Source organism: Pleurodeles waltl, chromosome 5 (assembly GCF_031143425.1).
Source record: "Pleurodeles waltl isolate 20211129_DDA chromosome 5, aPleWal1.hap1.20221129, whole genome shotgun sequence".
Classification (NCBI taxonomy): Eukaryota; Metazoa; Chordata; class Amphibia; order Caudata; family Salamandridae; genus Pleurodeles; species Pleurodeles waltl.
Genome location: NC_090444.1, coordinates 1,780,216,999 through 1,780,289,087, shown reverse-complemented (window position 1 = coordinate 1,780,289,087; position 72,089 = coordinate 1,780,216,999). Strand labels below are relative to the sequence as shown.

The 72,089-nt window shown below is 44.6% G+C and overlaps 1 long non-coding RNA gene across 1 annotated transcript; it reads right to left on the bottom strand.

Moving 5' to 3' along the window:
• Positions 1-38,267: 38,267 nt before the first annotated feature.
• On the bottom strand, positions 38,268-41,572 carry LOC138296792 (uncharacterized). The gene is made up of 2 exons (XR_011203900.1): positions 40,616-41,572; positions 38,268-38,547 (listed from the first exon to the last, which is right to left on the bottom strand). It is a non-coding gene; the product is annotated as an uncharacterized lncRNA (long non-coding RNA).
• Between the last annotated feature and the right edge of the window lie 30,517 nt (positions 41,573-72,089).

Here is a 72,089-nt window from a genome sequence, read left to right as displayed (position 1 = left end):
GTACCAAGAGGAAACTTGATAATGGGCGAAACAGTGGAAAATTTCCTGTTGGACTTTTTTGCATATGCAGGGTCATCCTCAATCTTTTTGCCTCCTATTTTTTCTGACCTGTTGCTGTTGGCTTTTGAACTCTGAGCACTTTACCACTGCTAACCAGTGCTAAAGTGCATATGCTCTCTCTGTAAAATGTGCACTTAATTGGTTCTCCATGATTGGCATATTTGTTTTACTGTTAAGTCCCTAGTAAAGTGCACTAGAGGTACCCAGGGCCTGTAAATCAAATGTTACTAGTGGGCCTGCAGCACTGATTGTGCGACCCACACAAGTAACCCTGTAGTCATGTCTCAGACCTGCCACTGCAGTGTCTGTGTGTGTATTTTTACACTGTAAATTCGACTTGGCAAGTGTACCCACTTGCCAGGCCTAAACCTTCCCTTTTCTTGCATGTAGGGCACCCCTAAGGTATGCCCTAGGTAGCCCCAAGGGCAGGGTGCAGTGTATGGATAAGGTAGGACATATAGTAATGTGGTTTATATGTCCTGACAGTGAAATATTGCCAACTTCGTTTTTCACTGGTGCAAGGCCTGTCTCTCTCATAGGATAACATGGGGGCTTCCTTTAAATATGATTAAAGTGTAGATTCCCCTAGAGAGTAGATGGACATGTGGAGTTTGGGGTCCCTGAACTCACAATTTAAAAATACATCTTTTAGTAAAGTTGATTTTAAGATTGTGCGTTTAAAAATGCCACTTTTAGAAAGTGAGCATTTTCTTGCTTAAACCATTCTGTGACTCTGCCTTGTTTGTGGATTCCCTGTCTGGGTCAGTTTGACAGTTGGGTTGTTTTTCACCTCGCACTAGACAGTGACACAAAGGGGGCTGGGGTGTAACCTGCATTTCCTGATTAACCATCTCTGCTAGGAGGGAGGGGTGGAGTGGTCACTCTCATCTGAAAGGACTGTGCCTGCCTCTGACAATGCCAGCTCCAACCCCCTGCTGTGTGTCTGATGCCTTGCCTGGGCAAGGCAGGATTTCACAAGTAGGTGTGAGTCCCCTTTGAAGAAAGGTGACTTCAAAGACTAAAATGGGTATAAGAAGGGCACCCAAATCTACAGACTTTAGAAACACTTCTGGAACCAAGAGGAACCTCTGCCTGGAGAAGAGCTGATAGCTGAGGAAGAAGTGCTGCCCTGCCTGTGACTGTGCTTTGTGGAGCTTTCCTGCAGTGCTGCTTCTGCCAGAGTAAGAGGGCAAAGACTGGACTTTGTGTGCCTTCCATCTTGTGAAGAAATCTCCAAGTGCTTGAGTTAGAGCTTGCCTCCTGTTGTTTGAAGTCTCAGGGACAGCAAAGACTTCTCTCTGCCAGCACCTGGAGTCTCTGGAGAGACTCCTGCTCTGACAAGTGGTGCCCTATCCAGTCCCTGGGCCCTTGAAAGGAAAGCTGGTGGAATCCAAGGAAATCGACTTCGGACGACTTCAGACCGACGCCGCTGCTGAATCCGGTAACGCCGCCTGCACCTGACGCCGTGACCTTTGCTGGAACGCGATGCTCTTCGCAGGCCCGACGCCGCATCAGCCCCGCTGAAGTCCGCGACTCCGTGGAAGTCGCCGCACGACGTCGTGACCTACACCGCTCGAAGTGCGTGGATTCAACGTTTCGCACAGACGCCGCGATCCCCGACTTCGCGCATTGGCTTGTTTTCACTCTTCACCAAAGGTACTGTACTTGGGGGTCTACACGACTCCGTGTCTGGCGCCGCTGGTGTCGGCTTGGTGGGAACGACTCCGTCACAACGCCGTGTTAACATCTCATCGAAGCATTTTTGTTTCTAAGCGCTATTTTTGAGTTTAATCTTTAAAAATTCATAACTTGACTTGTGTATGTCAGATTTTTGTCGTTTTGGTCTTGTTTTGTTTAGATAAATATTTCCTATTTTTCTAAACCAGTGTTGTGTCATTTTGTAGTGTTTTCATGAAGTTACCGTGTGTGTTGGTACAAATGCTTTACACCTAGCGCTCTGAAGTTAAGCCTACTGCTCTGCCAAGCTACCAAGGGGGTAAGCAGGGGTTAGCTGAGGGTGATTCTCTTTTACCCTGACTAGAGTGAGGGTCCTTGCATGAACAGGGGATAACCTGACTGTCAACCAAAGACCCCATTTCTAACAGTTCCCTAGTGGGAAAAATGCACATCACTATGGCTGTAGCCATGGCTTACACATTTTCTCTTGAGAGCATTTGCCTGTTGGATCCTATCTAATTGTAAAACATTTTTCCACTGCAGTGAACACAGTTTTTTTTATTAATCATTTATATTTCTGGGTCAAGATAGGGCCATGTGTAGCTCAATTATGTATTTCCTCCTAATACACCTCTGCAGCTGTACACGCCTCATTTCATAGCTTTGTCCAATGAGCTTCATGTTTGTAAAAGTCTGTTCAGCTAGAAATCAGACCTTAAAATACACTCACAGCAGACCACGCTGAACGATTCAATCAGCGCCTTTATGCATATTCCTTTTGTTTATATTCAGACAACTATTTGCTGGATGTTTTTTCCTATTTTTCCATCAGCCTCTAATCATGCGTGAAAGACAGCTCTCCTTTTGTACTCTCCAAATGATGGTTTTGTCTATAAACACGAACGACCAATGTTGCGCTTCCCTTCTGCTTCATTCTTCGCACTTTTGCAATCCTGCCTGCTTCGCGTTAATTGGATAAATACATTTTGTTGCTTCGCTGCACGTGCACTACCATTCATTTTAATCTGCGGCTACAGTGCACGCGTGCAGGGCGCCATATGGGCCACAGTTTAATTAATATTGCTTGGTTTGTTTAGTTGGAATTTGATTAAATGCAGATTGCCTCTGGAGGGCAGAACATGAGAAATGGAGCTAGCGAGGATCGGTCTCTGCCAGCGGTGCTGAGATGCGGGCTAAAAGGACAAGGGCGCGGGGCCTCGAGAAGCAGCTGACGTAAATGGAGAAGAAGGGTGGCGGTGACCCTCTGTCAGCGGCGCTGCTGTGTCTAATAATTAATTCTGATTAAAACAGTGGGATAGGAAATAGCTGGACTGCACAAGGCTGTGTGTGTGTGTGTGAGCAGCGCACGATTTGAGTGTATCTGTTCACCTGTGTGTGCTTATGCATGCGTCTACAATTTGTGTTGGACTAACCACAATGCGCATGATCTGTGTGTGTGTGTGTATGAGGGACACAGGGCGTGCGTACACGTCAGGTCCGGTTCTAGCAGGTGGGCCAGGCCCACCCAAACGTGACCTTTTAGCCCTCCACCTAACAGTTTACTTTAATTACCAGTCAGGGGGTCAACGAGAAATCTCTAGAATATATTTTATAGTGCAATAGCTGTTTTATTTGCGTTCTGATAGGGAGAAAAATACCACTTTTAGATGATTTTCCCTATTTTTCTACATGTCTGAGGCAAGCTGCAGTGGGGAGGTGTGTGTTGGGGAAGAGGAGACAGGGGTTTACCTGCCAATGATGCAGCAGGTGCAGTGGCACCAGAGCCCTGGTTGGAGACTACCTCCACAATTGTCGAAAATTGGGCACACATTGGCCTAACCAAACACGCCCTTGGCCCATCCAGATATAAATTCCGGGAACTGGGCCTGGTTCACATGTGTATGCTTGTTAGCAGGGCCGGCGCTATGCATAGGCAGTTTAGGAAGCTGCCCAGGGCCCCACATTCACCTTAACTACGTGGGGCCCCACATCAGTTGGGCACAGACCAAAGCACGTTTCTCTTACTTTCCTCTTGTGCTCCCTCCCAATTCCAGTCACTAGTTGGCATCGAGGTGTGTCTCGGCCTCGCACTTCAAAAGGGCAAGGTAGATTTTCTGGGGAGGTTGAGCTGCTTGCACAGAAGGTCAGGGGCGTGGGGGAGGAAAGAGTAGCTACGCCGTCTTTCCTGCTCATAAGGATGCATCATTTGTTGTCTTGGTCACCATCACTGCGGCTGTCGCAGCAGTACACCATAGCTGTGAGACCAAGGAGAAGAGAACTTTAACCCTGGGCCGCGCAGTCATGGTATTGTGCTGCGAGGTCTAGGAGAGGTGTTGAACTCCCTTGGGTCTCTGAGCACTGGACCAGGACTGCCACACACAGGGAGGGAGGTCCTCACCGTCTGGACCTCACAGAGCTACAGAATGGCTGAGAGGCCTAGGCAAGTTTATACATAGCTACCAAGCTTTCTATCTGCCTATGTGTGACATTTCCATGTGTATGGTGTGCTTATGTGTGACAGTTTATGTTGTGAAAAATCATTTGGCTTTGTTTTGCCTGGTGTGAAAGCATAGCTTCCACTCGGCCCCATAGCATATGTGTGATGTGAGAACATTCTGCTTTTTTTCCAGACAACAGAACTCTGCATTCTGGAACATGTAGTTTTGTTTGGCCATTAAAAACTGGTTTCCCAGTCTTGGGATGTGATATTAGCTGACAGCGCAGATTTGCCAGTGAGCATGTATATCATCAGATGATTTAACAATTAGATTGTGTCTTTAATAGGGAATGTCCTATGCATCCCCTAGTCTGAAAAAATACAGATATTTCCACTAGCATGTATGTGAAACAGTGCAAACTATGCAGAGTATTGAACACTATTGATGAATATAGAAATGGTGCCCTATTCAGAAAGGAAATGTTGATACACATTATTTGAAAAAGGTGGGATATGCATCTTTGGGGGCAAACCTGCAATAGCATACGCTAGAGCATGCATCTCACTAGTGAGACACTGTTGAATTTAGAAAAGGGCTTGGGTTGTTGCTTATCCTTTGTTGGATTGCATGGCACTCTTCTTTACAACCTTGCAGTTGGTCACTGTGGTATACCATCATTTATGTTCCTGTCCGTGGAGCAGGGACCAAGCACTGGTGGATTCAACTTAATCAGTGCCTGTCTTCTGCACCCCTGACGTGACTGAAGTGATATTTTGTTCTTTTTAACTTGTAGTGCCTTGCAAACAGTAGTGTGCCTGGCAGAAACGTGCCCAGCAGGACAAACACAATTGCAAAGCTGTGTTTTCTATAGCTAACGTTTTGCACTTTGCACTGCTGTTTCAGCTCTTAGCACTGATGTTTTCTTTTGTTGTTCCTTGTGGCTGCTGCCCTCAAAAGATGGCTATTATCTTCTTCTAAATATTGCAAAGCTGCATTGTTTCTTTCTTTTTTTGTTTAAATCTGTTTATTGTATAACATCAAATGTGAAAAAAGAGGTGATTCAATAACATATGCCTTGATCATCTGGTCAGTCTATTAATATATGCATTTGGTTAATCATTATGCATTATAAGAAGTATTCATGTTAGAACGTAATGTATATTAGGGAGTTATGCATACATTTACATAATTATCTGTTCCTGTCTGTATCCGTTGCGTAGTCACCCTCGCTATATATATATATTGTGAAGATATCATTGCACTGGTGTGTAGTTGGGGATATGCCCATGTTACGCGCTTATACCTCCCATTTTCATGGAGTCTGATCCTGGTCGGTTACAGCATTGTTTCTTTCTTACGTGTACTTTTCAAAATTATGCCTTTACACATAATTTTGCAGTATGCCCCCATTCACCCCCTCCAATCCAATCTGCCCCACTCCAACCCAAAACACTAACCCCAATCCACTCCAATTCACCACACTCCAATCCTCCGAGTCCACCCAACTCCAATCTGCCCCAATGCAATCCAATACAATCTGCCCCTCTCCAATCCACACAATCTGCCGTACTCATCCACAACAATCTGCCCCACTCCAATCCACAACAATCAGCCCCACTTCAGTATTCCCCATTCCAATGCCAAACAATCTGCTCACTCCAATTCAAAGCAATCTGCCCCACTCCAATCCAAAACAATTTGCCCCACCCCAATTCAAAACAGTCTGCCCCACTCCAATCAAAAACAATCTTCTCCACTCCAATCCAGAACAATCTACCCACTCCAATCTGCCCCAATACTAACCAAAACAATCCGCCCAACTGCATTCCAAAACAATCTGGTGCACTTTAATCCAAAATAATTTTCCCCACTCCAATATAAAAACATGCCACAGTCCAATCAAAAAAATCTGCCCCACTCCAACCTGCCCCTCTTCAAACCAAAATAAATGGCCACCCTCAATCTGCCGCACACCAACCCATAACAATCTGCCCACTTCAATCCAATGTACCCAACACCAATCCACCAGAATCCAATCCACTCCAGTCCAACCCACCCCATTACAGTCCATCCTGCCCCACTTCAGTCCAAATCACCCTGCTCCAATCCACCACATTCAAATCAAACCCACCCAACTCCAATCCAACCCATTCCAATCCACCCCACCCCATTTCAATCCAATCCACCCTACTTCAATTCACCCGCCTCACTCCAGTACATCCTGCTCCAATTCAATCCATTTTAATCTACCCCAGTCCAATCCAGTTCACCTCAATCCACCCCACTCCAATCTACTACACACCACTTACTCCAAACCTCTCCAATCCAATCCACCCCACTCCACACCAATCCAATCCATTGTACTCCATCCCAGTCTAATCCAACCCACTACAATCCATTTCATCCCACTCCAGTCCTATCCACCCTCTCCAATCCATTCCACCCCACCCCAATTCAAGTCACCCCACTCAATCCAATCAACTTCACTCCATTCCTGCCCACCCTACCCCAGTCCACCCCACTCCAAACCAATTCACCCTACTCAATCCTCCCCCTCCAAGCCATCTGCCTCACTCCAATCCACTCCAGTCTGATCCCCCACTCAAGCCCAATCCACCCCTACTCAGGTCTATCCTAATCCACCCACTCCAAGTCACCCCACTCAAAACCACCACAATCCATTCCACCCCACCACAATCCAATCCACTGCACCCTATTCTTATCACTTAAATCCAATCCACCCACCCCAATCTAATCTAATCATCCCACTTCAAGCAACCTCACTTCATTTCAGTCCACCCCACTCCATTCAATCTACACCACTCTACTCCAATCCAGTCCACCCCCTCTACTCCAATCCAACCCACTACCTCAGTCCATTCCAGTGCACTCCACCTTATTCCACCCCACACCACTCTACACCACAACACTCTCTGCTACTGAACCATTCAACTCCACTCTCCTCCACTCTACTCCCCCACTCCACTCCACAACACTGTACTCCCCAACTCCACTCTACAATATTCCATGCCACTACCTTTTAGCCACGCTTAACAACAGCCACAGTGATGTACAAAATAGCAAACACACATTCCCAAAGCCAATAGATCTTGTATAAGTGAGACCTATTGGCTTTTCCAATGCTTGTTTTTGTATGGTACAACGTCTGCAGGTTAGAATACTGTCTAGTGCAGCAGGACAGATATCCTGCAAAAAATATGTCTAGTCTGTATGAAAACATACGTTAAGCATTCATATCCAGAAAAAAATGTAGGTGCTATACTGTAATTATATTTTTTCACACTTCGAGCTATGGTACAGTTTCAAAACTTCAACCTAAGTGGACCACAGAAAGACTGTTAAATCTGGCAAAGAAATTTGAGGATAATTTATATTTTTATTTTTTCATCAACGTGACAACCTTTTGTTTTTCTGAACCAGCTGAACAGCATGCCATTTGGAAAAATAGAGTGGAGCCTTGGGGACGGAGGTCATGTAAAATAGGGCTCTCGGTGGATATGGTTTTCGTCAGCAGAAGCACGCAGTCTAGACTGCTGGGGAAGTAAGACTCTGCATGCAGTGCTGGTAACAAGTGTTTAAAAAAATCCCATCCACAATTCCTACCACACATCATTGCAGCTCTGCTCTGACAGTCAGCCTGCATTTCTGTAATTCACATCACTGTGCAAAGATGAGCATGGGCGTTAGCCAAATCACCATGACAACAGTAGATGAATCCCCAATGTAATCAAGTCATATTCCTCACCCATCACCTGTACCCTATGGGCTATTTTTATATGCTCAGTTGCCGCCCTGCTAAATGCCACGCATTTGGATGACCACATGCAGGTCTGGTGGGGATGCTGTAACATAACTTATAATGCGTTAGTCTAACACAAGAAGGGAGGCACTTCTCAGGGCTGGTTCATAGGCCTGTGGCTTCACATTGCAGATGGCAGCACTACTGCCTAGAGAGGTAGGTAAACCAACACATAAAGAAGGAGAGCAAAACCAAGGATCTAGCTTGGTTCCAAGAGTCCACGCGCGAGCAAGCCATGAACATGTAAGACATGTAATTGGGGGAAAAACTGTCAAGTAAAATAATAAGAGAGTCTCTTCAAGTTTCTAAACAGTGTATTATTTTAATATGATTGAAGAGTTTCACCTTAGCACACCAGAAAAGCATTTATTAACTTCAGCTCCCTGGGGTTGAATTCAGGAGACACAGGGAGGGCTACAGGAAAGAGAGAGTTGAACGAAGGAGAGAGAATAGATTCATGGATGAAAGGATGGATCCATGGGTGGAAGGATGGATTCAGGATGGATGGAGATAAAGTCAACAGGGAGGAAAGGAGCAGGGTCTAGTCCTCTGAGGAAAAAAATCCTCAAAGTGAGGTTAAAATTACTTTTTGGATTCACACCATTGACTTGAATAATGCAATCATACAAACATTTTAAGGGTGAGTTCTTGATGTACATGTGAAGATGTAGTTTGAAATGTACATTGGAAAGAAGGAAACAGTCCTCCTATGTGCAACCATTGAAGCATTTTTAAATGCCCCTCATTGTGCCTCACAATCATGATGTATCACTGCAAGGCTGAGCAGAGGAGGCCTACTCTGTTAGGCCTGGCAGTACTGCATCTTGACTGCAAGGCCCAGGGGATGGGGCATCAACCTCTCTAACATCACAATAACTCACATCCACCTCCACCGCACTACTTAGTATAATAAGCCAGAGGGTTGTTTAACAGGATTGTGCTGAACTCTAATCAGTGACAAGGCTCTATTAACTGAGCCACTGGGAGGCGGAGGGCTTGCCAGCCTCTTAAGACAATACCTGTTTCCAAGCCAAAATATGTTCCTGTATCAATTGTGAAGGGTGCAAGGGTGCTCATGAATTATGCTGGACTGTTCTTTATTATGTTTAGCACATTCAGACGGTGTTTTACTGCCATTTGCATGCACTGGTAGTGCTTGATGAATCTGGCTCTTGTGCAATAACCTCTCAGCAGGAAAATGACTGAGGATTAGCTGGTCATATGTATCTGTTGGATTTATTAGGCATGGCCCCTTGCTATTGAGGTACTGCATGTGCACCATAGGACCATCTTCTGGGTATTCCACACTAGGTAGAAGGTCTACAATGTACTGTCCTGTCCTTAGAAATGTGAATTTTTATTGGGTTTGCTGGGGACTACATGGTTGAGAATAGGTGCTTAGACCAAGAATAAAAAAGAAAATGAAATAGCTCACTTTTATGGTGTGCACTTTTGCAAATGAATTTGTACAAAACTGAGGGCCTCATTACGACCTTGGTGGATGGGAAACTCGTGACAGGTATCCGGCCCGCCATTTTACAAGTTCCATAGGATATAATAGAAATTGTAATTTGGTGGATGGGATAGCCATCACCTTTGTGATGGAGTATCCCACCCCCCAAGGTCGTAATCAGGCCCTAAGTCTGGAGAAAGTCTATGGTAGCTTTGCTTCTAAAGGTAGGTATGAGACGAGACGTTTTGGGGGGAGTATTTCTTTCTCAAAAATCCTTTGTGACTCACACCTTCTCTTGCAATTTTAACCTACACTTACCACCCCTTAGGGTAGTGGTCTTCAAGCTTTTTAGTACCGTGCCTCCCAATGAGAAAAAAAACAATTGGACCCGTCCAAAATGTTCACAATTACTCTATTAAACTGGCAATGTTTTTAACATTGCAGTTAAGTTTTGTTACCGTTTTGTTACCGTTTTATAAATACACTCAAGTACATGATGCAAAACATAGCATTCTGGTCAGGTTAGCCTCACTAACATGTAAAAGTATCCACAGTGTGATTGTTAGAAGTAGGAGTGAGGTAAGGGTTTTGGAGAGTATTTGGAGTCCCTTTACCTTTCACCACGTACTCCCAGCTTGTATATAAATGACAAAACATGTTAGTGATGGACCATTTCAGAGCTGTTTACTGCTGAGAATGTTTTTTTAGCTAAAAACAAAGCCACTATCAGAATAATGCTTCTCTTTGCCAGAGCCCCTGAATCACTCCCTAGTTTGAAGACCTCTGCCTTAAGAGCATTTTGCATACATCACTATGCCTCATTAGGGCTTGGAGAAATATAACAACAGCACCCAACCTTAATGGAGCTCCATAGTCTCCTCTTAGGGGCCAGCACCCCAGCTTAACTGGATGACAAACTTGCAATATCCAGGAGCTCTTTGCACACCCACAGCCAGGATACCTTCAATAGGGTGACAAAGCAGTGCAAAAACACAAGGCAAAATCTATTCTCCATCTATGCACCAACGATCTGGATTGGTATCTCCATATCCCTCAGCACATCCCCAACCCAGCTCCAATTTAGGAAACACATAAATATTGACCTCTTTAAAGAATACCACACCATAATGTAATAACAGTCGACTAAGCACATACCCTTTCTCACACACATTGACTGTGTCTTTTATGCAGTACAGCTCTCCAATGCCTTTATGTTAGGTTTACATTATACAAATAACATACATGCCTGTACATATAGCATACTACCCGGAAGAAAATGTTAACATTGGAGTAAAGATATATGTCTTGTAGAAATCTGGGCCAAGCTTTTCGACCCAGAGTGAATATTAAAATGTATTTTCACTTAATATAGTTTATACTATATTATATATATAATAATATATATACCCTTTTGTTAGACCTGACACGCCTTAGGGTGATCACCCCTAACTTTTTGCCTGCCTCCCTCCACTTTTTGGACCCTGTTTTGCTGGCTTTTAGACTCTGTGCACTTTACCACTGCTAACCAGTGCTAAAGTGCGTATGCTCTCTCCCTTGTTAAACATGGTAACTTTGGATCATACCTGATTGGACTATTTAATCTACTTATAAGTCCCTAGTAATGTGCACTACATGTGCCTAGGGCCTGTAGATTAAATGCTACTAGTGGACCTGCAGCACTGGTTGTGCCACTCACTTAAGTAGCCCCCTTAACCTTGTATCAGGCCTGCCATTGCAAGGCCTGTGTGTGCAGTTTCACTGCCACCTCGACTTGGCATTTAAAAGTACTTGCCAAGCCTAGAACTCCCCTTTTTCTACATAAAAGTCACCCTTACTGTGTGCCCTAGGTAACCCCTGGAGCAGGGTGCTGTGTAGGTAAAAGGCAGGACATGTACCTGTGTAGTTATATGTCCTGGTAGTGTAAAACTCCTAAATTCGTTTTTACACTACTGTGAGACCTGCTCCCTTCATAGGCTAACATTGGGGCTGCCCTCATACACTGTTGAAGTGGCAGCTGCTGATCTGAAAGGAGCAGGAAGGTCATATTTAGTATGGCCAGAATGGTAATACAAAATCCTGCTGACTGGTGAAGTCGGATTTAATATTACTATTCTAGAAATGCCACTTTTAGAAAGTGAGCATTTCTTTGCACTTAAATCTTTCTGTGCCTTACAATCCACGTCTGGCTGGGCTTGGTTGACAGCTCCTTGTGCATTCACTCAGACACACCCCAAACACAGGGTACTCAGCCTCACTTGCATACATCTGCATTTTGAATGGGTCTTCCTGGGCTGGGAGGGTGGAGGGCCTGCTCTCACACAAAGGACTGCCACACCCCCTACTGGGACCCTGGCAGACAGGATTGAACTGAAAGGGGACCTGGTGCACTTCTTAGCCACTCTTTGAAGTCTCCCCCACTTCAAAGGCACATTTGGGTATAAAACAGGGCCTCTGCCCTACCTCATCAGACACTTGCTGGAGAAGAAACCTGAACCAGAAACTACATCCTGCCAAGAAGAACTGCCTGGCTGCTCAAAGGACTCACCTGTCTGCTTTCTACAAAGGACTGCTGCCTTGCTGTTGGCCTGCTGCCTTGCTGAACTCTTGTCTGGCTGTGAAAGTGCTCTCCAAGGACTTGGATAGAGCTTGCCTCCTGTTCCCTGAAGTCTCAGGACCAAAAAGACTTCTCTTTTTCACTTGGACGCTCCGTGCGGCGAAAATTTCGACGCACAGCTTGTGCCGCGGTGAGAAAAACGCCGCACACCGACGCTGATCGACGCGACGCTCTCGGGACGACCGGAAATCCGACGCACGGCTTCGCAAGGACAACGCCGCCCGAACTCTAGAGGAGAAATCGACGCGACACCTGCCGTGAGATCGTAATTTCAACGCGCAGCCCCGCAGACCGACGCGCAGCCGGAAAACAAGCAGGAAAATCCACGCACAGACCCGGGACATCTGGTAATCCTCGCAATCCACAGAAAGAGACTGTCCGCGTGCCGGAAAACGACGCTCGACTTCCCCGCGCGGAAAATAACGACGCAAGTCCGTGTGTGCTGGGGAGAAATCGACGCACACACCCTTTTTCCACGCCCCTCTTCTTTTGTGGCCCTCTGAGGAGATTTTTCCACTCCAAACCAGGTACTTGTGCTTGAAAGAGACTTTGTTCATATTTTAAAGACTTAAGACACTTTATATCACTTTTCAGTGATATCTCTACAATTTCACATTGCAACTTTATTCTTTTTGACCTACAATTATCCTGATAAATATTATATATTTTTCTAAACACTGTGTGGTGTATTTTTGTGGCGCTATATGGTGGTATTGTATGATTTATTGCACAAATACTTTGCACATTGCCTTCTAAGTTAAGCCTGACTGCTCGTGCCAAGCTACCAGAGGGTGGGCACAGGATAATCTTGGATTATGTGTGACTTACCCTGACTAGAGTGAGGGCTTTTGCTTGGACAGGGGGTAACCCGACTGCCAACCAAAAACCCCATTTCTAACATTGGTGATCAGCGGTGAGGATAGGACTTGTATTTGTGCAGTGACATACAGTAGCTAAGTATTTCACTACCTACCCACAGTTGAAGGTCAACTTGGTTTTTATCTCTTTTTTGCAAATCCAATTTTTTCCTGACAATTTTCAAAACCTAAATCCTCTCTCAACATGTCTCTGACTGGGTCTCAGACAGGGGACTTTGACCTAGTCCAGTTGGATACATATACGGTCAAACAACTAAGAGGATTCTGCAGGGCATTGAGGGTACCCACCCAAGGGGCCTCCAGAAAGGAGAACTTTCAAGTGGCGCTGAGGGCCTGGGCAGAAGCCCATTTAGAGGATGATGAGGAAGAGGAGCCAGAACATGGCCCCTCAGAGGAATTTTCACTATCTGTGGATGGTGTTACCACTGCAATTGTGCCCCCTTCCAGACCAGGGAGCAGTGTCTCTGTGCAAAGCCTGACCGCAGAGGAAAGGAGAGAGGAAAGGGAGTTCCAATTGCAAATGGCGAAACTGAAAATTGAGGCTCAACAGGAGGAAAGAAGGGCAGAGAGAGAAGCCAAGCAAGCTGAGGCTGAAAGAGCAGCCAAACAGATTCAAGATGAAGCTGAAAGGGCAGCCAAACAGGTGGAAGCTGAAAGAGCTTTGGCTGAAAAGAAACTATTATTGGCTCATGAACTGAGTCTCAAGGAGCTGGAGATCAAGGCAAGACAGTCTGAATCCAGCAATAATGGTGGCAGCATACAGACAGGACCTGCTGGAGAAAAGAAGGTTCGTATACCCAAAAATGTGGTGCCCAGTTTTGTGGTGGGAGATGACATAGATAAATGGTTAGCTGCTTATGAAGTTTCACTAAGGGCTCATGAGGTTCCTGAAGGGCAATGGGGGGTAGCTATGTGGGGTTATGTATCGCCATTGGGGAGGGACACACTTCTCACATTGGATCAACCTGATCAAAACACATACCCACTTCAGAAAGCCACTTTACTTGCCAAGTTTGGGCTGACCCCTGAGGGATACCGTCAGAGGTTCAGGGACAGCACCAAACAAACCACACAAACCTGGGTAGATTTCTTTGACTTTTCCAGTAAGGCACTGAATGGATGGGTGCGGGGCAACAAAGTAGATAATTATAAAGGGCTATATGACTTGATTCTGAGAGAGCATATACTCAATGTTACCTATACAGAGTTGCGCCAGCACTTGGTAGATAGTAAGCTGACTGACCCCAGGAAGCTTGCTGAGGAGGCGGACATCTGGGTTAGCACCAGAGTGTCCAAAAAGGTACCTGGGGGGGACTCCCACAAAGGTGGTCAGGGTTCCCAACAGAAGAAAGAGGGGGGGGGGGGATAAACTTACAGATAAGGAACTCTCAAAAGGCCCCCAAAAGAATTCCCAGGGAGGGGGTGGCAACCATTCCTTCTCCAAATTTGGGAAAAAGCCAGGGACATATGATAGGTCAGGGAAATCCAACCCCAAATGTATGGAGTGTTACCAGTATGGTCACCATAAAGGCGACCCCCAGTGCTCCAAAAGGACACCATCCACTACCGGACAGACACCTGGGTTGACTAGTGTAGCGCTTGGGGGGGAGATGGACCCTGATAGCTTTGGGGAGCAGGTAGAGATTTCCCTAGTGTCCCTGGGAGAAAGAGAAATGGTGCCCAAAGCCCACATGTCCCGAAATACTTCCAAGTACAGGCCGTGGGTCACCATTAATGGGCAAAAGGTGGAGGCTCTGCGTGACACAGGAGCCAGTATGACTATTATCCAGAGTCAGCTGGTGTCAACAGAGCAGATAGTCCCTAATACATTCCACCAGGTCATAGTCGCTGACAATCGTGAGAGTCACCTACCGGTGGCTCTGGTTCCCTTTGGGTGGGGGGGGTCTCTGGTAATCTGAAAGTAGCTGTGAGTCCTGCCATGCCTGTAGATTGTCTGTTAGGCAATGATCTTGAGCACACTGCTTGGAAAGAAGTAGAGCTCAGATCTCACCTGGAGATGTTAGGGTTACCTGAGTGGGTCTGCATGACCACCAGGTCCATGGCTGCCCGGGAAGGGAGTCAAGGGTGTCTGGAGTCTGGAAAAATGGCCCAGACAGCCGCTCAAGAGGAGGGCCAGGGGCGCGGGAAACCCACCTCCAATGTTCGCACAGTAGTAGACAAGGTCCCTGAGGAAGAGGAGGCCCCTGAACCAACCGGGGAGGACATAGCTGCCCTGGGTAACCTACCTGAACTTGCTGGCTGGCAAGTAGAGGGGGGGCCAACCAGGGAAGCATTCTGCAAGGCGCAGAGAGAATGCCCCACCCTTGAGGGTATGAGGAAGCAGGCCACAGACCACGCAGCAGGTGACGCCTCTGGCGCTCACCATATTTACTGGGAGAATGATCTCCTTTACAGTGAGCGTAGAATTCCAGGTCCTGGGGCACACGTGTGCTGGTGGTCCCCCAGTGTTACCGGAAATTCCTACTAGGCCTGGCTCACGACATCCCCCTGGCAGGACACCTGGGCCAAGACAAGACCTTTGACAGGCTTAACACCCACTTTCATTGGCCCAGAATGAGGAAACCCTCAGATAACTTCTGCAGAGCTTGCCCCACCTACCAGGCTAGTGGGAAGGCAGGGAAACGGCTTAAAGCTCCCCTGATCCCACTCCCAGTCGTTGGCACCCCCTTTGAAAGGGTGGGCATCGACATTGTTGGTCCCTTGGACCCCAAAACTGCCCTGGGCAACAGGTTTATCCTGGTTTTGGTGGACCATGCCACCCGCTATCCAGAGGCAATCCCTCTGAGAACAGTGACTGCAAAGGTGGTGACCAGAGCCCTGTTGGGAATATTTACCCGTGTGGGATTCCCTAAGGAGGTCGTGTCTGACAGGGGCACAAACTTCATGTCTGCATACATGAAGACCCTGTGGGATGAGTGTGGGGTGACCTACTGGTTTACCACCCCTTATCATCCTCAAACCAATGGGCTGGTTGAGAGATTCAACCAGACCCTGAAAGGCATGATTGGTGGCCTGACTGAGGCCATGAGGCGTAAGTGGGACGTCCTCTTACCCTGCCTGTTGTTTGCTTATAGAGAGGTGCCCCAGAAAGGGGTGGGGTTCAGCCCCTTTGAGCTTCTCTATGGTCACCCTGTCAGGGGACCCCTAAGCATCGTTAAGGAGAGCTGGGAGAGAGCTCCCCAGGCCCCTCCCCAGGACGTGGTCAGATACATGCTGGCCCTCCGCAAACAAACCCAACGCTTCTGGAAGGAGGCCCAGAGTAACCTCGAGGCCAGTCAAGAGGTGATGAAGGAGTGGTATGACCTGAAGGCCACTCTAGTTGGGTTCTCACCTGGAGACAAAGTTTGGGTGACCAGGACCGCTGGACTGGCCCCTTTGAGATCAAGGAGCGTAAAGGGGAGGCCACTTACCTAGTGGACCTCAAGACCCCTAGGCAACCCCTAAGGGTCCTCCATCACAACCGACTCAAACCTCACTTTGAGAGGTCTGAGGTCAGTATGCTCCTAGTCACCGATGAGGGCATGGAAGAGGAGAGTGAGCCTCTCCCCGACCTCCTCGCTGTCAAAGAAGGGGATGGGTCAGTAGGTGGTGTCATTCTCTCTGACTCCCTGACTCCAACACAGAGGGGGGACTGCTATGAGCTGTTAGAGCAGTTCTCCCCCCTGTTCTCCCTTACACCTGGACTAACCCACCTCTGTGTGCATGTGTTGGAAAATGGGTTATTGGTAGGGCAGGTAGGTACCTACACCTAGCAACAAGCCACAAACCTCCACAAAAGTACAGTTAGGTCTCAGTAAATTAATCCCAGCTCTACCCTTGGTAGCTTGGCATCGAGCGTCAAGGCTTAACTTAGGAGACAAAGTGTAAAGCATTCAAATATCACACAACAGTAATTAAATAAAACACAGGAAACAGTTTAAAAATCCAAAACCAATTTATAAAAATAGCTTATATTTTTATCTTTAAAATGACACAAAAACGATTAAAATCGGTTCAGGGGAACCGGAGATATGAATTTTTAAAGTATTATTATTTTCTAGCGCATAGAAACAAAAAGCGCCAATCGGGTCATCTGGTTGCACCAGGACCGGGACAAAGTCAAACTTTCAGGCCGACCGCGATGGAGCCCTGCTCGGCTACAGGTCGCGGGAGGCCTCGGTTAAAAAGTTACCTTCTGACTTAGTCTTTATTTTGAAGTTTTTCTTCAACGGGACGAACCTGCCAGTTGGATCCGACCTCCTGGAGCCCTTGTCCGGATACGCGAAGTCGGTTTCCTCGGTGGTGATTTCTACCTTCGGACTTAGTCGTTTTTTCGAGATGAAAATCCTTCGACCGGGGTAAACCTGGATCTTGATCCGACGTCCGTGGAGCCCTTCTCGGATACGATGGCTGGAAGGTCCCGGTCAACTTTTTACGTTCGGACTTAGTCTCTTTTTCGGATGTTTTTCTTGACCGGGACGAACCACGAAGTCAGGCCGGGTCGCGGTTGAGGCAAGCCGGCTAGAATTTCCGCGTCGAGTCGGTCACTTTATGGAGCTTTTTTCTAAAATTTCTCCAATCTTTTCCAAACTTCTGGGGCTTCACCCAGATGTTCTTTTAAGGTTCTTTTGGGGTCCACAGCTCACCCCAAGGGTCCAGAAGTTCTGTGATGGTCCTTGGGAAGTGCGGACTTCAACTCCCAGAGTGCACCTGGCGCAAACTCCTTTTTGGCCACTGGGCAGTGGTCAGCTGGTCACTTTTTCAGGAGTTGGTGCAGGGGACTCTGGTTTAGCAATTTTTCACCTGTAGCAAACAGGGAGTCCCTCCTTGAACCAGTTGAAGCCAGGCAAAGTCCTTCTTGTGGTGAAGCCCAAGTGTGCAGCTGGTGCAGTCCTTCTGAGTGCAGGGTCCAGGTGCAGGCCAGGGGTCCAGCAGGGCAGTCCTTCTTCTTCTTTAGTTCCTTTCTTGTTGAATTCTGGAGGGGATCTGAGGCGTGGGTGCAGGTCTGCCAGTTTTATCCTTGCTCCTGGGTGAAAAGCAGGGGGGCCCTGGTCCTCCAATCAGGGACAGGGTCGTCCCCCTGTGATGACCACTTCCTGGGAAGTGTGGCAAAAATCCATCCCAGAAGGCAACAGTCTCTAAAAATCCAAAATGGATGAATCTGATTTTTAGAGGAGAGATCTGGCTGAGCCCACCCACTGGTGTGGCTAAAAATCATAAACACACCCCTCTCCTGCCCTCTCCTAATCTAATCAAGGGGGCACCTAGCTGTCTGGGGTTGCAGGATGTGGGGGTGTTGCTGGGTGCTCCAGATGTCCTTCTCTGCCTTTGAAGACCAGTTTGGCAGCCCTCCCCCTTCCTGCTTCCCCATCTGCTGAGGGGAGATTCTCTCCCCCAAGCACATTCCTTTGTGTGAAGTCAGGCCACTTCACACCTCATTAAAGTAGCCTGGCAGAAGCTGCTGCAGGCTGGCCAATCAGAGCACAGCAGCAAAAACAATGCAGAGCTGAAATTGGCAACTTTTTAGGTAAAGTCTAAACTTTTTACCTGCACTAGTTATATTAAATCCAACAACTGGAAGTTGTGGGATTTATTATAACAATCAATTTGATACCAAATTCTTGGTATGTAACATTTAAGGAGACTTTAAAATTTAAAATAAAGTCTGCCCATTCTAGCCTATGAAGGCCATTTACTTCAATGAGGGAAAAACGAATTTGGCTGTTTTTACCTCACCAGGGCTTATAAATCTATTTTTATAAAGTCCCTGCTTATAGTTACATGGCACCCAGCCCTAGGGGCACATAGGGCACACCTTAGGGGTGACTTATATGTAAAAATAAGGTAGTTTAAGACTTTGGAAGTACCTTTAATTCCAAAGTCGAATTTGCATATAACTTTAATTTAAAAGCAGCCAGCAAGGCAGGCTTGCTTTTAAAATGACACTGGGCACCTCAGCAATGCACCTAGGTGTGCACCACCGATGCTGTGGTCCCTAAACCTACATGCCCTACCATATACTAGGGACTTATAGGTAGGTTAACTTAGCCAATTATAATTAGCCTAATTTGCATATCCATTTTACACAGAGCACAGGCCCTGGGACTGGTTAGCAGTACCCAGGGCACCATCAGAGTCAGGAAAACACCAGCATAAAGTGGAAAATGGGGGCAAAAAGTTATGGGGCCTCTGCAATCAGCCCCAGTTTCTCACACAACCCCCCCCCAGCCCACACGCCCAGGAGACTCAGCCCAACCCTGGGAGAGTCTTCCTGGCTTGTTAGGCGAGGAAGACAGTGAAGAAAACTGGCTGTCCCTTTGCAGGGCCTACTCTGCCTTACATCCTCCTGTCAGGGTCACTCCCTCTAGGTAGTGAAGCCATCCCAACAGTAAAAGGACCCAACTCAAACTGAAACTTCCCTCTAGGGGGGTCTTCCTCCTCTCTCTCTGTCAACTTGGGTAGTGAGGTGCCCACCTCCCCTACTCCTAACTTTGCTAGGGCAACACCTAGCTTACCCAAAGAGGTCACCCAACACTTGAGCAACCCCACCATGACCAACAGGGTCAGGGGGCCTACTTTGCTATTGGCCTTGGGGTCTGCCTCCCAGGCCAAGTACAGTGCTGCCAGGAAGGCCAGCACCCAGCAGAGGCTACTGACAGCTGTCAGTACCCAGAACCACACCCTAAGCTCTCCACTGACAGGTGGCTGAGCTGCTTTAGGGGCATCTTTGGGGTCCTGGCACCCCTCTTGCTGTCTAGAGTGGGGGGCTACCACCTCCTGTGGCAGACACCCTCCTTCCACTCTCCCTTCTGTCAGTGCAGGGGCAACACCTTGCATCTGGACAGCTGCCTGACTACTCAGGACTTCCTTGGGGTCAGGTGAGGCCTCACCAGTGCCAACTCTGGGCTCCCCCCCTACTGGGGCAGAAGGCCTTTGGCTCCCTGGAACTCTCTTTAAGAGTGGCCTACCCTTCCTTTTCTTCTTTCCTTTTCTTGGGGACCCCTGTCTCCTAACTGTAGGGACTGACTCCCCAGGACTTTGGGTTGGGGGGGCGCCCTGGGCGACCACCCCATCTGTGACCAGACTCACCTCTGGGAGGTCATTGCCCAGGATACAATCTAGGGGAAGGTCAGCACTGACTACCACCCTAATCCAGTCAAGGATACCCTCCCTCTCTAGGGGCACTATGGCTACAGGTTTGGAGGTGACCTCCCCTGTGGCTATCCTGACTTTCTTTGTCTTTCCTGGGACATACATGTCTGGGGTCACTAACCGGTCACTCACTACAGTGTGACTGGCACAGGTGTCTCTCAGGCCAGTGGTAGGGATCCCATTCACTTGAATGTGGTGGAAGTGCCTACTCCCACCCTCAGGGATCACCAGCTTACCATCTGGTCCTGTCTCCCAGCACAATGCTAGGAGGACTTCATCATCTGAGGAATCCTCCTCTATGGCTACACTGGACAGCCCAGTGCTAACCACTTTCTTTGGACAGGCTGCATCTCCTCTGAAGTGACCTGTCTGCTGACAGTCAAAGCAAGCCCTACTGTCCAAGAGCTTTTTTAACCCTGGGTCTCCCTGTCTCTGCATGTCAGATTGGGAGTGGGATTTACTCTCCTCCTTCTTAGGGTTCTGGGGTACAGAGGGAGTCTCTGTGGTGGGCTTACCACCTCCCTCCTTAGGTTTTTGGGGACCTGTCCCCCCCTTCTTGGAGTCTCCCCCCTGGGACTTGACAACCACCCTGGTTCTCAACCACTCATCAGCTGCCTCCCCTAGCTCTCTAGGGTTGGTCTGCTTAGAGTCCACTAGATGCTGGCGTAACCTTTCTTGGATACAATTGGTCAAGATGTGCTCTCTCATGATCAAATTGTATAACCCCTCATAAGTATTTACTTTGTTGCCAATAATCCAGCCCTCTAGTGCCTTTAGTGAAATGTCCACAAAGTCAACCCAAGACTGGGTACTGACCTTCTGGGTGTCCCTGAACTTCATTCTATATTGCTCTGGGGTCAGACCAAACTTCTTGGTTAAGCACCTCTTCATACTAGGGTATGAATCTGCCTCCTCCTCCCTTAAGGTCAGAAGCCTATCCCTCCCTGAGTTGGGGACCAACTCCCACAAAAGGGAACCCCAGTATTGAGGCCTAACCCTTCTCATTTGGAGTGCCCTCTCAAAGGCCTCCAGCCACTTATCTATGTCATCCCCCTCTACATAAGTAGGGACCACCCCCTTGGGTAATCTGGGGCAAACTCCCCCACCCATGGACACCTCAGCTTCTTTATCGCTGCTTCCATCTCTTTTTTCTTTGTATGCCCACTTTTTCTTTTCTAGGGCCAGCTTCTCTGCTTCCAAAGCTATGTAGGCTAGCTGGGCTTCCAGCTCTCTTTCCCTGATGGATGGGTTCTCTCCTCCTGAAAGGACCCTCTTCCTACCACTAGCTTTGGGTCTGCCCCTAGTGACTGTATCCATTGAGGACCGTTCCTCCTCTCCCTCACTTGGGGTCTGATGCCTTCCCTCCCCTGAGTGGTTAGAGTTAGCATCTTCCTCTTTTTCTTCCTCCTCTGGAGCTTCCTCTGTCTCTACCTCTTGTGCCTCAGCCCATGCTGTCAGGGATTTAATCAGGATTTGCTTCCTGAGATCAGGGGTTGCAGGCAACCCTCTCTCAATACACAACCCCCTAAGCTGGACTACTGTCAGTGTGGGTAGGCTAGCCAGATCAAGCTCCATGGTTCCCTAGTTTTGTGTCAACAAAAACGTTTTGCAAAAATTGGAAACAAGAATTTAGAAAAATTACAAAAATTCAATAATTGAAATTAATCCAAATTAATTTAAAAAAATTTTTTTAAAATTAAAAATTAAATACAATTTTTGCACTAGGACAATTTAAAGGATTTTTAATTTGTTTTATCTAAAACTGTAACGTGATATTGAACACAAGTACAGGATCCCGTCGCTGCTTCCAATTATGTTGGAAAATGGGTTATTGGTAGGGCAGGTAGGTACCTACACCTAGCAACAAGCCACAAACCTCCACAAAAGTACAGTTAGGTCTCAGTAAATTAATCCCAGCTCTACCCTTGGTAGCTTGGCATCGAGCGTCAAGGCTTAACTTAGGAGACAAAGTGTAAAGCATTCAAATATCACACAACAGTAATTAAATAAAACACAGGAAACAGTTTAAAAATCCAAAACCAATTTATAAAAATAGCTTATATTTTTATCTTTAAAATGACACAAAAACGATTAAAATCGGTTCAGGGGAACCGGAGATATGAATTTTTAAAGTATTATTATTTTCTAGCGCATAGAAACAAAAAGCGCCAATTGGGTCATCTGGTTGCACCAGGACCGGGACAAAGTCAAACTTTCAGGCCGACCGCGATGGAGCCCTGCTCGGCTACAGGTCGCGGGAGGCCTCGGTTAAAAAGTTACCTTCTGACTTAGTCTTTATTTTGAAGTTTTTCTTCACCGGGACGAACCTGCCAGTTGGATCCGACCTCCTGGAGCCCTTGTCCGGATACGCGAAGTCGGTTTCCTCGGTGGTGATTTCTACCTTCTGACTTAGTCGTTTTTTCGAGATGAAAATCCTTCGACCGGGGTAAACCTGGATCTTGATCCGACGTCCGTGGAGCCCTTCTCGGATACGATGGCTGGAAGGTCCCGGTCAACTTTTTACGTTCGGACTTAGTCTCTTTTTCTGATGTTTTTCTTGACCGGGATGAACCACGAAGTCAGGCCGGGTCGCGGTTGAGGCAAGCCGGCTAGAATTTCCGCGTCGAGTCGGTCACTTTATGGAGCTTTTTTCTAAAATTTCTCCAATCTTTTCCAAACTTCTGGGGCTTCACCCAGATGTTCTTTTAAGGTTCTTTTGGGGTCCACAGCTCACCCCAAGGGTCCAGAAGTTCTGTGATGGTCCTTGGGAAGTGCGGACTTCAACTCCCAGAGTGCACCTGGCGCAAACTCCTTTTTGGCCACTGGGCAGTGGTCAGCTGGTCACTTTTTCAGGAGTTGGTGCAGGGGACTCTGGTTTAGCAATTTTTCACCTGTAGCAAACAGGGAGTCCCTCCTTGAACCAGTTGAAGCCAGGCAAAGTCCTTCTTGTGGTGAAGCCCAAGTGTGCAGCTGGTGCAGTCCTTCTGAGTGCAGGGTCCAGGTGCAGGCCAGGGGTCCAGCAGGGCAGTCCTTCTTCTTCTTTAGTTCCTTTCTTGTTGAATTCTGGAGGGGATCTGAGGCGTGGGTGCAGGTCTGCCAGTTTTATCCTTGCTCCTGGGTGAAAAGCAGGGGGGCCCTGGTCCTCCAATCAGGGACAGGGTCGTCCCCCTGTGATGACCACTTCCTGGGAAGTGTGGCAAAAATCCATCCCAGAAGGCAACAGTCTCTAAAAATCCAAAATGGATGAATCTGATTTTTAGAGGAGAGATCTGGCTGAGCCCACCCACTGGTGTGGCTAAAAATCATAAACACACCCCTCTCCTGCCCTCTCCTAATCTAATCAAGGGGGCACCTAGCTGTCTGGGGTTGCAGGATGTGGGGGTGTTGCTGGGTGCTCCAGATGTCCTTCTCTGCCTTTGAATACCAGTTTGGCAGCCCTCCCCCTTCCTGCTTCCCCATCTGCTGAGGGGAGATTCTCTCCCCCAAGCACATTCCTTTGTGTGAAGTCAGGCCACTTCACACCTCATTAAAGTAGCCTGGCAGAAGCTGCTGCAGGCTGGCCAATCAGAGCACAGCAGCAAAAACAATGCAGAGCTGAAATTGGCAACTTTTTAGGTAAAGTCTAAACTTTTTACCTGCACTAGTTATATTAAATCCAACAACTGGAAGTTGTGGGATTTATTATAACAATCAATTTGATACCAAATTCTTGGTATGTAACATTTAAGGAGACTTTAAAATTTAAAATAAAGTCTGCCCATTCTAGCCTATGAAGGCCATTTACTTCAATGAGGGAAAAACGAATTTGGCTGTTTTTACCTCACCAGGGCTTATAAATCTATTTTTATAAAGTCCCTGCTTATAGTTACATGGCACCCAGCCATAGGGGCACATAGGGCACACCTTAGGGGTGACTTATATGTAAAAATAAGGTAGTTTAAGACTTTGGAAGTACCTTTAATTCCAAAGTCGAATTTGCATATAACTTTAATTTAAAAGCAGCCAGCAAGGCAGGCTTGCTTTTAAAATGACACTGGGCACCTCAGCAATGCACCTAGGTGTGCACCACCTATGCTGTGGTCCCTAAACCTACATGCCCTACCATATACTAGGGACTTATAGGTAGGTTAACTTAGCCAATTATAATTAGCCTAATTTGCATATCCATTTTACACAGAGCACAGGCCCTGGGACTGGTTAGCAGTACCCAGGGCACCATCAGAGTCAGGAAAACACCAGCATAAAGTGGAAAATGGGGGCAAAAAGTTATGGGGCCTCTGCAATCAGCCCCAGTTTCTCACAGCATGACATTGACACAGGTGACAGTGCTCCTGTAAAGAACAAAATTTACAGGCTGTCAGATAAGGTGAAGGCCAGCATCAAGGAGGAGGTCTCCAAGATGTTGACTTTGGGGGTTATTGAGAAATCCAGTAGTCCCTGGGCCAGCCCTGTGGTATTGGTTCCCAAGGCTACTGCCCCAGGTGCGAAACCAGAAATCCGGTTCTGTGTGGACTACCGGGGTCTCAATTCAGTCACCCGGACTGATGCTCACCCCATCCCCCGAGCTGATGAGCTCGTTGACAGGCTAGGCGCTGCCAAGTTCCTGAGTACGTTCGATCTTACTTCCGGGTACTGACAGATTGGCCTGACTGAGGGGGCTAAAGAAAGATCAGCTTTTTCCACTCCTGATGGCCATTACCAATTCCGGGTGATGCCATTTGGGCTGAAAAATGCCCCCGCTACCTTCCAACGGTTGGTTAACGGGGTCCTAGCTGGTAAAGATGCCTTCTGTGAAGCTTACCTAGACGACATAGCTGTCTACAGTTCCAGCTGGGAGGAACACCTGCTCCACCTCAAGGAGGTGCTTCAGGCCCTGCAACAGGCAGGCCTGACTATCAAGGCTAGTAAGTGCCAGATTGGGCAGGATTCCGTGGTGTACTTGGGACACCTCGTAGGTGGTGGAAGGGTGCAGCCACTCCAGGCCAAGATTGAAACTATCAAGGTCTGGCAACCACCTAGAACACAGACTGAGGTGAGAGCCTTTTTGGGCCTCACTGGATACTACCGCAGGTTCGTCAAGGGCTATGGTACCATTGTGTCCCCCTTGACTGAACTCACTTCCAAGAAACAACCTAGGTTGGTGAATTGGACAGAGGCCTGTCAGAAAGCCTTTGATTCTCTGAAGGAAGCCATGTGCACGGCCCCCGTGCTCAAGGCCCCTGACTACTCCCAGGAATTTATTGTCCAGACAGACGCTTCAGAGCATGGCATAGGGGCTGTTCTAGCACAGCTGAATGAGGAGGGCTCAGACCTACCAGTAGTCTTTATTAGCAGAAGACTAATACCACGGGATAAAAGTCACCCTTAATGTGTGCCCTAGGTAACCCCCAGAGCAGGGTGCTGTGTAGGTAAAAGGCAGGACATGTACCTGTGTAGTTATATGTCCTGGTAGTGTAAAACTCCTAAATTCGTTTTTACACTACTGTGAGACCTGCTCCCTTCATAGGCTAACATTGGGGCTGCCCTCATACACTGTTGAAGTGGCAGCTGCTGATCTGAAAGGAGCAGGAAGGTCATATTTAGTATGGCCAGAATGGTAATACAAAATCCTGCTGACTGGTGAAGTCGGATTTAATATTACTATTCTAGAAATGCCACTTTTAGAAAGTGAGCATTTCTTTGCACTTAAATCTTTCTGTGCCTTACAATCCACGTCTGGCTGGGCTCGGTTGACAGCTCCTTGTGCATTCACTCAGACACATCCCAAACACAGGGTACTCAGCCTCACTTGCATACATCTGCATTTTGAATGGGTCTTCCTGGGCTGGGAGGGTGGAGGGCCTGCTCTCACACAAAGGACTGCCACACCCCCTACTGGGACCCTGGCAGACAGGATTGAACTGAAAGGAGACCTGGTGCACTTCTTAGCCACTCTTTGAAGTCTCCCCCACTTCAAGGGCACATTTGGGTATAAAACAGGGCCTCTGCCCTACCTCATCAGACACTTGCTGGAGAAGAAACCTGAACCAGAAACTACATCCTGCCAAGAAGAACTGCCTGGCTGCTCAAAGGACTCACCTGTCTGCTTTCTACAAAGGACTGCTGCCTTGCTGTTGGCCTGCTGCCTTGCTGAACTCTTGTCTGGCTGTGAAAGTGCTCTCCAAGGGCTTGGATAGAGCTTGCCTCCTGTTCCCTGAAATCTCAGGACCAAAAAGACTTCTCTTTTTCACTTGGACGCTCCATGCGCCGAAAATTTAGACGCACAGCTTGTGCCGCGGCGAGAAAAACGCCGCACACCGACGCTGATCGACGCGATGCTCTCGGGACGACCGGAAATCCGACGCACGGCTTCGCAAGGACAACGCCGCCCGAACTCTAGAGGAGAAATCGACGCGACGCCTGCCGTGAGATCGTAATTTCAACGTGCAGCCCCGCAGACCGACGCGCAGCCGGAAAACAAGCAGGAAAATCCACGCACAGACCCGGGACATCTGGTAATCCCCGCGATCCACAGAAAGAGACTGTCCGCACGCCGGAAAACGACGCCCGACTTCCCCGCGTGGAAAATAACGACGCAAGTCCGTGTGTGCTGGGGAGAAATCGACGCACACAACCTTTTTCCACGCCCCTCTTCTTTTGTGGCCCTCTGAGGAGATTTTTCCACTCCAAACCAGGTACTTGTGCTTGAAAGAGACTTTGTTCATATTTTAAAGACTTAAGACACTTTATATCACTTTTCAGTGATATCTCTACAATTTCACATTGCAACTTTATTCTTTTTGACCTACAATTATCCTGATAAATATTATATATTTTTCTAAACACTGTGTGGTGTATTTTTGTGGTGCTATATGGTGCTATTGTATGATTTATTGCACAAATACTTTACACATTGCCTTCTAAGTTAAGCCTGACTGCTCGTGCCAAGCTACCAGAGGGTGGGCACAGGATAATCTTGGATTATGTGTGACTTACCCTGACTAGAGTGAGGGCTTTTGCTTGGACAGGGGGTAACCTGACTGCCAACCAAAAACCCCATTTCTAACACCTTTCAACTTATTTTATTAGGGCAATTAGTTATATTTCTGTTTTTTTCTGATATTGCATTAGTAATAGTGCTTCTTGCAAAGTCGCTTCAACAATGCCATAGGATTGATAGTCAATTTATAGTATTTAATGTGATGTCACGGCATATGCAGATTGGGTGGGGGGGGGGGCTCTCCCAGTCCCTTTCTGCCCAGGGACCCAAAAATCCTAAGACCAGCCCTGCTTATTGGTGCTGGCATGGCTTGTGTTTATGTGATTGCAAGCGGCTGCACATCTTCCTGGAGTGAGTGTGTGTGCACAGATTGTGTGCATGTGCATATCAGTGCGAGCAAAATCTGTATGTATGTGCATGAATAACGTGTGTGAGCCCACAAACTGAGGCCCAGATTTAAGAAGCACTAGCGCCACATTAGCATAATTTTTTTGATGCTAATGTAGCGTTAGGCTTAAAAAATCATGCATGCATTGCGCTACTCTGTAATCCTTTGCACCACATTATGCATGCACCATGCATAATTTATGCAAAGGGGGCGTTCCCCATTAGGGGGATCACAAAAATGGCACAGTGGAATCTAAGAGATTCCACTGCATCATTTTTTGTGGCTACTTTTAACGCCAGCTCAGAGCAGCAAAATTTTGGCGGTAACCCTGAACAGTACATCAATAGCGTAAAACTTTCTAACTCTATTGCCCCCTACCCTGCGCCATGGTGAGCCGTATTTTAAATAAGGCGCACACATGGTGGCAGTAGGAGAGCATTAAGGGGCACAAGAAAAGTGCCGCGCCACTTTTCTTAACTCTGTCCCTGAGTGTGCGTGCGTGCCTGCTTATGGGTGTGCACAACATGTGTGAGCATGCAACCTGTGCACAAACCCTTAATGTTCGTGCAAGTGTATGTGAGCACACAGAGCACATATGGGGCTGTTGCATGTGTATATTTTAGATGTTTATATATTGGTAGATTTGTTTATGGCCATGATTGTATTTATTTATCAGAGCGTATTGTTTTAGATACAGGTTCTCTACATAGTACAAGTTGTACTTTTAACCGGGGTCAGAGGTCTACCTAGATTAATGACATCACTGGAAGTGACATCACACAATGAATTTTGTCAAATGACAGGCCATCCTCCTTTATTATATGAACACATTTTATTGAAAGCTCGATGTGGTTTATTAACCCCATTGGTGTGGGCGTCGGCCACTGGCTGACGTCTGTACTCCCTCCCTGGTGGAGGTCACGACCAGTGGGCGACACCAAGGAGGACATTTTTTATTTAAATATCCCTTGGGAGACATGGAAGAGCTTCCATGTCTCCCTCACCGCCTCTTTGTGACATCAGCGCACTGCAATGCACGCTGACGTCACAATTCATTTTCCCCAGTGGAGCAGAAAGCGGAGGCCTCCCCAACGTTCGGAAGGCCATGTTTGAAAGGGGAGATTCTCCCCTTTCAAACATGGCCTTCCTGAAACAGTTTCCTGGCTCTGGATCGCAACCCTAGTAGACACCAGGGAATTCACTTGTGGGGGTTGGCCCCCTCTGAAAATGGGTTGGCCCCCCCGAGTCATATTTTTAAAAAAAGTAAAGGCTAGTGTAACCCCCAGGGTCTAAACAATAATACACATTTTTTAAATGAAATTGACAGGGGGTCGCCTGTGAGCAGGGCTGAGCCCTTGTGGGGCAATTTTTTAAATAGCTGTATGGTTTCTCTGGTGGCCACTATGCCCCCCCCCACCGGGAAACCATACAGCTATTAAAAAATATATATAGATATTTAAAGATCTATCTATAGATATATCTATATCTATAGAGAGATCACTTTTGTCAATGTGCTTGTTTAGTTTCCCTGGGGTCTGTGATCGGCCCTCAGGGAAACCACACCCACATATAAAAGTGATCTTTATATATATATATATATATATATATATATATATATATATATATATATATATATATTTTATATATATTTGCCCCCAGTTCTCTTGCAGTTACAGCTTGCGTCTTCAGAGCAATGCACATACTTTAACTAACTTGTTTCAACTGTAGCTTTTAGGCAGCAATAAAAAAGTCAAGTAGTTCTTGTGATTATGTTACTGCTAGAAAAGGATTTGACTTTTGTCTAGTGGCAGTTTTGATGCCATAAAGTAGCGCAGAAGGTCTATATGTCTACTGAAAAGATCAAATCTGTATTTTATGTAAATAGTCAAGAGGATTAGTAGAGCCAGCCATTACCTGCACTATAATACAAATTAAATGTATGTGCAAGGGGGGCTATGGAGAGATGAAAGGCACTTTTGCTGGGTGGTAGTGAGGGAATCCGAGGAAGAGGTCATGGGAGTGGGAGCACTAATAATGATAGTTGAACTGTGCGCCAGAGGCGCTAAAGACTGTGATGATTGGTATGTGAAAAGGTGAAGTAATAGTGTGTCTTTTTGTTTTTTTGAGTGTCTTGACAAGACGTGCTGATTGAGGGAAGAAGCAAAAGTAAGGTGACATTTACTGTTGCACGCATCACACACACCGCCACCAGCAATTCTGTGACTGTCTACGTAGGCTAGTGTTTTAGAGTGACAGTTTATCCAGTAGTAGAGATTGTGTCTCGTTGGATGACTGCTGCTCAAGCCCTAACTCGGGTTATAGAGGACAGCTCTGAAGTAGGATCAGAGACTGAGACAGCAGATACTGAGACAGCATCTGAGGGATAGGACAATGGTGCAGACTCTAGGAGTGATTTTTCCAACAACTCCTCTTCCAGTGATTCTGAGGGAGGTGATGAGGACAGTCCTGCTGTGCCTTCGCAAGCAAAGTCTGTGCAGCGGTACAATAGCGAGTTAGCCCAACCCAGAGAGCAGGTGCATGTGGAGGCAAGAACGGAGAAAGTGCTCTCTTGGGAGCTCCCCAATTAAGTTCAGCCCGAAATTCCATTGCCCAAATCGTATTGTGGAGACATCAACATTTTCTACCACAAAACAACCTGGTAATGTGAGGAAGATGCCTGCATTTTTGGTCCCAGGCTCGGCTGCCATATAGGGAAACCTACCAAATCCAGACATTTCTGGAAACTAGACACCCGGGGGAGTCCACAGAGGTGTGGATTGTGTGGATTCCCCAAAGTTTTCTTACTCAGAATACCCCTCAAATGTGAAATGTTGAATAAAAACTCTTTTTTTCTTGCATTTATGTCATACAAACTACGTGAATATGCTGGGATCCACAAAATTCCTATCTCCCAGTGTTTCCCCACCTGTCCTGATAAAAACGCTACACCACTTGAGTGCATGTACCTAGTGCCTGCGTCAGGAATGGATCACCCCAGGTTCAACAGTTGCTTTCATGTAAGGACTAACATTGACCGTTGTGTGATCCATTCCTGACACGGGCACTGGGCCTACCCACACAAGTGAAGCGCCATTTTTATCGGGAGACTTGGGAGAATGCTGGGTGGAAGGAAATGTGTGGCTCCTCTCAGATTTCAGACTTTCTATCACCGAAATGTGGGGAAAAAGTGTTTTTTTGACAAATGTTGAGGTTTGCAAAGGATTCTGAGTAACAGAACCTGGTGAGAGCCCCACAAGTTACCCCATCCTCGATTTCCCTAGGTGTCTAGTTTTCAGAAATGTCTAGGTTTGCTAGGTTTTCCTAGGTGCTGGATGAGCTAGAGGCCAAAATCCACAGCAAGACACTTTGCAAAAAACAGGTCAGTTTTCAATGTACAAATTTGATGTGTCCATGTTGCGTTTTGGGGCGTTTCCTGTTACGGGCACTAGGCCTACCAACACAAGTGAGGTACCATTTGTATCGGGAGACTTGGGGGAATGCTAGGGTGGAAGTAAATTTGTGGCTCCTCTCACATTCCAGAACTTTGCCTCACCAAAATTATGAGGAAAAAGGTTTTTTTTGCCAAATTTTGAGGTTTGCGAAGGATTCTGGGTAACAGAAACTGGTGAAAGCGCCACAAGTTACCCCATCCTCGGTTTCCCTGGGTGTCTAGTTTTTTTCAAAATGAACAGGTTTGGTAGGTTTTCCTAGGTACCGGCTGAGCTAGAGACCAAAATCCACAGCTAGGCACTTTCTGAAAAACACGTCAGTTTTCAATGTAAAGATTTGATGTGTTCATGTTGTGTTTTGGGGTTTTTCCTGTTGTGGGCACTATGCTTACCAACACAAGTGAGGTACCATTTTTATCAGGAGTCTTGGGGAATGCTGGGTGTGAAGAAAGTGTGTGGCTCTTCTCAGCTTACAGAACTTTCTATCACCAAAATCTGAGGGAAAAGTATTTTGTTTGCCAAATTTTGAGGTTTGCAAAGGATTCTGGGTAACAGAACATGGTGCGAGGCCCACAGGTCACCCCATCCTGGATTCCTCAAGATGTCTAGTTTTCAAAATTCCCAGGTTTGGTAGGCTTCCCTAGGTGCCAGCTGAGCTAAAGGCCAAAATCCACAGCTATGCACTTTCCAAAAAACATGTCAGATTTTGAAGTAAAAATGTTATGTGTTCATGTTGTGTTTCCTGTCGCACTAGGCCTACCTACACAAGTGAGGTACCATTTTTATCTGTAGACATGAGAGAACACAGAATAGAAGAACAACTGTTATTGCCCCTTGTCCTTCGCTACATTTTTCACTTCCAAATGTAAGACAGTGTGTAAAAACGAAGTCTATTTGAGAAATGCCATGTTATTCACATGCTAGTATGAAGACCCCAGAATTCAGAGATGTATTAATAACCACCGCTTCTCAACACCTTATCTTGTGCCCATTTTGGAAATACAAAGGTTTCATTGATACCTATTTTTCACTCTTTATATTTCACCAAATGAATTGCTGTATACCCGGTATACAATGAAAACCCATTGCAAGGTGCAGCTCATTTATTGGCTTTGGGTACCTAGGGTTCTTGATGAACTACCTAACTATATATCCACTATATATCCCCGCAACCAGAAGAGTCCAGCACATGTAACTATATATTCCTTTCAAACATCTGCCATAGCTGGAAAAAGTTATAGAAGAAAACGTGTCTTGAAATGGCTCTTTTTTTCCCCTTAATTTCAATATATTTTTAATTTAGCTGGTACTTTCTGTAGGTAAACGTTGAAGGATCTACACAAATTACCCCTTGCTGAATTCAGAATTTTGTTTACTTTTCAGAAATGTTTAACTGTCGTGGGGAGCCCGAGCAACTAAGGGGTTAATGAACTTTCTTTGATAACAGACTCAACGAACCAGTTACTGAAATTAGCAGAGGCGACTACTTTTTAAAATCAGCTTTCTTGCCCTGGGGCATCCCAGGGCTTGCAAATCTATCCACAAAAGGTACTCAAGGGCTGCCATGCCCAAGGATTGCTTTCCCAAGTGCGGTGACACAGGTCCAGACAATGCCATCACTTCACAGGAGAGGCTTTATATGCATCTGCGCGGGTAAGTGCAACCTCACGTGGTCAGATTCAGCCTTAAATGTCTTCAAATGTCCCTTCGGATTATATCACGCCCAGAAACAGCTCAACTCACTTAGTGACTCCTCTACATGCCCAGGTGCGGACTCACCTGCAAGGACTTCTGTCACCACAATATTGCAAGCGGAGCTTCAAATTCCCAGGGATATCACTTCTGGATCACAAAGGCATTTTCAGTACTTTTGCTCTTAAGTGGCCGGATCTCAGTTTTCAAGTATTAAAACCTGACCTTGAAGTTATAGACCAGTCAAGATCTGAAGTAAATTGCTTTTCAGGGTTGGGAGGGGAATAGAAGCACCACCAAATGTCATAAAAGTATAGAGAAAGGTGTTTCTCAATGAGGAAAGTTTTCCCCATGAAGACAATTTTTAAATGTCAAAATTATCTGTTCTTTATTATGGATATGGTAAGGCCATAAAATCAGAAATTTCCCAAAGAATGACATTAAATCTGCAACTATTGCAGTTTTCCAACAAAGATTTGTTAATTGTCAAAAAATGAAAAAGTGTGCTCAATATGAATTGTAATTCCATGAATGCACTTTTTCTTTTTTTGAGGATTGGGGCATGTATGTCCATTATTATACACTGTTAGAAATGGGGTCTTTGGTTGGCAGTCAGGTTACCCCCTGTCCAAGCAAGGACCCTCACTCTAGTCAGGGTAAAAGAGAATCAACCTCAGCTAACCACCACTCACCCCATTAGTAGTTTGGCACAAGCAGGCAGGCTTAACTTCAGAGTGCTAGGTGTAAAGTATTTGTACCAACACACACAGTAACTTAATGAAAACTCTACAAAATGAGACAACACAGGTTTAGAAAAATAGAGAATATTTATCTAAACAAAACTAGACCAAAACAACAAAAAATCCACAATACACAAGTCAGGTTATCAATTAAAAACCAAAAAGAGTCTTCAGGTAATTTTAAACACAACTCTAACACTGTTAGCATGCAAATGTACCTGGGCGCATCAAAAATAACCCTGCACGGGCGAGTGTGCGTCAAAAAGGGTTTGCGATGCGTTGATATCACTCACAAGCGAGACCTTGCATCGCTTCTCCTTCAGTCGGGTCGGCGTGCGTCGTTTCTTCTCTCTGCAGGCAAGAGATGCGTTGATCCGGTTAGCACTCTCAGGTCCGTGCAGGCCTTGCATAGTTTTTACACACCTAGCGTTGTTTGCATCAGATATCCAGCCGCACGATGATCCGAAAACCACACAGCACGGGTAGCAATCTCATCATCTTCCTCAACAATGCTGCTCATCATTTCTCCAGCCGCGTGCGTCAAACTTTCACTCGCGCTGCAGACGAGCGTCAATTTTCAGCCACGAAGCTGCCAATTTTTCAGGTGCGGATCAGAGTTGCATTGATCTTTTCCCCGCACAGCAGTAACTGCATGGATCTCTCACACTTGGCCTGCCAGCTTCTCCTTTCAGGGTCCCAGAAACTGGATGGGCACCACTTGGCAGAGTAGGAGTCTCAACAGAGGCTCCAGGTGCTGGCAGAGAGAAGTCCTTGCTGTCCCTGAGACTTCAAACAACAGGAGGCAAGCTCTAAATCAAGCCCTTGGAGATCTTCACAAGATGGAAGGCACACAAATTCCAGTCTTTGTCCTCCAGCACAGGCAGAAGCAGTGACTGCAGTATAGTTCCACAAAGCACAGTCACAGGCAGGGCAACTCTTCTTCCTCAGCTCTTCAGCTCTTCTCCAGGCAGAGGTTCCTCTTGGTTTCCAGAAGTGATCTAAAGTCTGTGGTTTTGGGTGCCCTCCTCATACCCATTTTGCCTTTTGAAGTAGGCCTACTTCAAAGAAAAGTATCTCTTGTTTGTGAAATCCTGCCTTGTCCAGGCCAGGCCCCAGACACACACCAGGGGGTTGGAGATTGCATTGCGTGGGGGCAGGCACAGCCCTTTCAGGTGTGAGTGACCACTCCACCCCTCCTTCCTAGCACCGATGGCTCATCAGGAAATGCAGACTACACCCCAGCTCCCTTTGTGTCACTGTCTAGTGAGAGGTGCAACCAGCCCAACCGTCAAAGTGACCCAGACAGGGAATCCACAAACAGGCAGAGTCACAGAAATGGTTTAAGCAAGAAAATGCTCACTTTCTAAAAGTGCCATTTACAAACACACAATCTCAAAATCAACTTTACTAAAATATGTATTTTTAAATTGTGAGCTCAGAGACCCCAAACTCCATATGTCTATCTGCTCCAAAAGGGAATCTACACTTTAATCATATTTAAAGATAGCTGCCATGAGGGACAGGTCTTGCAACAGTGAAAAAATGAATTTAGCAGTATTTCACTGTCAGGACATATAAAGCACATTACTATATGTCCTACCTTAACCATACACTGCACCCTGCCCTTGGGGCTACGTAGGGCCTACCTTTGGGGTGCCTTACGTGTAAGAAAAGGGAAGGCTTAGGCCTGGCAAGTGGGTACACTTGCCAAGTCGAATTTACAGTTTAAAACTGCACACACAGACACTGCAGTAGCAGGTCTGAGCCATGTTTACAGAGTTACTAATGTGGGTAGCACAACCAGTGTTGCAGCCCCACTAGTAGCATTTGATTTACAGGCCCTGGGCACCTCTAGTGCACTTTACTAGGGACTTACTAGTAAATCAAATATGCCAATCATGGATAAACCAATCAACCATACAATTTACACAGAGAGCATATGCACTTTAGCACTGGTTAGCAGTGGTAATGTGCTCAGAGTTCAAAAGCCATCAGAAATGAGGTCAGAAAACATAGGAGGCAGGAGGCAAAAAGATTGGGGATGACCCTGCATAAGGGAAAATTCCAACATACACCCAGGTTAATCTCTTATATTTAGATTCATTCTTGTTTGTAGATAATGTGACTGTCTCCATACCCGAGCACCTCTAGTGCCAAGGAAAATTAACTGGTGAAGAGGAACATTAAAAACATTTACTTTAGATTTCTCTTGGCGGGTTAGCTGCCAAGATGCACCCGCATTTACCTGACTCAATCAATCAATCAATTAATCAGTTTTTATAAAGCGCAGCTGCTCACCCTTGAAAGTCTCAAGGCAATGGGGGAGGGGGTGGCTGAAGAGGTGGGGGCCTCATCCAAAGAGCCACGTCTTGAAGTTCTTCCTGAAGATGGTGAGCGATGGGCTTTGCCTGAGGTGAGTCCATCCATTCTCAGGTTCAATCCAGTTTCAATCTCATCTGTCTACTACATTCATTCGCCATAGACATCCTCACATGGTCCACTACAGAAATGTTGGCAGCACCTCAGTTTCACTCTCGCCTAATACAGAGACTCATGTGCTGCTGATATATGCAGATAAAACACAGCGATTGCACTGCACGGGTGGACTGGAGTCTGCACCATTGTGTGATCCTGTTCTTCTCTCTGTGCAGGTGTCCATTATTATATATATCCATACATCTCATGAAGTGTCCCTTGTGGTCGCATAAGTGTAGGAATAGCTGTTCAATGGTCCTTCCGTTTTTGGTACTAGACCATCTCATCAAAAACAGCAGAACCCGTGTAGTTGCTGTTTGTTGGATATTGGTATTACTATTATTATTATTATTATTATTATTATTATTGATAATATTCTTGTTATTGTTGTTGCTATCCTCATTATTATCAATAATAATAATACTATTAATAATAGCACCTATTATTAGTAATCATCATTACTAATAGTATTATTGTTGTTGAAGTTATTATATCATGATCATCAGTAATAATAATAATACTACTATTAATACTACTTATTAATAGAAATCATTATTACTATTACCGCTACATACTTTGTTAATAATATTAACAATAACAATAATCACCATCAACAATTAGTATACTGCTCATCATATACTTCATGGATAACCACAGTGGGTCTGATGAAAGTACAAAAAAAACAAACAACAAAGCTAATTAGAGCAACACTGTCATGGATTTGGTGTAAACTGGGTGGGTCGCAATCCTTATCAGTTCTAGGGAAGAGATGGTGCCCAATCTTTGGCCCAGAAGCCTGTCTGAGCCATTTAATTCTCCAGATGCAGAAAATTAACAGTTTTTTTGAAGCCCATGTAGTGCTTTTCTCTTATTTTAGTTTCTAAGCACTAACATAACACAACAGAAATGCACTTCTGAGGTCAAAGAAGACTTTTATTGTTATTTTATTCTTCCCCAACCACAATGTTTATGAATGAATGACGAATTAGTAGCTTTCAAGTCCGCGTTAATCAAACAAAATATATCAGTTTGCAATATACACAGCAGGTTATATTTATAAGATATTGAATGCAAAGCAAAACAAATACTTCACCGTGTAGGAACTATTTACAGCTACATCTTTCTAAGGTCTGCAAGCTGAGACCCCTGTCAGCCGCGAGAAAGAGTGTCATCTACCCACACGGGATGCTGGCAACTGGCGCCAAGCTCCAGCACGAGGTCCGGCAGATTCGAATCTGACTCTCTGCAGCCTGTTACATTCGTTACAAAGGTGTGCCCCCTCCTCTCAGACCTGGGAAACTGAGCAAGCCTTTTGGAGACTGGCCAGGTCTCCAAGACTACTCCTGTTCCCAAGCTCAAGGGAAGAGAAACAACGCCCATGTACTCTCTCTTATCAGGTCTAGTCTACTGTGAGAGCAAAACATCTTGGTTCTCTGGTGCAAAAACACAGCTTGGAAAAATACAGAACTCCACGTTAAAGGCAATGGGCAGCTAACCTAAATATCAAATGCAATGTCATGTTAAAGGCAATAGGCAGCTAACCTAAATATCAAATGCAATGTCTAGTGTCATGTCAAAGCCAATAGTCATCTAAGCTGAATACAAAATACAATGTCTTATATCATGTCAAAGCCCATAGGCAGCTGAGCTGAATACAAAATGCAATGTATAATATCATGTCAAAGCCAATAGGCAGCGGAGCTGAATACAAAGTGTAATGTATAATATCATGTCAAAGCCAATAGGCAGCGGAGCTGAATATCATGTCAAAGCCAATAGGCAGTTAAGCTGAATACAAAGTGTAATATATGATATCATGTCAAAGCCAATAGGCAGCGGAGCTGAATACAAAATGTAATATATGATATCATGTCAAAGTCAATAGGCAGAATACAGAATGTAATGACTAATGCAATGTCAAAGCCCATAGGCGGCTAAACTGAATACAGAAAGCAATGGCTAATGCCATGTCAAAGCCAATAGGCACAATACAGAATGTAATGACTAATGCAATGTCAAAGCCCATAGACGGCTAAACTGAATACAGAAAGTAATGGCTAATGCCATGTCAAAGCCAATAGGCGGCTCAACTGAACAAAACATACCATGTGCTACTGGTGAACATTGAGCAACTAATATGCGCAGTGGTGAAACACAAAGTCATTGGTCAAAACAAAACTTATCAAATGGCAGGACATTCCGCCCTTTGACCAATGAATTTTTGTTTCATATATCTCTTGTGTCAAACCAAAAACAAAAAACATCAGCACAAAAAAAAAAACATTATCAGCAAATCAAATTTCAATGATCAAAGCAATCCCTGTAAAGCAATAGAAGTGAATTAACACATTGATCTCATAACCTTTCACATCAGATACATCTACATAGAAAAGACTGGGCAATTTTTTTTCTGAATGAGTCTCTAATTCAACAGTGTTAGCAATTTGATGTGGCATGAGTTCTGCTCATGTAAAGGTGCACGGTCCACCTGAAAGGTTTTCTGGAAGGTAAGCAAAAGTCAGAGTTCCATACGAGAGGGGAAAAAAAAAAAACACAGCAAACAAGTTGAACTTGAACTGAAGGCGCAGTTTGCGCAAAATGGATCCATGGTGCTGGCACTTTACTCAGCCAGGTTCAGGTTGGGGATTCGGTCCCTTCCCCGACCCCACACGCACACACCGGAAGGGGGACCACACAGCGCACTCAGGGACAGTGGCGAAACGTGGTAGGATCTGCAAAAGAAACAAGTATGACTTTTCTTGCAAATAACATTTTTCATTTAAACTGCACCCTTTCTCTTTCTTTCCCTGTTTTATTATCAGGACGTTTTTGGGGCCCTTTGTTATATTTTCTGCAGGTTCTGGAGGATCACTTGGGGCGTCAGCCCACACATCAGCACTGAGGTTTTTATCTGCTGCACCACAGCTTCCCTTTTCTTGCACTGTCAGAAGGGCTGGGGCAGACTCCTTCTTTACCAAACCTCCATTCACTGCATTTTTGCCAAGTTGGGCCATTCTGTCTCCAATTTGTATGAATGAATCAGATTCTTTTCTAGGTATCAGCATAATTTCGATTTTTCCTTGGTAATTTGCAGCAATCACTCTCCCTAAAACCTGATCACTTTGCCATTTCTGTCCTGGTAACTTTCCTCTCCCCAACTGCTCTGTGACTGCTTGCATGACAGATTGCTTTTGTGCATGCTGCACAGTTTTTATCAAATCTAGGGGAATGGGCATCTCTCTCATCTCTGCCCACCTGTAAGTGGCCTTTTCACATTTCTGGGGCACCCACATAGCTATCCCCACTAAGGCAGAATTCTGGGTGAACACTTCTCTCTCTGCATTTTTCTCATTAACATCTGCAAGGTAATTGAACCAGTTAGGTGCAAGCCATGTGGCTAAAACATTATCAAAGAACCAAAAATCAGCGTAAAAATGACACATCTCACGTAGCTCTTGCTTTAAAATCTGACACACATTATACAACGCTGTTCCTTCTACTGTGCCAGAAAATAACATTTCAGTCAATGAATCATTAGTAAAACAAACATGCTTTTTATCTTCAGTAGACACGAATTCAAATGGTGCACACAATTTCATTGATAATTCTTTTACCTGTGGTACTCTAGCCCTGTCTTGCAAGTACCAGATCCATTGTATGATTCTAGCTAGGGGCACTATTTTCTTTCCTTGTTCATGATTTAAATGTACATAAGTATTTCCTTCTTGCACTGCGCAGAAACCTAAAGTCTGCATTATTTCATTTGCCAAATCACAAGCGCGCAGCTGCATATTATTTTTCACAGTGACCATGTACAAAAGTGTTAGGATTTCTCTCAAATGAGGGCTATTCTTTTTCCAAAAATCAAACAAACTAATGAAACTCGGGGTGTCTTGCTCTAAAATCCTTCGTTTTACTTGTGCATTTTGCAACGGTAACTTGTAAATCACATTCTCGTCCGTGTTATCAGTTAAGGAATGCATTTTGGCTGCCAAAAACCTTGGCTCACACGGAAACTCAGTGCAGCTCGGAGCTGTCTTAACCCCCTCATTACTGGAATGGGACAAGAAAGATTCTTCATTTTTATAACTTTCAGCATTATTTTGAATTATCGTATCCTGGCTAATTTGCTCACGTAAATTCCTATTTTCATGTTCCAACTTCCTACATTTCTCCTGCATTTCTCTGTAAGCAGATAAAGGTATCCAGACCTTTCTGTCATCATTACTTCCAAAACACACTTTTTCTACATATATACAACGGGAATTATTTCTCAAAACAACATCAGGCATTTTAGCTACACATGCATTTTCTTCTGTAATTCCCCAAACAGAAAACAATTCACAGTTTTTCTTAGCACCATCAGGCAGTTCATCAACACATGTATTCTCAGACATGGTCTGCCGTGCTACTGTGATTCTCCAAACAGAAAACAATTTCTGTAATTCTCCAAACAACAAAAAACAATTACACTTTTAAAGTGTGCACTTAGAAATCTACTAACTCGTCAAACCCCTTCTTAATCACCTCTTAATGACCGACCCCACTTCTGGTACCAATTGTAGTGCTTTTCTCTTATTTTAGTTTCTAAGCACTAACATAACACAACAGAAATGCACTTCTGAGGTCAAAGAAGACTTTTATTGTTATTTTATTCTTCCCCAACCACAATGTTTATGAATGAATGACGAATTAGTAGCTTTCAAGTCCGCGTTAATCAAACAAAATATATCAGTTTGCAATATACACAGCAGGTTATATTTATAAGATATTGAATGCAAAGCAAAACAAATACTTCACCGTGTAGGAACTATTTACAGCTACATCTTTCTAAGGTCTGCAAGCTGAGACCCCTGTCAGCCGCGAGAAAGAGTGTCATCTACCCACACGGGATGCTGGCAACTGGCGCCAAGCTCCAGCACGAGGTCCGGCAGATTCGAATCTGACTCTCTGCAGCCTGTTACATTCGTTACAAAGGTGTGCCCCCTCCTCTCAGACCTGGGAAACTGAGCAAGCCTTTTGGAGACTGGCCAGGTCTCCAAGACTACTCCTGTTCCCAAGCTCAAGGGAAGAGAAACAACGCCCATGTACTCTCTCTTATCAGGTCTAGTCTACTGTGAGAGCAAAACATCTTGGTTCTCTGGTGCAAAAACACAGCTTGGAAAAATACAGAACTCCACGTTAAAGGCAATGGGCAGCTAACCTAAATATCAAATGCAATGTCATGTTAAAGGCAATAGGCAGCTAACCTAAATATCAAATGCAATGTCTAGTGTCATGTCAAAGCCAATAGGCATCTAAGCTGAATACAAAATACAATGTCTTATATCATGTCAAAGCCCATAGGCAGCTGAGCTGAATACAAAATGCAATGTATAATATCATGTCAAAGCCAATAGGCAGCGGAGCTGAATACAAAGTGTAATGTATAATATCATGTCAAAGCCAATAGGCAGCGGAGCTGAATATCATGTCAAAGCCAATAGGCAGTTAAGCTGAATACAAAGTGTAATATATGATATCATGTCAAAGCCAATAGGCAGCGGAGCTGAATACAAAATGTAATATATGATATCATGTCAAAGCCAATAGGCAGAATACAGAATGTAATGACTAATGCAATGTCAAAGCCCATAGGCGGCTAAACTGAATACAGAAAGCAATGGCTAATGCCATGTCAAAGCCAATAGGCACAATACAGAATGTAATGACTAATGCAATGTCAAAGCCCATAGACGGCTAAACTGAATACAGAAAGTAATGGCTAATGCCATGTCAAAGCCAATAGGCGGCTCAACTGAACAAAACATACCATGTGCTACTGGTGAACATTGAGCAACTAATATGCGCAGTGGTGAAACACAAAGTCATTGGTCAAAACAAAACTTATCAAATGGCAGGACAGCCCAGAAAACACTTAGGCTAGCAAGGGTGTAACAAGTTAGCCAGTTCAGAATTTTTCAAACAAAACAAGGGCATCTGAGCTAAATCCTTTGTGCCACACTCAGACAGTGCAGATCTCTTTGAGCCTTCAACACAGGTCTTGTACTGTTTTGAAGTGCACTTCTAGACCCATTAGATAACTGATAATATATATGCTAGCATACCCAAATATAGGCCTCATTACGAGTGGCCTGTGAAAGGGGTCAGCATTACCCTAATCCCCAGAGTAACCAATTGCAGGATTACTCGTAACTCCAGGAGTGGGGAAAATAGGGCCCATCACGATTTTGTCTCTGATGGTCCACTAACGAAGTACTGGGGAAAAGGTAAACCCAGGCCCTATCCAACCAGTAAAAGTTCTGATTTGGCAAGACCATTCACTTGGATATTGCCAATGCTTTCAGCAACCAAAATCTCGTGGTGGAGGTTTCAGATCCACAGTGTCCCACCAGATGTCATATTTCTGATAGGGCCCGTAACGGTTGATGTCCATTGCTGAGGAAATTTAATCTAAGAAAGAGCTGAAAACACTCCTATTCAAGCTTCAGGGATGATATGACTCCTGTGGTTCTCTGTGTCTTTCTGGCTTTAGCTGCCTAAAATGCCGGAACACTCTTTGTGAGTAGACATGAGCTACAGAAGAATCATTCACTCATTCATTCATTCATTCATAGCCACTTTTTGGGCCAAGAAGATGAGTCCACTTGTGATGAAGACCAATGACTGTTACAACAGTCAATCTTCGCCATCACACAGACCAACTCCACAAAAGAATGGTTGGCTTCCAAGTGAAACAAAATAGACTAAGAAGTGAGAAACATACATTGCACAGTGGTAATACTTGTGCTTTTAGAGAGGCTTCTAGAACCAACTGTGGGATGTGACTTTACCAGCATGGGCAGGGGCTAGACCGATGCGGTCGGGCCAGAGAACCTTGGGCAAGGTGCTATGTAAGTAAAGGTAGGACATGCACCCTTATGTTTTACATGTCCTGGTAGTGACAAACAGCCTATTTCGTTTTTCACTACTTTGAGGGCTGCTCCTCTCATAGGTTAGAATTGGGAAATTTCCTTCTATACTTTTAGGTGGTAATTTCTGATCCGAAAGGAGTGGTATTGGCATGTTTGGTATGTTTGGAATGGTAGTGGGAAATCCTGCTCACTGGTAAAGTTGAATTTAATAGTACCATTTCAGGAGTGCCACCTTTAGAAAGGAGCCCGTTCTCTGCTCTTACTGCTCTCTGTGTATACAGCCTTTTCCAAACAAACATCTCGTCTGTACTGAATGACAGCTCCCCATCTGCATTCTATCCAGATAGCCATAAACACAGAACACTTAGCTGGATCTGCATTCATCTGCATACTGATGGGTCTTTCTGAGCAGAAAGGGTGGAGGGGCTCTCACTTATACTTCAAAGGCTAGTGGCCTGACCCCACACAAAGGACTGATACCCCACCTGGACTGAAAGGGGAACTGGTGTACTTAACAAAACTCTCTTTGAAGTCTTCCCACTTCAAAGGGCCATTTGGGTATAAGAATTGGGTCTATGACCTCCTAAAATCAGACATTTCTGGACCTATAACTGGACTCTGTCAGAAGGACTGCTGGGCCTCTCAAGCAACTCAACTGGGCTGCTTTTCTGGAAGGACTTCTGTTCTGCTTGTTGCCCTGCTGCCTGCTGCTCCCTGACTGCTGGAAGGACTCTGACTCCCCATCACAAGTATGGAGTGAATACTCATGGCTGCCAGAGCAGCAGAACATACAGATCGACAGGTTACTGACATGGAGTCTGGAGGTGCCCACTGAAAGTCACTCATGAACATGAAAAGTAAGTAGAAACACAATGATGAATGACACAAAGTGATATCTCCAAAGAAAAAGAAGCGGTGCTTCAGATGTGGATTTTTGTTTCCACATGATGCTAAATGTTGCGCTATTGGACAAATATGCAAGGGCTGTGGGAAAGAGAACCATTTTGTAACAGTTTGTATGAGGGTCGACGACCACGGAAGCACCGCCAACAGACTGGCGGTGCTTCCCAGCCCATTCTGACCGCGGCGTTAAAGCCGCGGTCAGAAAAGGGAATCCGGCAGTTTCCCGCCGGATTTCCCCTGCATGGGCTGAATCTCCATGGCGGCGCTGCGAGCAGCGCCGCCATGGAGATTCCGACCCCCTTCCCGCCTTCCTGTTCCTGGCGGTTTTTACCGCCACGAACAGGATGGTGGGAATGGGTGTCGTGGGGCCCCTGGGGGCCCCTGCACTGTCCATGCCACTGGCATGCGCAGTGCAGGGGCCCCCTAACAGGGCCCCATAAAGACTTTCACTGTCTGCATTGCAGACAGTGAAAATCGCGACGGGTGCAACTGCACCCGTCGCACCCCTGCAACTCCGCCGGCTCCATTCGGAGCCGGCTTCATTGTTGCAGGGCCTTTCCCGCTGGCCCGGCGGGCGCTCCTTTGGCGGGCGCCCGCTGGCCCAGCAGGAAAGCCAGAATGGCCTCCGCGGTCTTTTGACCGCAGAGCGGCCAAATGGCGGTTTCCGCTTGGCGGGCGGCGCCCGGCGCCCGCCTAAGTCGGAATGAGGGCCTAAGTGCGTAATGTCGAGAAAACATAATAGACACCTGAATGTTCAGAAGCTACATTCTGCACATGCTCAGAAGGCCAAGCAGCAAGATCAGCTGAGGCAAGTCAACACTAAGAGAAGTTGATCTTCATCTAAATCTTCATCCAAGAGTTCTTCAGTTTCAGTGTTTAGTGACAGTGAGGAAGATGGATTTGTGATGTGGATGTTTACTTCAGAAAAATTTGCAAATGTCAGACTGGCGGCATGCCAAGAAAACTATGAATTGAAGAAAAGGTGACGAGAAAAATCACAAAAATCATTCCAACATTGTCCAAAAATTACACTAAAGATAAACAGGTGCTCTATACCTTTTATCATTCACAGTGGTGCATCGATAAACATTACACCTGAGAAAATACAATGATCTATCTCAATTACCCCATCGCACACCATTAAAGACCAAAGTGTATACGTGAGCTGCATCAACACCATTAGAAAGTCAAGGTTCATCTGTAGCAACCACGAAACACAAAAAGACAAAGGTAAAAGCACCAAGTCTTGTACTTCAAGGTACTGCATCAGTTGTCTGTTTACTCAGTTTCAATACTGCTGCTGAAATGGGACTGATATCTGTGAACTACAACATGAATGCTCATCATGAAATAATAAGTCAGTTCCCTTCATTGTTTCATGGACTAGGAATTCTTAAGACCATAAAAGTGAAACTGCATATCAATGAGGATGTTTGTTCTGTTGCTCAAAGACAGAAGAATTGCATTTCATTTACAAAAAGCTGTTCAAAAAGAGCTTGAGGCATCACTAAAGCATGATCTCATTGCGCAATCTACTGGTCCAACTCCCTGGGTTTCACCCATAGTGGTAGTACCCAAAAAGGACAGTGAAGGAGCTGTATGCATCTGTGTTGATATGAGTCAAGCTAACAAGGCAATTGAAAGAAAATGACATTCGGGGCCGCACATTGCCGACATAAAACAGTTAAAGTCTTCTCTCACTTTGATCTGATCAAAAGGTATCATCAATTGGAACTTGAAGAAAATTGCAGGTACATTACTACTTTTTCGAACCACATTGGTTTGTTCAGATATAAAAGATTACGTTTCACTGTGTTATCAGTTGCTGAACTTTTTCAAGATGTCATTGGATCTATAATACAGCCTTTCACAAATGCTTTCAATTACGGTGATGACATATTAGTCTTTGGGACTACACAAGTCTAACAACTGCTTTCTGATGCAGGTCTAAACTTGAATGCAGAGAAGCATAAGTTCCACAAAACAAAACTCACATTTTTTGGCCATATCTTTTCTGATGGGGATATGAAGTCAGATCCAGCTGAGGTACAAGCTTTGTCAGCTACCAATCTCCCACTAGATGTTACCATTTTACTTTAATTCCTCGGCATGGCAAGTTACTGTTCTGGATGCCTCTGTGACTTTGCCACAGTAAGTGCTCCCCTAAGAGACTTAACAAAAGGAAATGCTCCATTTTATGGGTCACATGAATGTGAACAAAGTTTTAGGAAAATCAAACATGCAATTGAGAACGTAACTGAAATGGCCTACTTTGATCAGGCAAAGCTACAAACAGACGTTGTTGTTGACGCAAGGTCAGTCGGGTTGGATGCGATCCTTGCCCACACAATGGACACCCTAATGCTCGAAGGCATATTGTCGCATATGGAAGCAGAAGTTTGTCGCAAACTGAACATGCCTATTTGCAACTGAAAAAGAAAGTTTAGCATTGATGTCGGCTTGTGAATCTTTCCACGTATTCTTATATGGAAAACCTTTCACTCTGTAACTGATCATCAAGCATTGCTTACCATCTTTGGCAATCCAAAAGCCAAGATGCCTCCCAGAATTGAACGTTGGAGTTTGCAACTACAAGAATATGACTACACTCTCATGCATCGACCAGGAAAAGATCAAAAACCTGCTAACTTATTTTTACGAGTGCCAGTACAGTGCCCTGGTACCGCTCCAAAAGCAGCTAAAGCCTACATTAATTTAATTGTAAAATCAAACACCCCTGCCACTGTTTCTTTGGAACAAATTATTACTGCAATGAGCAAAAACAATTACATGTTGATACTGTGGGACAATTGCACATCAATCCAGGAAACCGCACCCTCGACCTCTCATATGTGACAGCAAATATGAGACATTCAAGACTGTAAAAAATGAACTATCCATTGCTCAGAAAGGTATTGTTTTACAAGGGTCAATCATTTTCATACCAGAGAGTCTGCGACAACAAGTAATTGAAACAGCCCATGAAGTACATCATGGAATTGTTGCTGCAAAACTAGATCTTGAAGACAGAGTTTGGTTTCCTCATCTTGATAAAAAAGTAGACAAATAATTGAAGGCCTGTCATTTATCCAATTGCCTATCTTCCAAAGTCACTCAACATACCTTGAACACGTCAGATTTACCAAAACATGTATAGGAAAGAATTTATGTTAATTTCTTAGGTCTTCTTGACAATAGACATTACCTGATGGTGATTACCAATAAATACTCCTGTTTTCCACTAGTAGATGCTCTCTTGTTGATTACTCAAGAAAACATAATTGGGAGATTAGTTGGCATTTTTGCAATATGGGGTGTTCCTTCAATCCCAAAGTCTGACAAAGGTCCGTATTTCAACAGTTGAGAATTCTGAGACTTTCTTACTTATCGAAATGTAAAGCATCAGAAAATCACACCTCTTTGGCCAAAAGCAAATTGTGTTGTCAAACACTTTATAAGCACACTTAAAAATCCTGTCCAGCATGCGAAATTGAAGAAGCTTAATCTGAAGTCAGCTCTTCATGTTACTCCTCAGGCTTATCAGTTGACTCCTCATGCAACAACAGGAGAAAGTCCTGCCACACTGATGTTTGGGAGAGCCATGACAACCAAGTTACCACAATGTACCAACAGGAGATCTACAACTGATGGTGAACTTCATCAAAAAGACTTGTGTTGTAAACAAAAGATAGAAGTATATGCTGACAAACGTTGATGTGGCAAGAACATTACTTTATTGGAGATCGAGTATTGGTGCTACAATCCCTGAATGTTGAAAAACTTAGCACTAAGCCATTTTTATAACCTCTGGAAAAATGGGACAAGGTGTACCCAGGAAAGTCACACCCAAAGTGAATGATAAAGTCAGGTTTGTCCTTCTTGGAGTTTTTTCTCTGCTTAAAACTGGATCTGTAGGACCTTGTGGGGAAGGTATCTGGCCTTGTTAAGCCAGGCCCCGCTATAACTTCTATCCTTGCCCAAACAGAAGGATTTCTACTTCCAGAAAAGTAAGTAAGTCTGAAGGTAAAACTTTAAATCTGTGCAAGGTGGCAAATCTATTCAACAAGTGAAGCGACCTCACCTGCAATGAAATGCAGATTTGTTTTACTTGGAGCACTTAATCCTGAAACCAGGAGTTCAACAACAGCATATTAAACTTTGAGGGATTCTTACTGGATACAGTGTTTGACCTTGCCTCCCTGAAGATCTTAAATTCCTAAAAAAATACTTCCGATCTGATTTAATGTTTGGTGGATGGGTTCCCCCATTATAAACATGACAAATATCCCATCCACCTCGTTACAAATGGATTATGTCCTGTAGTACTTGATATGAGGCGGACAGGATATCCATCACATTTTTGATACAGTACCCGTCCACCACACTGTTAATGAGGGCCTTAGTCAGAATGTAAAAAAAATGTCTGAGCCCACCGTTTTGGTGTATTCTAATCACACTCCATCATGATCAGCCTGAAATCACACTAGGTCCCAGTTAGCAGAGGATAGTGACTTCTGAATAGCCCTTTACTTTTTCTTGGTGCATTTTGCCATCAAACTTAAAAAATGTATACCTATGGTTCCCATTAATCTATTTGATGATGATGTATTTTGGCTGATTACATTTTGCTCTATCTTCTAAATTTTGATCTAATCATGTTGTGTTCTTTATTTTAAAATTGTTTCTACTGCTTGAATGTGACTCACGGTCCTCTTTTTGGATTGCCTGCTGCTTATGCCATAGTTCCAGGAGGTTGAGTTGAGATTCTTTCAGAACTGTGTTTTGACCTAACCAGAGTGGATTTATTTAGTTTATTGGGGTATCTCCTGCCAAAATTAATAACTGGAATGCACCACAAGTGTTTTTCACATGTACGTGATTTGGTAGATACTGTTAATGAGTGGCCTTATTTCAATTTGAAACACAGAAATATCTGGAGGTTAAAAGGAAGCAAGAAGTGGCAGCTGGGAAGATTGATAAGTTAGTTTTCTATTTTCATAACTGCAATTATTAAACAAACTATAATGTAAATTTGCTGTTAGAGCTTCACTTTCAAAGTTTCCCAGTTGAAGTCCTGGCAAAGTGGTTACTATCTGAAAAGAACAGACACCTAAAAGTGGCCTTTGCCACTCAGGGCCAAAGAAAACCTAGTTGCAGATGAATCTCAGGTATGCTTATGTGGGAGCCCATCCATCAAACAACATGCCTTACCCATTAGCCAGCTGCCAGGAGAATTCAGGAGGGTGTACGATAGGTAAGACTTATGTTGCACATGCTCATCTCATACTAGTTTTGTCAGATGTTTTGAATGATTTGCCACTGAGGGAACTGAGGCAATGGTAGCCCAGAGGAGCAGTTTGGAAAACAATCATTGCAGCTTGATATCCCACTGTGGGACATCAGACTGCAAGTGTATTTATGTTCACGTCAATTTTGTTTGTATCATGCATTGCAGAATTGAATTGCTTCCATAGATAATATTTACAGAAGACTAGTATTTTGAGCTCATTTTAGTGGTTTAGGAAGTCACAGAAGCAAACAGGTTGCTTGTTTCCTTTCTATGTCATGTATCCTTTAGTTATGATGCAATTCAATGCAAAATTTTGAATATAAAAGATTAGTAACATTTAAAGGTAAAAAAGTTCTGGAAAAAACATGCCAAAGGAAAAAAAATTGCAGCAGTAAAAAAACATATTTGTGGCACTACAGTCTTGAAGGTTGTAAATATTACTGTTAACACTAATTTGTGTTATTCCCTCCTTCATCTTCATTTTGTTCACAATACTCGGAGGCTGCCGGAGAGTGGCTCTTAGTTAATGAAATTAATATTTTCTTTAATATACTCGGAGGCTGCTGGATGGCGTCTCCTAGGTATTAATCATTTGACGAACATGAAGGTATTCTTTGCTCGTTGTTTAATGATAATGACTTTTGAGCACTTGCATTTTATTAGACTAATGGAATTGTCGAGCCCCCTCCCTTTTTAAAATACTATGGAGGTTCTTTCTCTTTTCGTTGGATATAATGAATAATGCTAGAAATAAAATGTAGTTTAACTTAGCATTTATACAGATATATAGAAAAGAGGAATAATTTGATTTTATCTTTAAGGGCAAATATAAAGGAATGTCTTTGACGTCACATAGCTATTAAAAGAAGTTTGACCAAGTAGAGAGGTTATATGTTGATAAAATCTGAAAATTATGTGAGTTGAGACTTTTTATAAATACCCGAGTTTATGGGGTGTTAATCAAAATCATTATGATAATGGATAATGATATTTATTAAGAAAAATAAGAATTAAAAAAGTAATGCTTTTGAGTAATAATGGAGGGTTATTTCGATAGATTAAAATGTAGACAAGAGATATTGAATAATTGCGGACCTATTTAAAAAATAATTGATTTAATTTTGTTGCAGAAAAGTGATGAGGCGTATTCTATATACTACTAAGAATCACTCATAAAAAAAAAACATGTAAAAAATGTTTAGAATAATAGGTAAGTGTGACTCAGTGTTTTTTGGATCCAATTATATATGAGTTTATCAATAAGAGTATTGTGAAAAAAGTGTGTCTATTTTATTGTCTTTAGGTGTTTTCCGGCTAGAATTGTTCAGTCCTGAGGATGACCCATTAATGATTTATGTCTTAATACAGGGTTGAAACGTTGACTACATTATATGTGGATTATACATAAGTGACTTCAGGACACCTAGAATAAAGGGGTCCCATAGAAGTTTGCTTCTTTCTTACATGTTTTTTAACCACATTTGTATCTACTGTATATAACACTTTCACTAATATCACACTATGACTTTCACTGCACCGTCATTTTGGGAGCACCTATTTTCTAAAGAAGTTTTCATAAGTAAAGAAAAGCATTTTTTTGGTTAAAAGAAATAAAAACGGTGACATGAACCAATCTGAGGCTATTATATTTTAGAGAAAAGAGGCCTTAATTTTTAATGCCGCGGGAGCCTAGGTATATACTTCCCCCGAGTTGACCTAATTTTTGTTTATTATTTAAATTACCCAGGTCTAAGGGCTATATGGATTTGTCTCATTTGTTATAATAGTTTTAGGAAGCTAGCATTTTCTTGTCCCAACCATATGTGGCTCCTTCCAGTGACCAGGGTCACATGACTATGAATGGAGCTGATGTTACGGGCTGTGTATTGCTTTCAGACAGTAACACAATAGGGGTTTGGGTGTGGCTAGGAAGAGCCTCCCTGGAAGGGTGATTGGGAGGGGCTGTACGCAGTCCCACTTGCACTTCGAAGGGCTTGTCTTGTGCACATGTAAAACAATATGACACCAGACCTGCCCTCAGACCATTTGAGCCTTTGACAGGGGAAAAGGGAAAACCTGAACCAGATGTGGGGGTGGGACAGGGAATTCCCACACACAAGGTCTGACACCAGGTTTAAATATTGAACTTCCAGAGCCACTTAACAGAACACTCCTGGTCCTGTTGAAGTTACAGGAGAGGACTACCCTGCTGCCTGTGAACTGTCCTGCTGCTTGAAGGACTGCCAGTGTGCCTGAGAAGAAAGACTGGACCTGCTTGTCTTCATACCAGGCTAACCAGAGTAACTCCAAGTGTTAGTTGGCTGGTCTCCTGTGTGAGCTACAGGGACACACCAATTTTCATAGGCCTCCCTGCAACTGCCCAGCTGACCTGCTGCAGATGCATCTGACTGGACCTGCAAATGGATCTGCCTGAGCCCGGCTTGTAACTATATACTCCTCCTCAAGAAAAGGTGACAATCCTGCCAATACAAACCTACAGCAATCACCATCCTCAACTCTTCACTCTATGGTGACAGCCACCTGTAATGCCCAACCTTCTCTTTCCTCTGTAGCAAGGACCAACCATGATGCTGAGCCTCCTCCTCTCAGTCTTCCCTACCATGAACAAAACTTTTCACACTGGACTTTGAAGATTACTTTTCAGTGGGACTAAACTGATCCCTGTATCTGGACCTGAACGTGTGACTTTTACCTAGTGTGACCAATTGACCACGAGTGGCTTTCTGTGCTTTTTGGAGCTATTTTTAACTATAAACATTTAGGCCCATATTTATACTTTTTGACGCAAATCAGTGCCAGGGCAGATTTGCGTCAAAAATGCCTGCAAACGCCATTCCAACGCGCCAGCTGGGCGTCTTATTTATGGAATGATGTTAGCCGGCGCTGCGGCCTGGTTAGCGTCAAAATAAATGACTAACCGGGCAGCGGAGTTGAAGGGAAGACTGGGGGTTGTGGCCAAAGAATGGTGCAAGTCAGGTTAGAGTCAAAAATATTGGCTCTATCCTCACCTGCGCAATTTTTTGACGCACAACCCCCATGGAAATGACTCCGGTCTTAGCAAAGACAGGAGTCATGCCCCCCTGCCCAATGGCCATGCCCAGGGGACCTCTGTCCCCTGGGCATGGCCATTGGGCAAAGTGGCCCCCCATGCCACTTTTAAAAAATAAAAAAATTATACTTACCTGCACTCACCATGGATGGGTCCCCCCTTCTATGGGTGTCCTCCAGGGGTGGGCTATCGTGGCAGGGGGTGTCCCTGGGTACAGGGAAGGGCACCTGTGGACTGTTGTCTGCTGTACAAATAAGAATAGCATAACAGGGGGTGAAGGATGTCGAACAATTGCATCTACCAGTGTGTTATATGACGTTAACAAGGTGTTACAAGGTGTTACAGAAACCCACAGCCTCAGGATGCATTGTTTACAAAATGGGTAAACTACACAACATGTAGGTCGAAGAGAAGACAGACATGAGAGAGGACTAACCCAGCCACAGGATCTGTTAAGCATTCAGAGTACACCCGGAAGGTCCAACCTAGAAATGTCAAGTGCCTATTGTAGATTGTGCCAGATGTACTAAGAATCAATTTGCGAAAAGCAGTGGCAAATTGTTTACCAATATTTTACAAATCAATTCTGATTTTGTGAACTGACCTATGTAGTGTATAGGTCATTTTACAATTCCCGTTCAGAGAGGGTTGCAATCCGATCACCGTCAAGTGAATTAGCAAGGTAGGTCAGAAATTGTGAGTCACTCCAATTTGAAGCCATCACAGACACTGTGGTCTGCTAGGGCCAGTAGACCACCACGTCTGTGGTTGTCTTTCATTAAACTTACTTTACTTAAATTTTTGTAAAATGTTTGTTTGCGAGTGAGTTGTGGCACCATTGGATGATGCCTACTCCCTAACAAAATGATTTTAGCATTCATTCACAAAGGTTTTTCCGAATGAGACACTGCCTCCTTCAAGATGTTGGATACTTTCCAATGCTTACATGCAGAATTGCAATCACAAACCATTGGTACACCTGATACTCAGTGACGGTTTCTTTCCCTGGGTGCAGGGGCTGCACACACACTACTACTGGCATCCGCATTTCTTTTAAATGCTAAGTAACATGAATGGCAATGTTACTTAGAATTTTAAAAGCCCTGCACCAGCCCTGCTGTTGTCTGCCTGATGGATGACACTCAGAGTAAGACACAGGCATGAGACAGGGCAGTAAAGCAGTCAGGTAGTTTCTTGTGACATGTTCTACTGTGCATGTGTTAGATTTGGCTTCCTGGCGTGGTTTCCCCTAACTTTTTGCCTCCGTTTCCTAAGTTGTTGATGTGTGCTGGACTCTGATTTTGCTGTTTTTGATACTCCATGCACTTTACCACTGCTATCCAGTGCTAAAGTGCAAGTGCTGCGATGTAAAATGTATGTGTAATTGGCTTTCCATGATTGGCGTATTTGGTTTACTAGTAAGTCCCTAGTACAGTGCACTGGAGGTGTCCAGGGACTGTAAATTAAATGCTACTAGTGGGCCTGCAGCACTGGTTGTGCCACCCACATGAGTAGCCCTGTTAAAATGGCTCAGACCTGCCACTTCAGTGTCTGTGTGTGCAGTTTGAAACTGCCAATTCGACTTGCCAAGAGTACCCATTTCCCAGGCCTAAACCTTCCCCTTTCATACATGTAAGGCACCCCTAAGGTAGGCCCAAGGTAGCCCCAAGGGCAGGGTGCAATGTATGGTTAAGGTAGGACATATAGTAATGTGTTTATATGTCCTGACAGTGAAATATTGCTAAATTTGTTTTTCAGTGTTGCAAGGCCTGTCTCTGTCATAGGTTAACATGGGGGCTACCTTTAAATATGATGAAAGTGTAGATTCCTTTTGGGAGCGGATGGACATGTGGAGTTTGGGGTCTCTGAGCTCACAATTTAAAAATACATCTTTTATTAAAGTTGATTTTAAGATTGTGTGTTCGAAAATGCCACTTTTAGAAAGTGAGCATTTTCTTGCTTATACCATCTCTGTGACTCTGCCTGTTTGTGGATTCCCTGTCTGGGTCAGTTTGACAGTTGGGCTGGTTGTACCTCACACTAGACAGTGACACAAAGGGAGCAGGGGTGTATATCTGCATTTCCTGATGAGCCATCAGTGCTAGGAGAGAGGGGAGGAGTGGTCACTTACACCTGAAAGGGCTGTGTCTGCCCCCACACAATGCAGTCTCCAACCTCCTGGTGAGTGGCTGGGGCCTGGCCTGGGAAAGACAAGATTTCACATTCAAAAGAGACTTTACTTTAGAGTAGGCCTACTTCAAAGGAGAAAATGGGTTTTAGAAGGGCACCCAAAACCATAGGTTTTAGAACACTTCTGGAAACCAAGAGGGACCTCTGCCTGGAGAAGAGCTAAGGAAGAGGAGCTGCCCTGCCTGTGACTGTGCTTTGTGGAGCTATCCTGCAGTTGCTGCTTCTGCCAGTGTAAGAGGGCAAAGACTGGACTTTGTGTGCCTTCCATCTTGTGAAGATCTCCAAGGGCTTGATTTAGATCTTGCCTCCTGTTGTGTGATGTCTCAGAGACAGCAAAGACTTCTCTCTGCCAGCACCTGGAGTCACTGGAGAGACTCCTACTCTGCCAAGTGGTGCCCATCCAGTTCCTGGGACCGTGAAAGGAGAAGCTGGCTGCCTAAGAGGAAGAAATCCATGCATAGAACGCTGTGCGGGAAAAAGATCGACACAACTCTGATCTGCGGGTGAAAAATCGACGCACTGCCGGCTTTGTGGCTGAAAATTGACGCTCGCCTGCAATGTGCTTGAAGAATCGACACACGGAGCTGGAAAAACGACGCCCAGCATAGCTGACGGAGGCTGGTGAGATCGCAACCCGCGCTGTGTGGTTTTCGCATCATCATGCAACTGGATTTCCAAGCACCACTGGGCGTGTAAAAACAATGCAAGAACTGCCGGGATCCGAGAGTGCTGACCGGATCGACGCATCGCTCTCCTGCGGAGAGAAGAAATGACACGCCCGACCCGACGAAAGGAGAAAGAACACAAGGTCTCGCTCGTGAGTGAAATCGACGCATCACCAGCCCTTTTTGACGCACACTCACCCGTGCGGGGTTACTTTTGACGCACCCAAGGTACTTTTTCACGCTAACAGTGTTTGTGTGTGTTTGAAACTACATAAAGACTTTTTTTGCTTTTTAATTGATAACTTGACTTGTATATTGTGGATTTTTGTTGTTTTGGTCTTGTTTTGTTTAGATAAATATTCTCTATTTTTCTAAACCTTGTTGTCATTTTGTAGTGTTTTCATTAAGTTACTATGTGTGCTGGTACAACAACTTAACACCTAGCAATCTGAAGTTAATCCTACTGCTCATGCCAAGCTACCAAGGGGGCAAGAGGGGGTTAGCTGAGGGTGATTCTCTTTTACCCTGACTAGAGTAAGGGTCCTTGCTTGGGCAGGGGTAACCTGACTGCCAACCAAAGACCCCAATTCTAACAGTGGGACATGTAAAAATGTGTTTATATGTCCTGACAGTGAAATACTGCCTAATTCGGTTTTCACTGTGCAAGGTCTATCTCTCTCATAGGTTAACATGGAGGCTGCCTTTAAATATTCTTAAAGGGTAGATTCCCTTTGGGAGCAGATAGAAATTTGGAGTTTAGTGTCTCTGAACTCACAATTTAAAAATACATCTTTTAGTAAAGTTTGTTTTTAAATTGTGTGTTTGAAAATGGCACTTTTAGAAAGTAAACATTTTCTTGCTTACGCCATTCTGTGACTCTGCCTGTTTGTGTATTCCCTGTCTGGGTCAGTTTGACGTTTGGGCTGTTTGCACCTCTCCTCTACACAGTGGCACAAAGGGAGCTGGTGGGTAGCCTGCATATCCTGATGAGCCATCTCTGCTGGGAGGGTGAGGAGTAGTGGTCACTCACACCTGAAAGGGGTGTGCCTGCCCTCACACAATACAGTCTCCAACCCCTTGGTATGTGTCTGGGGCCTGGCATGGGCAAGGCAGGATCTTACAAACAAGAGAGACTTTACTTTGAAGTGTGCCTACTTCAAGGGCAGAAAGGGGTATAAGTAGTGGACCCAAAACCTCCAAAAATGAGATCACTTCTGGATGAAAGAGGAGCCTCTGCCAAGGAGAAGAGCTGAGGAGAAGTGCTGTCCCTGCCTGTGACTGTGCTTTGTTGGGCCATCCTGCAGTTGCTGCTTCTGCCTGTGAAATGGGACTTTGTTGTGCATTCCTGCTTGAGAAGAATCTCCAAGGGCTTGAACTGAGCTTGCCTCCTGTTGTTGAAGTCTCAGGGCCATCAAAGACTTCCTCTGCCGTGCCTGTACTCTCCTGCTGAGACTCCTGCCCTGGCAAGTAGTGCCCTATCCAGTCCCTGGGCCCTTTGAAAGGTGAAGTTGGCAGACAAGAACTGAAAATCCACGCACAGGACACTGTGCGGGGAGATTTACGATGCACTTTGTGCAACGCAGCTGATAAACAATGCGCCACCGGCTTCGCAGCCGAAATCGACGCTCCACCTGGATCTTAGCTGGGAGATCAGCACATCACGTCTGGAGAAACAACGCGCAACACCAGCTTACAGAGACTGATAACAACGCAATCCCCACGCAGTGCGGTTTTCTGATACCGTGCAACCGGATTTTCCATGCATCGTCCCTGGGCGTCAAAGTCAACCTGACTCTGTGAGGATCCAAGGTGCCCAGTCCGGAAATCGACACATCCTTCTCTTGCGAGAGAGAAAAATGATGCATCGCCGACCCAACCGGAGAAGGAAACAACGCACAGCCTCACTTGCGAGTAAGGAATCAATGCATCACTACCCTTTTCTGGCGCAAGCTCGCCCATGCGGCTTTATTTTTGACGTTAACCAGGTACTTTGTATAACAACAGCATTCTCACTGTTTTCTAAGGATTAAGGGCCAGATGTACAAAACTTTTTGCACGTCGCAAACAGCGAATTTCGCTGTTTGCGACGTGCAAAAAGCATACCGCGGTGCCCAATCCCTATTTTGCGAGTCGGTAACCTGGTTACCGACTTGCAAAACGGTACTGCTAGTCGCAACTAGAAGGGGTGTTCCCCTTCCTAATTGCGAGTCGCAGCACGATGCTGTATTGTTTTGTGACCACAAAGTAATCGCAGTTACCACCATTGTCACACTGGTGGTAACCCATTCGCAAAAGGGAAGGGGTCCCTGTAGGACCCCTTCCCCTTTGTGAATGGCATGAAAAACATTTTTTCAGAGCAGGCATTGGTCCTATGCCTATGCCTGCTCTGAAAAAATGAAACGAAAACGTTACATTTTTTTCATTTTGTAATGCATCTTGTTTTCCTTTAAGGAAAACTGGCTGCATTACAAAAAAAACTGCTTTATTTAAAAGCAGTCACAGACATGGTGGTCTGCTGTCTCCAGCAGGCCACCACCCTGTGAGTGCCGCCACATATTAATGAGGTGGACCTTTGCGACCCCCTTGCGATTCGCAGATGGTGTCAGGGACTTCTGGATTGTGACTCGCAATTTGCGACTCGCAATCCATATTTTTTGTACATCTGGCCCTAAGACTCTTATTCTTTTAAAAATTCATATCTTGACTTGTATATGTCATTTTGGTCTTGTTTGATTTAGATAAATATTACCTATTTTTCTAAACTGGTGTGGTGTCCGTTTTGCAGTGTTTCCACTGTATTACTGTGTGTGTTGGTACAAATACTTTACACATTGTTTCTGAAGTTAAGCCTGCCTGCTCATGCCAAGCTACCAAGGGGGTGAGTGGTGTTTAACTGAGTGTGAGCCTCCCTTACTTTGACTAGACTAGAGTGTGGGTCCTTGCCTGGACAGGGGGTAACCTGACTGCCAACCAAAGACCCCATATCTAACATTGGTGATCAGCTGTGAGTGTGGGGATTGGACTTGTATTTGTACTTGACTTACAGTGATTAAGTGTACACTACTGTTTTCAGCGCAGACTATTACGTGACCACATACAGCTTGGTTTTGCTTTTTCTCTTTTTGGATTTTTTTTCCTACTTCCATATGTTTGATGATCCTTGATTGATTTTTGAACTTCATTAGGAACTCTTTTTCTGCCTTGGAACGTTGCACTTTTGTTGGTTCTTCATCATGTCTCAGTCTGGACATGCATCAGCTGGAGCTCCTTTTGACGTAGCAAAACGGAAGAGCTATACAGTTTCTCAGTTGAGGCAGTTCTGCAAAAATCTTGCCTGTCCCATTAGGGGGTCCACCAGGAAGGAGGAGCTGCAGAAGGCACTGAGGGCCCGGGTGACAGCCAAGGAGGCTGAGGGGCACACAGAGGTGGAGAAGGAGGATGAGGATGAGAAGGTGCAATCCATACACAGTGGTATAGTGGGTGGGCTTGTTATGTCCAGGGAGAGAGTCTCCAGGATAGGTAGCAGTGTGTCATCCAAGGGTCTGACCCCTGAAGAGTTACAGGACAGACAGGCAGAGAGGGCTTGCCAGTTGGAGTTGGAGAAGTTTAGGATGCAAATGGAGATGGAAGAAAGGAGGATGGTCATAGAGGAGAAGAAGATACTGCTGGCTTATGAGCTCAGCTTGAGGAAGCTGGATCAGAGGAGCCAGTACAGTAGGGATGGTGGCAGCAATATCACAGTGCAGCCTGAGAGGAGGGTGCACATTCCGAAAGACCTTGTGAAGGATTACAAAAGGGAGGATGACAGATTCTTGTGGTTCAAGGGGTATGAGTCTGCTCTCCTTATGAATCTGGTCCCTGAACCTCATTGGGGGTGGCGGCGGGTCTGTGAAAGCACTTTGAGGTAGAGGAAAGGGATACTCTGACATCCCTAGGGGATCCTCAGGGGCTCATTTACTCTATCATGAAGGACACCCTACTCACAAGGTATGGTCTCACCCCTGAGCAGTATGAGGATACGTTTAGGTCCTATAAGAAGAAGGAATCCCCGACATGGTTGGAATGATTTGATTCTTTTTGCAGGTAACTCGATGGTTGGGTGAAGGGCCAACATATGAGGGACTTTACAATTGAATTGCTTGGGAGCACTTGTACAGTCTATGTTTTCCAGAGCTGCGCCAGCACCTAATTGACAGCAAGCTGACTGATCCCAGGAAGCTTGGGCAGGAAGCAGACTGTTGGAAGAGCACCAGAGTCCAAAAGAGGTATGGGGAGACCACGCTAAGGGTGGGCAGGGTCCCTCTCGGAAGAAAGGGGGGGGTAAGGGTGAACAGGGGGAGTTCTCTAAAGGGCCCCAACCTAGTTCCCAGGGTAAGGATTCCCAGAACCCCAGTGAAAAGAAACCCTGGTTCTCCAAAGGGAAACCTGTGGAGGGGGGGTCCCCCTCGTAAGTGTTATGCATGTGACCAAGTGGGTCATGTGGGAGAGGATCCCAAATGACCCAAGGGTACACCAGCACCACTGGTGCTCAGTCACAGGGGTTGGCCAGTGTAAGGCTTGGGTAGGGGTTGGTTCCAGGTGGGTGGGAGCCAGCTGAGATCACCCTTGTCTCACTAGAGTACAGTGAGATGGTCCAGAGAACCCTCGTGCCTGAGAACACTAAAAAGTACAGGCATTGGGTGACCATTAATTGGTAGAGGGTAGAGGCTCTGAGAGACACAGGAGCCAGTGTAACTACAGTGAGGAGTCGCCTGGTGTATGAACAGCAGATAGATCCCTGTGTACTTCACCAAGCAGTTGCAGTGAACAACTCTGAGCTCCTGTGAAGATGTGCAGAGTGGCACAGGTTCCCTTTGAATGGGGGGGGGGTCTCAGGTTCCTTGAAGGTAGCTGTGATTCTAACCATGTCTGTGGATTGTTTGCTTGGCAATGACCTGGAGGATTCCCCTTGGAAGGAGGTGCAACACAGGTCACACTTTGAGATGTTGGGTCTGCCTGGGTGAGTATGCAATCAAATCGCACAGGGTGTCAGTTATTAGAGAAAAAAGATTGGTACTCTGAGAATTAGAGGTAAGTTACAAAGCTCAAATGATATCACACACGGTGCCCTCCTGCGGGCCTTCACCCCTAACCCCCCAACTGCAAGAGAATCAAACAGAAAATGTCATACAAAAGGAGGCACTCGGTGAATATATATAAAAATTATAGTGAATAAATAATTATGTTCTGTATAGTCTCTGTAGTTTCTTTAGAAGAAGAAAAAAACAAACACCGGACTTGAATATCGTCGGCTGGTGTAGCTTTTAGTCCAGAATTGAAGAGGCGTAGCAGTCTCCAACATAGTTCCAACAAATATAGGTTTATTTCAAATTCAATCCAATCAATCAGTAGTACGTCTGCCAGTTATCTCATTCATAATTTTATTATAGTTCTGTTCAAACCCCACAGCGAACACATGTTTCGTCCAGGGATCAACCCATCGACTTCATCAGGGCTGCAAGATTAGGCAATTCTTAATCTTATTCTTGTATTGATAAAATTCCATATATCTTCTATGTGTGCGTTATTACGATGTACCAATCAAACAACACGGTAAAAGATGAACCCAAATCTGGGAGGTAAGTCAGTAGCAGCACCGCCTTAGCGGCGTGTGTATCTGTGAAGTCTTCCGGTCGCGAGTACGCATATCCACCAGGTCAATAGCAGCCTGTCTGGGTGGTCAGAAGCCCCTGAAGCCTGAAACAATGGCCCAGGGGACCGCCAAAAAGAGGAAGGGCAAGGGGCATGGGAAACCAGCCCCAGAAGTTACCACAGTCCGGGAGGAGGTGGAGCCTGAGGATGACACCCCGGAGCCTACAGGAGAACCGGTGGCTGGGCTAGGGGAGGTCCCTGAGCTGTCACAGTGGCAGCAAGAAGGGGGACCCACCAGGGAGGCATTCTGTGAGGCACAGAGGACATGCCCTACTCTAGTGAGTTTGCGGCAACAGGCTTCAGACCAGGTGGCTGGCAAGGAGCCAGGATTTCACCTGATTTTTTGCGAGGACGGTCTCCTGTATAGTGAGCCTAAGGTTGCTGATCCTGGGTCAGCCATTGTGCTGGTGGTACCCCAGTGCTTCAGAGCCTTCCTACTGGGTCTGGCTTATGATGTGCCTTTAGCTGGACATTTGGAGAAGGACAAGACCTTTGAATGGCTTGTCTCCCACTTTTACTGGCCCCTACTCGGATGCTCATTGTAGGTCTTGTCCAACTTGTCAGGCAAGTGGCTAGAGTGGGGGGAAATGTAAGGATCCCCCCCAACCTTTTCCAGTGGTTAGTACCCTCTTTGAAAGGGTCTGTATTGACATTGTAGGGCCTCTGGATCCCAAGACAGCCATGGGCAACAGGTTCATCCTGGTCTTGGTGGGCCATGCCACCCGGTACCCAAAAGCCATTACTCTGAGATCAATCACTTCCCCTGTGGTGGGTTGTGCGTTGATGGGGGTTTTTACCTACATGGAGTATCTGATAAGGGTACCAACTTCATATCTACTTATATAAAGTCTCTGTGGAAGGAGTGTGGGGTAACGTATACTCCTTACCACCCCCACAGCAATGGTCTGGTTGAGAGATTCAACTGCACCTTAAAAGGCATGATCATGGGCCTCTCAGAGCCTTTGAGGAAGAAGTGGGATGTCCTCTTGCCATGCTTTCTGTTCTCCTACAGGGAGGTGCCTTAAAAAGGGCTTGGAATTAGTCTTTTTGAGTTACTGTAAGGCCACCCTGTCAGGGGACTCTTAAGTCTGGTGAGGGAGGGCTTAGAGAAAACCCGCAGTAAACCTCCCCAGGGTGTCGTTCAGAAACTAGACTGCCCGCTTCACAGCTCTCTCACAAGAGAACCTGGAATTAAGCCAGGCAGATATGAAATGGAGGTATGACCAGAATGCCACTCTGGTCGAGTTTCAGCCTGGGCAAAAAGTGTGGGTAATGGTGCCAGTGGAGACTAGGGGACTCCAAGACAAGTGGACGGGCCATTTGAGGTGGTAGAGTGCAAGTGCGAAGTCACCTACCTAGTGGACTTGCGGACTCCCAGGAACCCCATGAGGGTCCTGTATGTGAACCATCTCAAGCCCCACTTTGAGCAGACTGAATTGTCTATGCTCCTATTGACAGATGATGGGGTGGAGGAAGAGAGTGACCAAGGGGGTTAATTGAGGGTGATTCTCCTTTACCCTGACTAGAGTGAGGGTCCTTGCTTGGACAGGGGGTAACCTGACTGCCAATCAAAGACCCTATTTCTAACAGCATGTGTCACATAAAAGCCCTGTACACTGGGCTTACATTGTGCCAGCCCTGAATTCACTGTTTGGGGGCCTTCGAAACCTCCTACAAATTACGCCAGGCAGGGTCATATTTTCAAGCAGCCTCAGGTGGGTACAGCATAAGCCCAGTACCTTCCGAGGCTGCTGCATGACGGCCATGCCCTTTCCCAAGTTTTCACTGGATGGGGTGGGGTCGTCATGCATAACTGACCCCACCCATCTCTGTGACAGAATGTGAAAGATAGGGTTTTTTTAATACTGCTTAAGCAACCTTACTACAATAATCACTGCATTTTGTATTGTGCTCTGCTTACTGTATTAATGCTGCATTTTATTTAAAAAAATGCTTTCAATCTGATTTGGCATGACCTCACAGAGTAATGAGACTCAACTCATGGCCCTGTGAGGTAGAGACTCGAGTCAAATGCTGCATGCTGTAAACATACACTGCAGCATGGTTCTGCTAAGTGTATTTCTGTTTATAGCATTTCAGCTGGATTCACAGAGTAGAGCTTTCACTTTTAGCTCCTCTGTGAACTGTGGCTGAAACTCGGACACCTCCCTCTGTGAGAGCAACAGGCAGCACACCAAACCTGGCGTCAACTGATCAACCTGCAGGACTGACTGGAACTGAAGATGCCTGATTAGGTGACTTTAAAATATTATTATTATTTTTTTTTAATTTAGTTTGTATGCATTGCCACACATTTGTTTCGCAGGTCCACTACAAGTACATTTGAGCACTTTACAAGATTTAACAAATTATATTTTGCGTTGGGGTTGTGCCAAAAAAGTAATGCAACCCTGGCGCAAAATCTGGACCTCAATTTACACATTTATGTTTTTAAAGCTCTGCCATAAAGAAATTGGCAACAAGGAGAAACATGGCATTAAATCTATTGTGCTCAGTTGTTTCCAAAGCCTGCATTTCAGGATATCTTATGGGGTTAATGCACCTGTTGTATAGATCTTTGTGTGCCCAGAATATCTCAGTGAATAATACTAATGAAAATATAACTCTGGGGAGTTAACACATTTGATTGAGAGATCTCTTTTTTATCTACTCCCAGTTCTGAATCAAAGTAGCACAGAGGGTTAATATGTCTCCTGCAAAGCATATCATATAATATGCAGATGAGAGGTATTTTGTATGTAGTTAGGTAAGTGGGTTACTGCTTTTAAGACAGAGAGCGATCCTTTTATTATTTGCAATTAATGAATTGTAATCCTTATAATATAGCACAGTGAGCCATGAAGGACATGTGACTCTTACACCTTGTAAACCTCACTGACTTATGTAACACATCCTTATGTTGATTTACACACACATGATTTATTGTCAATATATGTGTAAATGTGATCTAAAGTGCTCAGTGGTTCCCTAGCCCCCGTTGGAGGTCAGACTTGCTTGGCAACCCAGAAATTCTATGAAACGTTTTATAAGTTTTACTTTACAAATGCCTATAAGAATTATACTTTTGGTCCATTTATCACAGAAATAGTGCTGCATATTGCACCAAAATACACCAATTTTAAAAATATTCCTCAGGGGAGAACACCCCAAACCCTGCTTTTTAACGTTGGACTCGCTCATTTCACTCGCTCGCTATTATTCGTTGATGTATTCTTCTTATGCCACACCACTTTCAAATTCCACCAGCCGCCACTACTGATACCAAATCACAATTTGAAAGGGATGCTCTAAAATACATCCCATCCAAATTAGTTTTTGGTATCCTTTTCTAAACCCATTTTGAGATTTTGTAAACCTTTACCAAATAACAAAATAGTATTAGCAAGCACATGAAAGCAGTATTGCCTTCACAAGCCCTATAATATCACCTCTAACAGGATTTGCATCCGCATATTGGTTCAATAAATCTGTCCCACTGTACACTGCCCAATCCCACTCTCTACATAACCTCCCATTCAGGCCACTCCCAATGTATCTAACAACTATGAGCATTCAAGGTTGTTATCGCATTAAGTAAGGGATCTTTATGTTATCAATCAAAGTAAGCTCACCATGCCTCTGTTTTTTGTTACACACAAATCATGGCTCACGTTTGGGTTTACGACACAAACAAGATATGTACCTCACCCCATACTCAGCAGTGAAACGTTCCCACATACTTTCCTCTGTGAACATTGTCCCTATTTTTCAAACAGTGCCAGTGTTGTCACTTTATACTTGGCCCCTTAGCTACCATGACTCTCAGAGTAATGTATGTAAATATGTGGGGTTCATACTCCCTAACCCCTACAAAACATTTGAGCTGTATCAGTAGCCCAAACTTTCCACACTTTAGCCTGTCTTAAACTCTACACAAATGAAAAGCTGTACGGGTGGTAAAATTGGCCAACATGTTTCAGCAGTTCAAACTGTTTTATCATGCTTTCATCGGGGCCATCAATAACATATTATCTGACACCTCCAATGCCTAGCGCTCTTTTAAAAGTCTGAACTGGTGATATTCCACCCACCATCTAAAAACAGAAACCAGGTGGATACATATTAAATATCAGTACAGGTTAACTCAATTCAAAAATACATTTTCATGTGAATTAGACGTGCATATTAATGTGTTAACTTTTCAATAGTAATATTTCAAAGTGAGATCAATGAAAAAATGCATACCTCATTACAGAATAACATAATAGGACTGTTTTGCAGTATAGGTACTATTTCACAACTCATTTCACAGGCCCAAAAGAGTTATTTGGGGCCAGATGTAGGAAAGGATTTGCAAGTCGCAAACGGCAAAAACTGCCGTTTGCGAGTTGCAAATCGCATTTTCCTATGCAGAAATGCATTCTGCGAGTCGGGACCGACTCGCAAAATGCATTTCAGAATCGCAAATAGGAAGGGGTGTTCCCTTCCTATTTGCGATTCCTAGTGGTATGCAATACCATTTGCGACCGCATATGCGGTCGCAAATGGTGTCGCAGTTACCATCCACTTCAAGTGGATGGTAACCCACTCGCAAATTGGAAGGGGTCCCCATGGGACCCCTTCCTCTTTGTGAATGGACCCCAAATTATTTTTTCAGGGCAGGTAGTGGTCCAAAGGACCACTACCTGCCCTGAAAAAATACCGAAACTAAAGGTTTCGAATTTTTTTTAAGTGCAGCTCGTTTTCCTTTAAGGAAAACGGGCTACACTTAAAAAAAAAAAACTGCTTTATTTAAAAGCAGTCACGAACATGGAGGTCTGCTGACTACAGCAGGCCTCCATGTTTGTGAGTGCCCATAGTCGGTATGGGGCCGCAATTTGCGACCCACCTCATTAATATTAATGAGGTGGGTCATTGCGACCCCATACCGACTCACAGACAGTGTCTGAGACACCGTTCTGCATAACATTTTGCGAGTTGCAAATAGCGAGTCGCTATGACTCGCTATTTGCAACTCGCAAAATGTTTCTTTGCTACATCTGGCCCCAAATTCGTTTACTAGTCTCATACGTTACTACCAATGGAAACGGAGTTGGAAAAATGTATTATTTAGAAAATTTTCTCAAACTGTCATAGTTAGTCCCAGGTATGAGCTTTGACTCTATTGACACTGTAAAAATAAGCATTGAGAATATTGATACATCTGGCTTCAATGCTAGCATTGGGAATGCAATTACATCTGGCTTTAATGTGCTGCATCCTGAACTCACAGGATAGCCAACTCACCTTATGCACACATGCATAGAATAATGTACTACAGGTGTACTGGGAATAGGAGGGAGAAGAAAGAAAGGGAGTCTGTCTGCTGTGTTTTGATGGAATATGGAAACAACCAAGAGTGTACGAGAGGAGGAATGAAATATGTGAGAATGCAAGAAGGGCTGTAGTTAAGTGCTATGATGCTCAGGACAAGTGTCAGCAAGTCCTCATGCACCATGCAAATATTCTTAAAGCATATTCCCTGGTAACCTGTGGAGAAATTCCAACTGGGATTAAAAAAAAAAATATTGTGCGGCAGATTAAGTAACAGAATGGCAGCTGCATTTTGCACTTTCTATATATGGCAGATAAGGTATTTATGTAAGCCAAGCTAGACACCAACATTCTCCTCAACTCTGATGCAAGAAAATATTTTCCTTAAGCTCTTCAAAAGGTAGTAGCATGTAGCATTGATCTTCTTTATTTCTGTTTAGAAGGTAAGGTCAGCGCTGTTAGTAACACCAACAATATTGGTCATAGCTGCAGGCAAGAGCCAGTAACCACCAAAAGAAGGGCCAGATTTAAGGATGATTCCTTACAAACAGCTCTCTCGCTTTGTTTGTGTTGAATTCTAAAGGTTATTGGCCCTCAAACATGTGACTGCTCAAGTTTTAGGGAAATATCAAGGTTGCAACCACTTTGTTGCATCTGGAATTGAATGTAAGCAGTGTAATTATAACAGTAGATTTAAAAGAACAAATTAAAACAAATAAATGGGTTAATTAAAAGATAAAGAATTCCACAAAGTGCACAGTAATTATTCATTGTCAAGGGTTTTACTTTTGAAAAGAAAATGACTTTAATTCACACACAACTAAATACTAAACATAATATTATTAATGTACCTGTGCTCTTTGGGACGGTTCACTCGGTGTGGTCTGAGGACTGGTGGTCGCTCCTACTCCGAAAACTGCAGTGAGAAACCTGGGTATCATTGTGGATGAAAATCTTTACATGAGGGAACACGTAAATGCCAATACGGGATCTTGCGTCTCAACCATGCATCTCCTTAGGAAAGCATTCCTGAGGCTATAAATCCCTTATCAAGGTCCTCATAGTGAGTAGCAATGCCTTAATGGTTGTCATAAATGAAGGCCATTTTTCCAAACTTCAAGTGGTACAAAATACAGCTGCATGTTTTGTTAGCGATTTGCCACCTCAAACTCCTTTGGTACCCACTCCTAGAACCCTTCATTGGCTGTCTATAAAAAGCAGTTGTTGTTTAAGCTCCTTTGTCTGGTGCATAAATCCCTTTACAGAAGATCACCCCTCAATTTGCAGGGCAAATTACAGCTGTATGTCTCATTCACATTCTTAGATTCAGTGGGGAATTCCTGCTACGTCCTCAGCCCATTCACACCATGAAGTATGGGGGCAGCGGACTTTCATATCTGGCCGCTGGCATTGGAATCAGCTGCCACTACATTTACATTCATGTTCAGACTTTAAGTGGTTCAAAAATCCCTCAAAACCTGGCTTTTTAATCTCTGCTAATTCCAATTTAACTTTTCAAATGTCCTGCTCAAGGTCATGTAAGACTGTAAAAGTGCTGAAAGACCATCTGGAGGGTAATGTGTTGCCCTTTATAAGCCACCATAACATAACATAACATAAAATAACATAACACAACATAACATAATGATGCTGAGATGGAGCTAGAGATCTGTGCCAGGAGATCTCTCAGTTCTGAACAATGCATAGCTCCTCCCCATGGTGTTTCTGAAGGGGAGTTCTTTCTATTGTAGCTGCCACTGACTTCTAAATGTAAAACCCTTCCATTTTGCATTTCTCAAAAACTTCAAAATGTAAACCCCTCCATAACGCATTTTTCAAAGAACTTGTAATGTAAAACCTGACTCAGAGAAGCACTTTAATTCAAACAACTAAAAACTACACTCAAATTGACAAATATTTTCCAAATGTCTTGTGGAATTACAAATTGGAACCCCTAATTTAGGGGCTGCAGATGACATCATAAATGAGCTCCTATAAAAGCCAACATGAGTGTCATTTTTGAAGTATCTTATGCAGATTTGTGGCAGTTGTGATATGTTTTTTAATCTCCACTGAACTGTCCTAAAGACGAAAACTGGTCAGCTGCTCCAATGGTGTGCTTCTTTCTTTATGTCATCTCTGCTCGACCTTTGTTTCTTTTCCCTTCTTATCTACTGTTCTTTGTTTCTGTAATTTTTGAAGAAACAGAGGACAAAATGAGTATGCCTTTGCTGTGCAGTGGCTCTGGTTGGCTTGATTGGCAAGCCCTGTTTAGTCAATTTTATTGACACAGAAATATGCAAGTCAAAAATGAAATTTTTACTGACATAGCTTTGCATATAAAATGAATTCCCATTACTAGCTACATATCGGAAATAAATGAATTCTGTATTGCTTTATGACAATGGTTCTCAATTTTATTTTGAATACACACTAATACTAATAATTGATTTTTATTACACAACTTCACACTATAAATAATGTCTATAGCACTATGATGTAAAGAAGGCTTTTTTGATATACAGACTTTTACAATTATTTTTATAGTTTATTACATATTCATACCACAATTATTGTTAGCAAATTGTTAGAGAAAAACGTTAGAGTGAAAGAGATTGAACATTTTACTCAACAATTTAGTAGCAGAGCCCAAGACACAACAGCCAGTCATTCCACTAAGTTATCCCTCAAAGAAACCTTTCACACTTATATATTTAAAGTTTGCTGTGGTATCCAAATGTGCAATATGTAATCAGCTATTTCATTAATGACATACATGCAGGTGGAATTCTAGCACATTGGATACAGCATGTATCTTGCTAGTCTGTTGGGCACAAATACAGATAGTTTATACCTAAATCTTGAGCAAATGTAACAATGTGAATAAAAAAAATGAAATGTGCAATAGGGTCACACATGTATAAAGTTATCTCAAGCAGGAAATAACTGAACCAGGAAACAAAACTCAAACACAACTTATATAAGTGTCTTAAACAGTGATAAGAATGTTGGTGAAGGACCACATCATGCAATAACTTGAGTAATAGAAGCTTTTACATTTAATAATGTTAATAGTAGGATACAGAAATGCTGTACACAGCAACCAAATTACTAGAGAGTAGAAGCATTGATCTGCAAGACTTGGAGGGGTAACATTAGCCTGTCAGGGAGTAATCAAAGATGTACAGAGAGGCAGGGATATCTCTCTGAGGGCCAGATGTTGCAAAGACCCGTTTTGCATTTCTTAAATAGCAAATTTTAAGAAATCGCTATTTGAGAAATGCAAAATGGGATGTAAAAAAATAGCAAATCCCTATTAGTGATTTCTTACAATTTGCAATCTCTATTAGGGAATGGCTATTAGGGAGTGGGACTCCATGCATCCCTATGGGCCTAGGTGTGAATGGTTTGGCTAAAAACTGTAATTCCTTAAAATTGCACTGCAAAGCCTTTCATACATCGTGAAAGGTGATTTTGCATTCACAAATGGTGGAATCTTATGATTAGCACTGTTTGTGAAGGCAAAATATCTTGATACATCTGGCCCTACATAATTACTAGTTAATAGTTGATGATTATCAAATTGTGTGATATATGAATGAGTACAGGCATAGAGAATGCATACTAGAGTAATAGCTTCCACACGTGAATCCATCCAGTCTAGAAGCATGTCAGCAAGACCTCATAGATTTCCCTGGGGAGGGTTCAGATATGAAACTAATCAGGTTTGGGATATGATGGTAGCACAGAACACAGGAATGATAGGTGAGAGTAGCCATGGTCAGGGGGGCTAGTAGAATGTGATGAGTGAAAGCAAAAAAAAAAAAAACAAAGGCTGCCAAGGAGCTCAGAAGGATGAGCGTATTTTAACGCCTGCTCGGAGCAGGTGTTAAAAGGGGACATACCATTATTTAGAATGGGCCCCAATGTACTCTGCAGGAGTAGCTCCATCAATTAAAAAAAAAAAAATGGTATCAAAACAGGACCTCACATTTGAGAAGTGGGAATGTGTCACAGAGATTGTTCGCAGTAACCTCATTGAGCTGCTGCTGTGTTACAATATCGAAAACACACCACTATCTATCTCTTATTATCAGATGTAAACACATTTAGAATTTGGACCCCTGTGCCTATGCACTGACAGTGGCCATAGCAAAGAAGGCATGAAAGAGCTGAAATTTGATCACAAATTCAAATCTGTTCCAAACAAGGGCCCCCAAAATACGTTTAGCCCTGAGCTCCCAAAACCCTTAAGATGTCCCTGAACTACACCTGGTCCCAATAATACTAAATTCAATTCAGTGTGCTTTTTCCTCCTTCTGGATGAATTAACAACACCCACATATGCATAGTTAGCAACTTCGTGTAGCTTGTGGTCACTGTATGGGGGCTTTTTTTCTTGGTCATAGTGGGAGAGGACAGCGGCAAGCAAGCAGAGATCCTACTACTTACTTTTTGGTGTCCCCTCGTGCAGCTCCTCATGAGGCCCTGATGTATCTGGGCCAGGAATTATGGAGTCCAGAGTGTGTAGATACCATAATTCCAGCCACAGAGACGCAGGTAAGCTCTTCGTTGCCCAGAGCAGTATGGCCCCTCGTGGGTACCATGCCAGGCAGTTTGTAATGGGGCCCCTAATGGTTTCTGTTCAGAGAGAGTGTCTTATTGTGTTCTGCGGAACGTAGTTATAGGTACAAGTTTACTATAGATATAAAGCCAGCAAGAACAGATAAATTAAAAATAAAACACAAAAATAACGCTTGCAGCAAATACATGGATTCTTTACATGGGTTTGTGAATCACTGGTTTCAGTTTAGGCCAATATGTCCAGCGCACGTTTGCACTGCATCACATACTTTTCATCACCTATTCATTGTTTTTACAATATGGAAAGGACCAAATATTAAATGGCCCACTACTTATTACATGGAGTTTGTTTTTGCGCATGAAGCAGTGGATGTAACAGAATCAGTCGTACTTTTGCTACACTTGACTTTTGAAAAATGAATTAACTAAATACTTCGCCACTTTGAAAATTTGAAAATGTTTGCAAAATCATCGTGAAGCTTTGCTTGTGTGAAATGGATTACACATGTGTTAGAAATGGGGTTTTTGGTTGGCAGTCAGGTTGCCCTCTGTCCAAGCAAGAACCCTCACTCTAGTCAGGGAAAGTCACACACAATCCAAAATCAGCCTGTGCCCACCCTCTGGTAGCTTGGCACGAGCAGTCAGGCTTAACTTAGAAGGCAATGTGTAAAGCATTTGTGCAATAAATCATACAATACCATAATATAACACCACAAAAATACACCACACAGTGTTTAGAAAAATATATAATATTTATCTGGGTATTTGCATGTCAAAACGATCAAAGATGCAATATGAATTTGTAAAGATATCACTGAAAAGTGATATAAAGGGTCTTAAGTCTTTAAAAAGCAAACAAAGTCTCTTTCAAGCACAAAGTACCTGGTTTCTGGTGGGAAATCTCCGCAGAGGGCCGCAGAAGAGGAGATGCGTGGAAAAATGGTGTGTGCGTCGGTTACGCCTCTTCACACACGGACTTGCGTCATTATTTTTCACGCGGGGAGACGTGCGTCATTCTACAGGAGGAAAAATGGTGTGTGCGTCGGTTGCGCCCCTTCACACACGGACTTGCGTCGTTATTTTTCACTCGGGGGAAGACGTGCGTCGTTTTCCGGCACGCGGACCGTCTCCTTCTATGGATAGCGGGGATTACCAGATGTCCCAGGTCTGTGCGTGGATTCTCCTGCTTGTTTTCCGGCTGCGCGTCGTTCCGTGGGGCTGTGCGTCGAAATTTCACTCTCACAGCAGGCGTCGCGTCGATTTCTCCTTGGAAGTCGGGCGGCGTTGTCCTTGCGAGGCCGTGCGTCAAAGTTTCGGTCATCCCGAAGGTGTCGCATCGATCAGCATCGGTGTGCGGCGTTTTTCTCGCCACGGAACAAGCTGTGCGTCGAAAATTTCGGCGCATGAAGCGTCCAAGTGAAAGAGAGAAGTCTTTTTGGTCCTGGGACTTCAGGGAACAGGAGGCAAGCTCTATCCAAGCCCTTGGAGAGCACTTTTACAGCCAGACAAGAGTTCAGCAAGGCAGCAGGCCAACAGCAAGGCAGCAGTCCTTTGTAGAAAAGCAGACAGGTGAGTCCTTTGAGCAGCCAGGCAGTTCTTCTTGGCAGGATGTAGTTTCTGGTTCAGGTTTCTTCTCCAGCAAGTGTCTGATGAG